The 72089-nt window shown below is 50.6% G+C and overlaps 1 protein-coding gene and 1 pseudogene across 2 annotated transcripts; one reads left to right on the top strand and one right to left on the bottom strand.

Annotated features, from left to right (window-relative positions):
• The first annotated feature begins 28625 nt into the window (after positions 1-28625).
• Positions 28626-42345, top strand: LOC136496104 (zinc protease PQQL-like; annotated as a pseudogene).
• Positions 42346-45745: 3400 nt separating this feature from the next.
• On the bottom strand, positions 45746-49481 carry LOC136496903 (polygalacturonase QRT3-like). 2 transcript variants are annotated; one of them, XM_066492681.1, is made up of 3 exons: positions 48933-49481; positions 47002-47238; positions 45746-46879 (listed from the first exon to the last, which is right to left on the bottom strand). In XM_066492681.1, exons 1-3 carry the CDS (start codon positions 49215-49217, stop codon positions 45881-45883), a joined length of 1521 nt encoding a protein of 506 aa, XP_066348778.1. In that variant the 5' UTR covers positions 49218-49481; the 3' UTR covers positions 45746-45880. The 2 variants fall into 2 exon arrangements, with proteins under 2 accessions (XP_066348778.1, XP_066348779.1); XM_066492682.1 differs by lacking the exon at positions 48933-49481 and adding an exon at positions 47312-47810.
• Positions 49482-72089: the final 22608 nt, after the last annotated feature.

The following is a 72089-nucleotide window of genomic DNA, read 5'->3' as shown; positions in this document are numbered from 1 at the left end:
AAGGTAAATCATTCGGCCTTGTACCCGTAGTCTTATGTTGTAACAGAAACTTACTGTGTTATCTCCTTTATGTTTCCCAGATTAATGGCAGAGATAGAGCAACAGTGTTCATGTCTCCACCCCCTGGTGTAGATTGGCCGCAAGTTGCCTGCCCAACCGCCCAGACCAGCGCCGGCATCGAAGACGTCGACTAGGCCATGCTCGGAGTTGGGGAGGAGGCAGCGGCCAGAGCTGCTGGTAAGCGGCTGGCGGCCAGCAAGCGTCGTCAGGCGATCTTCACATTGTCAGATGATGAAATGGAGGATGCAGACATCTTTCGACTTGTCCCTCGAAAGAGGAGGAGGCAACTAGAGCCGATGGATCAAGGTGGCTCCTCCATGCCAATGGGACCTGCATCGCCAACACTGCAGTGCAAAGGACAAGCGGCAAAGGGGTCGAGCATCAAGCCTCGGCGCCGATGCTGGTCGTCGGGGGAGACCAGGTGACACCCACAGAGCATGTGGAGCAGGCGTGGCCGAAGAGACACGCCTTCACCACATCATTCTGCGGTTCAAGCTGTAAGTATTTGTAACCTTGATGTAAGCTTACAATTTATTTTGAATACTGTTGTCTTCTGAACTTATCTCGGATATATTAGGTCGGCGTCCACCGAAAATCCCGACCAACTAGCCGGGTGCGGCATGGCTCCGCCAGCAATGTTAGAGAAAACTACCCAGCAGCCGGCCATGGAGGAACCTATAGAGTTAGTCCACCAGAGCCTCAGCAGACGAGCGGCTAGACAACAGTCCCCGAGCAAGTGGTCAAGGGGATAGCTGGGCCAAGCACAGGTGCTCCGAGCACTAACCCTGCTGAGGGGGACATGTCAGCGCTAAGGGTAACATACCAAACCGAGGAGCAGCAGCCGGGGGTGGCACAGAGCATGTCTGCCGATGCTGCGGCCCGTGGGAAGGCCATAGTGATCGCAGAGGCTACAAACTCTGGACCATCGCCGCTACCCGAACAAGAGGCTGAAGAGGATGAAGTAGAGGAGGTCTTGGGCCATCCCCAGGACAAACGACAACATGTATATGTGTCACACTGGCGGAACGACCAATGGGTTGTTCATGAAGAAATTCCAGAGGTCGAAGAGACCATGAAAGTTGAACGAGCAGCGAAACGTCTGGTGACAGAAGTCCAGGTATGTTTTGCTCGACCACTTGATCCTGCTACCTAGTCAAACTATCTAACTTAGCTTTTTACATGCAAGACTTAATGAAGACCGCAAGGTACCAAAAGAAGTGCTTCAACCAGATTGAGGGGATCACAACAAGCAACAAAGAACTGGCGGCCGAGGTGGAACGCTTATGCCACCAACTTGAAACCGCCAACCAGGAGAGGACGGAGCAAGAGGCACAGAACTAGAACCTAGCCATCCAGCTCAGTAACAAAGAGCAGGAAAAAACAAGTAAGTTGTCACTTTAGCACAGCAAGTGCATGACACGTGTTGTTGCATTGTTGGTAGTAACAGCTGTAGTGCAAGCTTAGAAGCCGAAGTAGTTCGTCTCCAAGAGGAGAATAGCCATGTGGCCATAGAGTGTGGTCGCCTAAAGGAGGACAACAAGAAACTGGCACACGACCAGTCGCAACTCCGAGACCGCACAGCCAAGATGAAGGAGGAACTAAAAAGTAAGTGTTCTAGACCACCTTGCTCACTCTGTTGCCCACCTTATCTTGTCGTGGCATGATATTTTAATGATGCCAAGAAGCATCTTGAAACCGTGATGAAAGATCGCGATGGCTGGAAGGCACGATGCCTAGAGATCACCGAGGATTGGGACACATGGAAGAACTAGTGCCAGGAAGTGGCAACTGGCATTTTGCCCGTCCTCAACCTTATCGACCCAGCGCTTACAGAGGAAGTGCTAAGGATGCCGTAGCTCGAACTGGTCGAGAGATGCCGAAAGGCATAGGGATGGTTCCAAGAGTTCGTGAAGGAGGCGGGTGAGTACACAGGAGCACATGTGCTAAGCATGGTGCGTGCCCACTACCCCCTGATCGATCTCAAGTGCCTAGAGGCTAGGTACCCAAAGGAGGTAGATCCAGACAAGGCTAAGGAGCTTCGGATAACCCAACTAGACCTGTCTTCAAAGATAATTGACGACATTAACCTATGTGGAGGTGGGACAGCACCTGTACAGGGTATGCCATCAATAAGTTAGCTAGAAACACCATCAGTTGTGAGCCAACCGGCGAAGCCTGCGGTCTCGACCAGCCAGGTAGCGGCGGGGCCATCCTCTTCAGCTCGACCAGTACAAGAGTCCCCAAGACTCGAGCAGGATGTCGGAAGCAGCGAGCAGCAATTGCCGCATGCCCCGACCAGCCAACAGGATAGGCTAGAGCTGTAGAAGAGGGATATAGTTGTGTTATTGTAAACTTGTACCACTTCAGGCAAGCTTATAATAACGTAACTGTATATCATCATAAGCTTGCTTGTTTTGTATAAAACATATTTAAGCTTGAAACCTGTGTTGGTGTAACTAAGTGAGAACATATTAGCGTTCTGTTTAGTTGTACCAGTTTAGTCGACACATCATCCTGAAAAGTTTGTACGACCCTGATTTGCCATGTGGTTAGAGTGTGAGGTGCGTGGCCTGTGCACACGTAGACGCGGACAAGTCAAACCAGGGGGGACCTGCCGATCACCCGTAGCGTAGAGAGTGGATCCCATGCACACGTTGGGAGGAACTGGAGATAGGGCCTGCTCTGAAAACCCAGGAAGGAATGGTGGTTGGCTTTTACTGGCTAAGTTAGAATAACCATAAAATTTAAAGTGGCACATCAGAGTGGTCGAAGAAATCATAATAGCTTTATTGAATTAATTCAAAAGTACAAGAGGAGTACATATCTTAGTAGTTAAGCATAGAAACGCCTAAGCTTGTCGATGTGCCATGAGTTGGGTATGTCCGTACCGTTCAGGTGAGCTAACCTGTAAGACGTTGGTTGTGTGACTTCCTTGATCATGAAGGGCCCTTCCCATGGAGTTGCGAGTTTATGGACACCAGCCTGATTCATCTTCCACTTCAGAACTAGATCCCCGACCATGAAGAACCGCTCTTTAACGTTCTTGTTGTAGTACCTACGCAAAACAGCAAGGTATTTGGCTGTACGTATGCAAGAATCGAGCCGCTTCTCTTCTGCACTATTCACTTCTAGTTCCCATACTTCATTGACCTTGCCTTCGTCGAAGTTCTCTACCCGTGCTGATCTGAAAGCTATATCTGCTGGGAGGACTGCCTCAGTGTCGTAAACCATAAAGTATGGTGAGACGCCGGTGTTACGACTAGGCTGAGTTCTGAGTCCCCAGACCATGGCTGGTAACTCTTTGAGCCATCTTTCGGGAGCTTTGTCATTTTCTCTATACATCCTCTTCTTTAATGCGTCCAAAATCATACCGTTTGCCCACTCAACCTGTCCATGAGCTCTAGGGTGCGCCGCCGAGACATATTTTACTACTATGCTCCTTTCATCGTAGAAGTCCCAAAAAGCGTTCCCAGTGAACTGAGTACCCAGATCAGTGATGATGCTGTTGGGTATGGCGAAGCGGTGGATGACCTGGTCAAGGAACGTGACAGCCTTTTCTGAGGATGCCTGTACCAGAGGCATGTACTCTATCCACTTAGAAAATTTGTCAATCATCACAAAGACACATGTAAATTTCCTAGGAGTCGGTTTGAAGGGTCCAATCATATCCAGTCCCCAGCATGCGAAGGGCCAAGAGGCTGGTATTGCCTGGATCTCATGTGCTGGTACATGGATTCTCTTGGTGAAGAACTGACAACCCTCACAGCGGCGGACTAACTTCTCTGCATCGGCTACCGCTGACGGCCAATAGAAACCTACTCGAAAAGCCTTGCCGACCAGCATTCTCGAGGCTGCGTGGTTGCCGCAGGAGCTAGAGTGGATTTGGTCCAGGAGGTGTGCGCCATCCTCCTGGGTTATACACTTCATTAAGATTTCCTCCTTTGTGTTCTTGCGCCATAACTTGCCATCGGCGAGCAGATACTGCTTACTGCGACGCATCAAGCGTTCGTTTTCTATCCGATCAGTGTAACCGCTGCCATCTGTCAGGTACTTGATGAAAGGTACTCTCCAGTCGGGTTCATGAGTGGTCGGAGGTGGCTCGATGGTGCTCGATGCCGGAACCGTAGCCACCAATTGCTGGTCTAGAGGCTTGTCGACCGTGGGATCTTCCTCTTTGATGGAGGGCATGAGTAGGTCTTGGATGAATACGCCATGTGGGACTTTGGCTCGTGATGGTCCTAACTTTGACAGCGCATCTGCTGCTTGATTTTTGTCCCGGACCACGTGTATGTACTCGATGCCATAGAACTTGCCTTCTAGCTTTCTGATCGATTTGCAGTATGCATCCATCTTTTCGCTGGTCGTGTCCCAGTCCTTGTTGAGTTGGTTGATGACTAGAGCTGAGTCTCCATAGACATAGAGACGTTTAACACCAAGCTCGACCACAATGCACAAACCATGTAGGTATGCTTCATACTCGGCGGCGTTATTTGATGCTAGGAAATAAATCCTAAGGACATACCAGAGCTACTCCTTGGATGGTGACACAAAAAGGACTCCTGCTCCTGTGCCGTCGATGTTGAGAGAGCCGTCGAAGTACATATTCCAATACTCATCGGGCCCCTGAGAGGTAGGCGTGCTTAAGTCTGTTCACTCGACGATGAAATCGATGAGTGCCTAAGACTTGATTATAGTACGGCTTGCGAATTCCAAGGAGAAGGGGCATAGCTCCATTGCCCATTTGACGATGCGCCCGTTCGCATCCTTGTTGCTAATAATGTCTCACAGAGGGTACTCAGTCATGACCACCACACGATATCCATCGAAGTAATGTTTCAACTTTTGGGATGTTATCAGTATGGCGTAAATCATTTTTTAAATCTGTGGGTACCTAGTCTTGGATTCATTGAGTACCTCACTGATGAAATAGATTGGTCATTGTACCTTGTAGACGTGGCCGGGCTCGTCGCGCTCGACCACCATGGTAGTGGAGACCACTCGATTAGTCGCCGCAATGTAAAGCAGGAGTGTTTCGTCTTCTCTGGGAGCAGTGAGGACCAGAGGTGACGTAAGGTATGTTTTCAGCTGTGTGAAGGTAGCATCAGCTTCTTCCAACCACTCAAACTTCTTGGATGCTTTGAGCAGTTTAAAGAACGGTAATCCCTTTTTGCCTAATCTTGATATGAAACGACTAAGAGCAGCCATGCATCTGGTAAGCTTCTGAACATCCTTCACCTTTTTGGTCAGCTTCATGTCCAAGATAGCTTTGACTTTCTTCAGGTTAGGGTGTATGCCGTCGTGACTAACGACGTTGCCAAGTAGTATGCCAGAAGGAACACCAAAGATGCACTTCTTTGGGTTTAATTTCCATTGGAATGTGTTAAGGGCTGCAAAGGTGCGTTCCAGGTTGTCAACAAGGGTATGTGCTTCCTTGGTTTTGACAACTACATCATCAATATAAGCCTCAACAAGGTCATCTTTTATCTTGTCTTTGAGGCAGGCCTGTATAGCGCGTTGGTAGGTAGCCTCGGCATTCTTGAGCCCAAACAACATGGTCACGTAGCAGTAGGCACCGAAAGGCATGATAAAAGATGTCTTGATCTGGTCATCCTTTTTAGAGCGATCTGGTGATAACTAGAGTAGCAATTAAGAAAGGAAAGCAACTCACAACCGGCGGTTGAATCTACGACCTCATCTATGCGAGGTAAGCCGAAGGGGTCCTTAGGGCAGTGTTTGTTGAGATCAGTGTAATCAACACACATTCTCCATTCATTATTCTTTTTGCGTACAAGAACTGGGTTGGCTAACCACTCCAGATGATACACTTCTTTGATAAATCCGGCTGCCAAAAGCCATGTAACTTCTACCCTAATCGCCTCCTTCTTATCGCGAGCAAACCATCATAGCTTCTGCTTGATAGGTTTGGCCTTGCCGTTGACATTCAAGGAGTGCTCGATCAAGTTCTGAGGTACATCGGGCATGTCGGCAGGTTTCCATGCGAACATATCCATGTTGCTCCTCAAGAACCTGACGAGCACGTCTTCCTATTTGGGATCCAGGTTGGCCCTAATAAGGGCCATTTTGCTGGGATCACCGTCGACCGGCTAGATCACCTTGTGCTCCTTGGACTTGGTGTTCTTGCATGGAGCCTCGAGCTCTGGGATCTCCAGGTGGTCGGCCGAGGTCTTCTTGGCGTCGAGCATGGTCTCGGCCATGCGAATAGAGAGGTCGTGAGACTCTGCTATTTTGAAGCTGTCATCCTTGTAGGTATAAGCTGCGTATACATTGCCCCTGAGGGTTAGGTCTCCTTTCTTGGTAGGCATCTTCAACACCAGATACCTGTAATGAGGTATAGCCATAAACTTGGTGAGCGATGGTCGACCCAGGATAGCATGGTAGGTGCCACCGAAGTCAGCGACCATGAAGTTGACGTAGTCGGTGCGGAAGTGGTCTGGGGTCCCAAACTGCACAGGTAACATGATCTGCCCAAGAGGTGTAGAGCTCTGTCCAGGGAGAACACCCCAGAACTGTGCCTCGTATGGCTTGAGATCTGCCTGGGTTATCTTTAGGGTCGGCAGACTATTCTTGAATAGTATATCGATGGAGCTACCGCTATCAATCAGCACTCTATCGAATTGAACTTTGTTGATACAAGGATCGAGGACCAGGGGAAAACGTCCTGGTTCAGGTATTGCGGCCCATTGGTCTTTTCTGCTAAAGGAGATCTCATAGTGAGACCAAAGAGGGAGCCGTGGATCGGCGATGAGGTTGTCGGTGTTGGCCACGTTCAAGCAAGCACGAGCGAGTAGCTTACGCTCTCGTTTGGTCTCGATGGACACTTTGCCTCCAATGATGGTGTGCATGTGATCGGTTGGCTTGACATACTTGTGACGAGGATCTGCGTCTTCATCGTCGTTGTCCTCGTTGCGCTGTTCCCCTACGTCATTAGGCTTGTCGAACATGTCCGGAGCCTATTGACGCGTGTAGATAGACTTGAGAACACGGCAATTCTCCATGGTGTGGTTTGACTTAGGATGGAGCTGGTAGGGCCCTTTCAATGCTTTGGCATAGTCTTCTTCGTAGTTACGACGTCCGCCACCTTTTTTATAGTGTTGACCTTGTCGTCGTCTTCCTGAGCATGCTTGCCCCTGTAATCGTCACGGCGGTTACGCCGCTGATTACGTTGGTCGCGATGGTCGCGGGAGTCATTGTGCTGGTTGCGGCGGTCAAAATTGTCGTTCCGACCATGGTTGTTGTGGTAGTCATCGCGGTGTGGGGGGTGGTCGGAGTGTGGAACCCTTGCTGCTTCTTCGATAATTATCTTTTTAGCGTCGTCGGCATCCGCATATTTCTTAGCGGTGGCCAGGAGCGCTGTGACCAATTCAGGTCTCTTGCGGAGGAGCCTGTCCCTTAGAGCGTCGTGGAAGCGGAGGCTAGTGATGAAAGCCTTGATTGCCTCGCTGTCGGAGATTGACGGGACCTTGATGCGCATCTTCGAGAAACACCGGATGTACTCGCGCAGCGGCTCATCTTTCCGATCTCGAATCCGCTGCAGATCATATTTATTGTCGGGTTGCTCGCAAGTGGTAATGAAGTTATCGATGAAAGCTTGCTTGAGTTCTTGCCAGGAATCGAAGTAGTTTGCCGACAAGCTGACCAGCCATTGGTGACCTGCATGACCAACAACGACTGGAAAGTAGTTAGACATGACGTGCTCATCAGCCATGGCTGATCTGCACGCGGTTTTGTAGAGCATGACTCATAATTTAGGGTTCTCCTTGCCGTCATACTTCTAAAGTTTTTCGAGCTTGAAGTTCTTGGGCCATATGACTTGGCAAAGGTGCGGAGTAAACTGCTTCAAACCCGGCGGGCCATGGGCAATATCATATTCCATACAACGATAGCTTTCATGGGATGCACGATCGTTGGCTCTCTAGTTGATGCGATCGCGCAGATCACATCCTCCGAGGTAATGGCGGAGATTGTTATTGCCATCACGGTGATCTCGGTTGCCATCCAGATTAGCCCTGCGACCATGGTTTTCGCGGCGATTATTGCGGTTGTCTCGGTGGTTTTCGTCCCAAACGTCGCGGTGGTTGTCCTCCCGACGGCGGTTGTCATCCCGACCACCATCATGGCCGCTGTTTCTGCCTTGACGGTTGTCTAATGGGTTGTTGTTGTGCAAGCCATGTTGGTTGGGTGGCTATGAGCGACTTGAGTACTGGCGGCTGTGGCTTGACTCAACTGAGACGGATGGAGCCTGGGCTTGATTTACGATCTCTGCGGTCTGGGCCATAGCAGCCATCAGGTAAGCTTGTATATCGTCACGAACTGCCTGGGTTTTCGGGGTATTGGGTAGCCGTTGCATTGTCACCATAGCAATGGCCATGTTGGCACTTGGAGTCCTGAAGACCTATTTGTCCCCCACCCTGTTGAAGGCATTATTGAGGTCGCGTGGCTGGACCCTTATGCGTCGTGCCTCCTCTTCTGCTTTGGCTTTGATTTGTCGGCGATTAAACCGGTCAATATTGCGTGCTTCGCATGCAATCCTTTCCTGTTCTATTTCACTAACTGCCGGTGGTTCGTCATTACTGACAACATTGACAAATCTCCTCGTCTTGGTGGGAAAGACTGGAATTGTGGGAACCCCGGGGCATGGTCTGGGATATCCAGATCGTATTCGATGCCTTCATCATCATGATGCTAGAGCTTAGTGTGGACGGAGGCATTAGATGCGTTGCCGGACGAGGAGCTGGAGTCACCCTCTTGGACTGTGTGGATGGATCCTTCTTGATAATTCTCAATCTAGATCATGTTGACGAAGTTGCATGGCTTTGGCCAAGGTCAGAGTACAGAACGCAGACCCGAGCAGCGTTGTATATTGTAAGCGTAGTTGGAGGCAGCATTTCACAGGCCATAGGGCTGGGCCTGGTAGTTCTCCATCGAGGCTTCATACTCGGAGAGCCGGAGACCCATCGCGGAGGCTGGCCGGCGACGAGCAGAGCGCCCATCAGGAGTAGATATCACCATGAGATCTGTACCAAGTCATGCAGGATGACTGGCCCGAGCTGGTCGAGTAGATCTGTTGTGGAGAGCAGTTACCTGCTCATTAGGTTGACTTTGAATTGAACTTACCAGAGCTAGGGTTTTAGTGAGTTTGGTGCCGACCCGATCGATGGAGTCGAGTAGGTCAGTGTTGTCGATCTGCTTCCCTTTGTAGCGGGGAAGCGGACGACGGGTTGTCGGCGTGGCTAAAGGAGATGCGGGTGTGGTTGGAGCCAGATCCACCATGGTCAAAGCTAGATCCACCATGGTTGGAGCCAGGTCCCCCGTGGTCGGAGCCGTAGCCGATGCAGGTGAAGCAGCGGTCGACGTAGATTGAATCCGTGCCTCCTCCGTGATCGTGGCGATGAAGTCGTCAGAGCCGGTGGTCTAGGTGATCTGACCGACGGTGAACGTGAGGCCGTTCGGTGTAGCCATGGAGCCGGGGATGATGACCATCTTGTTCGCTTGGAGAGCAGTACGCACACCCCCTACCTGGCGTGCCACTATCGATGAAATATGGTCGGCAGTCTACCTAGGGGTATGCCCAAGGTAGTAGATTGTTGGCAGACAGATGCGTAAGCCACAAACAAGATGGTGACGCAAGACAGACACGAGGTTTTATCTAGGTTCGGCCGCCAAGAAGGCGTAATACCTACGTCCTGCGTCTGATTATATTGTTGTATGTCAATGAGAGATGTTTTTTAGAGGGGTCCCCTACCTACCTTATATAGTCCGGGGGCAGGGTTATAGATCTAGAAACTAATCCTAGTCAGTTACAATTGCCATAGGTGGCCGGATAAGGATTCCTATTCTAACTGACCAGGATCTTGCTTGATCACCAAATCTGTCTTAACTCCTTGCGTGGGACTCCGAACAGGTTGGCCGGGCTACGCGTCGTCTTTTGGTGGACCAGACCCTCTGATCCGGGCCAGCCCAAGCCAGCCGTAAGGGTATAGGGGTCAATACCCCCACACAAATCAAGATCGCGCACGTCCAGACAACGATCAAGGGGTAGACCGACAACCGGTAGAGCACTCTAGGGCCCAGGCTGGCAGGCTCTACTCGATCAGCCGATCACTGTAGTTTGTAGCTGATCATCACTTCATCAATCATTAGTTCATCAGTCGTCAATCAGGCCCTAGCCCCTAGGTATTTTTTCCTTGATCGTTTTTTAATCCTATAGATGCAGTGTTGTGCCTGATGATAATCATGTATATTGAAGAACAAGGGCAGCAACGAGTTAATGATAATTTAAGTGAAGAAGTTGGTGCCAATGATGATGCTATAGAGAATAAAAATTTACAGCCGTCCCCTCAACCTAAAAATTCAATTGATGATGTGCAATAAGCTTCTATTCATGATGTCTTTCATCCTAGAACTTGGAGGAATCTTGATAATAAGGGTAGAGATATATTGATTGAAAAGGCACTGGTGAGAGAATTGAATCTTGAGTTCCCTGTAGATGCTCTTAATAGACGTTTTTCATATGTTTACTGCTCTAGAAAGTTAACCAATAGTGAGGTGGTTGATAGAAAATGGTTGGTTTACTCTAAACATGTGGACAAAGTTTTTTTGTTATTGTTGTAAATTGTTCAAATCAAGTCAAAGCAAAAGTTTGCTAGCACATGATAGATTTATATATAGTCTAGAGAGACAGTTATATTATATAAGATTTATAAATAGTCTATAGAAATCATCACGACGAGTTCGCTAGAGGGCCCTCGAACTCGTAGGACCAGCACTGATAGGCCGCCTCGCGAACAGCCTCACCTACTACATCCGCTCCAACCCAAACCCGTGCATGCGTGCCGTTCTCTCGCTCGCCGTGGTACGTACTGCTACTTCCGCCGTGTTTCTCGTTCATGCTCCCCGTTTAGCCCCTTCGCGCGTTTGCTAATTTTCATGTTGTGCTCATCGGTTCTCTTAGGCCGAATTTTTTACAATTTGGCCCTTTTTTGAAAGTTTCTCACAAATAGACCCCTGGCGGAAAGAATTCAAGAAATAGACCCTTAGCTCGGCGCCAGAGTGACTAGCGCCGAGCTAGGCGCCAGCGTCTCTAGCACCGAGCTACTGGGCACGGTGGGTGGCCTACCAGGGAGCTTGGCGCCATTCACTCTGGCACCGAGTTTCCTGCCATTTAACCCCAGCCACCCTCCCTGCCCGAGCGTTCTTCCTCTTCTTTCTCCTCCCTCTCAGGTTTTCTCTCTCCCCACTTCACCGTACCTCACGAATCGGTATATTGGACCTTGGAAACCTTGTTTTGATCCATAGATCTTCGAGAGCAAGGTATCCTCGCTCCTCTCCTATTTTTTGCATCGATTCGGTATGTATTAGTTGGATTTTTGAACATTAGAATCGTCATTACTTAGGGTTTCATTATATCCCTCAATAGTTGTATTATACAACCATAGGATGATCCTAATGCGTGGAAAAGCTAGCAAACCTAGGCGCATGTAGTTATGTTATGGGTTCGTTGTTGTGCATCAAATGGGAAACCCTAGGTTTAGGGTTTAATGATAAATGCTTGCGGTTCTTAGAATGAAATCGGTTGTATTGTAGTTATGGTTCTCATTGACATTTATTTGTGATGTTTTGATTAATGATTGTTAAATTACATCTGTTTTTAGATGCAAGAAATGTTTCGGGAGGAGTTTTGGTGAAAACGGGGTCGTCCTCGAGAATTATACCCCGACGCGTCTAGCAAAGATGCCCCCGTCCCTCCTGACCTTCCTGTCCCTAACTGTGACTGTGGTTTCTCGACCCATGTTTTTCAATCGAAACATCCGGACACAGCGGCGCGTTGCTTCTACACATGCAGTCGTTTTAATGTAAGAAATTGTTTGCACTATCCTTTTTGTTTATTTGTGTAAGTTTGGTACTAATATTTTGTTGGAATCTCGTTCTGTAGGACCATAAGAGGTGCTTTTTCTTTCAGTGGATCGATGGTGCAGACAAGTTTGATCCTAGGTACCTCTGTTTTGACGATTGGTTTAGAGAGAGACATCCACGTGAGCACTTCAAGTGGTGGGTTCCACCCCCCTAACCCTCCACCAATGATGGCTAAGGAGAAGCACCTAGCCGTAGTTAGACGACTCGAGGAACCTCCTCTGTGCGATTGCGGGGATCGAGCTGTGATAAACCCTGAGAATACATTGGAGTTTGTGTGTCCAAACAAGCATAAAGTAAGTGCAAAGTGTATGTGTTGAAATCTTGAGGTATATGTGTTCTTGTACTAATGTCTCATTATTTAGGTGTTTTCAATGGTGAAGTGTCGTTTCAAGGAGTGGTTGTATGGTCCTAAGAACCAATGGCCAGAAGACCCGTGGAGGGTTAAGGAAAAGAAGAAAGAAAGGGTAATCTACAAAGCACCTGCTGTCATGTGCGAATGTGGTGTTAAATCCAACTATGGACTAGTCCCTTCGAAGCTTGGAATAGGCCATTATTGCGGCCATATGATTGAGAATGATGAGGTTTGTTATTTTTGTGGTAAACATGAAATCATATTTTGTTTCTTTTGCTAAGACATATATGATATAATATTTCTTTTGAATAGAGCACTAGGAAATGTAGGTGGGAATGTTATGATGGTCAAGCTAAGTTCTTGGATGAACTAAAGAAGATGAAACTAATTGCACGGAAGCAGGGATATGGACCTGACTATGTCAACCTATTCGTTAAACATCACAAAGAAAAGATGCGTGAGTTTGCTAGACAGCGGGGTATTTGTAACCTGGTCGATGTTGGGCTTAACAAATGGGGATTAGAGAGGTGGATGCACTTAGAGGAGGAGAGGGCAAGGAATGAGGCAAGGGAGGAGATAAGAGTACAGATGCAGGTCTTGAACGAGCATGTTGCTACATTATGTGCCAGTGAGCGCTTCAAATCCTTTTTTGTTGCCTAATTTTAAATGTAATATAATCACGTTGCTAACTGATTGCATTTTAAATATGAAGGGATTGGTTGCAGTGAGGAACATGCCGCAGAGGTGGCTCATGCAAGGTATGAGAAGAAGAATTTAGATGAGCATAGATCGCGAGCTGGTTGCACCGTTCAATCACTGATTGTGTTATTTGATGAGGGGAACGAGGATGAGGACGACACTAGCAGACTGAGTGAGCTCATTGCTTTAGCAGAGGCGGGCATGCAGGCACAGGAGGCTGAGGACGACACTGGCAGACTGAGTGAGCTCATCGCTCTAGCAGAGGCAGGCATGCAGACAAAGGAGGCTGAGGACGACACTGGCAGACTGAGCGAGCTAATTGCTCTAGCAGAGGTGGGCTTATAGGCAGAGGAGGATGACGACGTGTTCTTCACTCAGGTCGCAGCGGCCGCAGATGAAGCAGAGGCCGCTTACTACTGGCGACAGGCAGGTAAGAGCAACGCAGGTGAGCCGAGCCACAGCAACAGAGTTGTGGTAGAGGACTGGTACTCGGATGATGAGTTGCTTACTCAGTACGTTTCGGACTAAGGATTTGGAAGTGCATTTGCCCTTATGTCTAATGTCGGCATGTACTACTAGTATTAATATGTTGGGGTAGTATTGAACTTTTCATTATTTGGTTATTTTCATTATTTATGGTCTTAATATACCGCCCCTATGCTCGACTTGATAAGTCCCTGTGGCGTGGTCAAAGCATGCAACCTTATGTGTGCCAGCCCTTTCTCTTGCCTTCTCTAGGCGTGCCTTTGGTTTCGGAGCCCATATCTCTCCATCACTCCGCGACTGCAATGCATGGGCGTGTCTATCGTTGAACCAAGCAACAAGCTTATAGAAGGTGAATTGAACGATTGCATTCACGGGCATACCACGTATCCCCGATAGCAACTTATTGAATGACTTTGCCATGTTGCTGCACTAAAACTCGTACCTCCAGCCACCGTCGTCGTGAGCAATCGTTCATTTCTCCAAATCCCTCATCAAACCTGTGAGCCATTGTCTACCTTCTGCATTTGATGCGGTTCTGACCTGCTCGAACTTTTCCCTAAAGTACTTGTCCTCAAGCTGTCGAGCAGCCTCCTAGAACAGATCAAAGTTACCCTTGACACCGTCCTTCCGGAGTAGATTCTTGGCAAGGTGTTGAGTACACCAACGATGGTGCAAAGGTACATACCCCTCTAACTGCTCTTGCATAGCATTAAGTATGCCCTGATGCCTATCAGACATGACGCCAACCTCCCTACCAGGCCCAACCACGTGTATCTGGACTAGCCTCAAGAACCATCCCCAACTGTTATTGTTCTCCTTCTCAACCAAAGCAAATGCCAAAAGGAACCAACTTGTTGTTCGCGTCATAGGATATGGCTATAAGAAGTGTGCCCTGGTATTTGCCAATCAAGAACGTACCATTAATGGAGAAGACGGGACGATAGTGCCTAAAGGCCTCGACACACTGAGGGAAGCACTAGAAGGCACGGAAAAATATATGCCTCCCATCCTTCCATGCATTAGGTTTTGGGATGTACTCATAATGCATGCTTGGATTCACCGCTTTGATTGCATTGAAAAGAACTGGCAGTTGCTCATACCCATCCTCCCAGTCCCCATATATCATCTTTCATGCTCGCTGCTTAGCCCTCCATGCTTTACCATAAGTTATCACATATCCTCCATACAATGCCTCAACGGTCCTAATAATTGTTCTCACCTTCATGTTGGGTTCTCCCTGCAAAATTCCCATCAACCGCTTGGCAATGAGGGTAGATGTCAACTACCGATGCCTTAGTGTCAGCTCATGGTCATCACAATTGTGTGGCCCGGCAACTTTTGTGATCTTCCATTTTCTGGTCACCTGTTGCTTCCTTGCATATGAATGCAATACCCTGTAAGGCCTCTTTTGTATCACTGCAAAAGCCTACAACCACCTCTTCAAAGCAGGGAGGTCATTGAACACCCTCCCCTCCCCAATTACCATGTTAGGACCGGCCTCAGGAGCTTCTAGGAGCTCATCATCACGTCCTTCTACAAACACCTGATCAGAATGAGCAAGATCACTGAACTCATGAACTCTAGGATCACGGTGGCCGGGAAAAATACGCCTCATCATCTCAACATCACTCTCTGTCAGCTCTCCAACAGGACGATCATCATCAGAATCAAGAGCCCTAGTCATCTCATATGGCTCCAAATCATGCATAATTTCAACACTATTGGAGCCACAGAATCCATCTCCAAAGTGCACTTGCGCAGCAACATGGGGCACATCCATATTCTCAGGAATGTCTCCTGCAACATCATTACAGAAATGAGGAAAGAATGAAAGAAATAGATGTAAGGAACGGGGTAAGCTCCCAAAAACCATGCAGTTAAGATACTTACTCGGATGATTCTGTGTCAAAGGAATCTCATAAGGAGGATCTGCCACAAAAACATGAGTATGACAACTATCTCCAAATACCGCATTGGGGGCAGATTGAGCATCGAGAACCGTAGGCGCAATCTGCACATGTAGGTAAGGTTCTGGAACGGGAGTGTCGGATACCGCGAGAAGGGGTACCCTAAGCAAGAACCAAAAAACGACTGCTTAGACTTCGTAAAGATCGAAACCAGCTAACAATCGCTGGCCTTGGGCGACCTCTCACCAAAGGCCTCGGCTAATTCTCTGTATCACACGAGGCCCCCTCACCGCTAGCCTCGGGCGATCCCCCACCGAAGGCCTCGGCCGACCCCCTCTCGTCGCAGGCCTTGGCCGGGTTGCCAACCCTCCGCCTCGCGCGAGGCGGGCTTGGCAACACTCCGCTGCCTCTTCCTTCACCTGTCCCTCTGACCAAACGTCACGTCGCATTAACTCAGCCAACTGCTGCCACTGACATCGGCCACATGCTCGGCACAGTACAGCAGAATGGCCGACGGGACGGGGGGTGGGACTAGACAGGAGTTACCTACCACTATGCCCACTGCTATGCACATGGTTGATGCCCATGCCTCACTATGCCGCCAACTCCTGCTCCGAGAACAATGCGGTGTGGGGAGCCATGACCGGGATACTGTGGCCTCGGAATCGGTACCTAGGACCAATAATTCCCTCCAAAGCCTCGGCAGTTTGCTTCAGGGGCTCGGCAGCCTGGGGATCCATGTCTGCCGAGCCCCCACGATGGCTCGGCCTCGGCATTTGCAGAGCCTCGGCCCCCTACGACATCATCGCACGATGACCGGCACGTCACCCGCCATGCCCTGCCTCAAGCTGTACTGGAGCCCCACAACGTACAAGATCAAGTATGACCGGCGCGTCACTTCTGCACGACAAGGACAGGGCCACTCCATCGACCATACCACAACAGTGGCTGGCTACAAGGCTCGAACACGCCATCCCCACTTATCGGACGCTATGTAGCAACATATGTACGTCCTGGTTCTCCCTTAGAGTATAAAAGGGAGGGGCCGAGGCCATTTCTAGGGAGGAGGAGAACGACGAGCAGAAAGAGGAACTCACCAATAGAACCACACACTTCTACGCTGCTTGAGAACAATGCCTCAAGCAGCCCGCACCACCCCCGGCCGAGACCTGGGGCTAGCTCCCTCTCTCACCTAGCTTGTAACCCCCTACTACGAGCACTCCGGTGCAAGGAATACAAGATCGATCTCTCAGACTGGACGTAGGGCGTTGATTGCCCGAACCAGTATAAACCTTGTGTCTCTTTGCATCACCATAGGGGATTAGGGGCACGCAGCACAAATTCACTCGTTGGTTAAGGACCCCCCCGGTCCGAAACACCGATAGTTGGCGCGCTAGGTAGGGGCTCGCTACGTGTCAGCTTCATCGTCCCAGCAAGTTCCGGATGGCAGACCTCGTACGACCATTACGTCTCGACACGGTGGTATGGTTCGGGAGCCTAGAGTTCATGTCTCTAGGATGTGGATACGATATGGTACTTCTCGCACCCCGAGCTCCACAGCCCGACGACGTTACCATAGACCCGCGGCCCAGGCGCAGGCAGCATCTAGGCCGCGGCTCCCATAGCACTCGCCAGGCGCGACGCGAGTGGGAACGCTCCGACACCACGCAAGCTTGGGGCGATGCACCGCGCTTCGCTGGTATCCCTTGCCCAGCTATTGGTGCAGAGTCCCTGGTCGGGGACTTATCTAACCAGAGCTTGGGCAAGGAAAAGATTCCGGTGACGCACGGCGACGCCTCGTCATCAAGCTCTGTCCCACCACCTCCTGAGGGGCCAGCCCTGGCGGAGCGGCGCCTGGCAGTAGCACCATCCCCGTACCCCTTTGGGTTGATAAATGCTGCCGCCGCCTTCACTTCCGCCTATGCTTCCAAGCAAGCAGAGCCCTCAGAACTCCACCAACGTTTCGCTCTTGACTTCTCCCCCGCAACATCGGCGCACGCCCATGCTGACTCCTCAGAAGAAGATGAGACGTGGGCTGGAGTAGACTTCTCCAGTCTTTGTGACCCCAAAGCCATGCGCCGCTTCATGACTACAAGCGACTACTGCTTCGGCTACTTCGACTCCGACGACGAAGGGACTTACAATCCGTCTCGTGAGTGCTTCCACGTCGGGCTCAGGATGCCAAGGGCGGGCGAAGAGGACGAGAGGATAGGCAACCCTTCCCCGCCTCGGCCAGGGGCGGGCGATGCCACACCTCCGTGTCTCGAAGCCCCGGCAGCACGGAACGAGAATCTCGTCCACGGGGAGCATCGACGCCCAGACCTGGAGCAGCTCCGCGAGCTTCAAGCCAAGGTCGAACAAGACCGACTCCTCCTGCAACAGCTTTGGGACACTCTCGAGCAGGAGCAGCAAGGGCACGGTGAGGGCGGAGGAGCCCGACGGAGGGCCCACGACGTCCATCACCGCATCAACGACAACGAGGGGGTGAGCCACCCCCAATCTTTAATCGCGCTAGCCAGAATGTCGTAGCAGCTACGATGCTGGTCCGAGCAATGCCTGATCCCTCCACCACCGAGGGGCGACGGGTCCGCGGAGAGCTCCGTGACCTCCTCGAGACCGCTGTGGTGCAGCAGGCCGAAAGTTCCGCCTCCCGCTCAGATCCAATCAGAATGCTGGACCATGTACTTCGATGGGTCTCTGATGAAGACTGGGGCTGGCGCGGGCCTGCTCCTGGTCTCGCCCCTTGGAGTACACATGCGCTACATGATCTGGCTTCACTTCGCCGCCTCCAACAACATGGCTGAATACGAGGCCCTCATCAACGGCCTACAAATCGCCATCGAACTAGGAGTGCGATGTCTCGACATACGGGGTGATTCGTAGCTCGTCGTCGATCAGGTGATGAAAGAGTCAAGCTGCCATGACCCCAAAATGAAGGTGTACTGCATGATAGTACGTCGCCTAGAGAACAAGTTCGACGGTCTCGAACTCAACCACGTTGCGCGAAAGTACAACGAGGCCGCGGATGAACTGGCAAAAATGGCGTCGGCGAGGGCCCCGGTCCCCCCAAACATCTTCACCAGAGACCTCCGCAAACCTTCCATCGACTGCACCCCGGCAGCAGAAGATGGCTCACCGGTCAAGCCCGTCGAAGGCCCTGAGGCCCCCTCTGCCGCCGAGGCCTCCGCAGTCAAGCCTGAAGTCATGGAAATCGAAGCAGAGCCTCCCGAGGCCGACCAGGGTACGGACTGGCGAACCCCACTCCTTGATTACCTCACCCGGGGAGAGCTCCCTACAGACAGGACCGAAGCCCGACGGCTTGCACGACGAGCCAAAACTTACGTCCTCTGCGACCGCGAGTTGTACAGGCGAAGCCCGTCAGGCGTCCTCCAACGATGCATCACTACCGAGGCAGGCCAGGCCCTGCTTTGGGACTTGCACACGGGAGCCTGCAGGCACCATGCGGCGCCTCGGACACTCATCGGAAACGCCTTTCGCCAAGGTTTCTACTGGCCAACGGTGGTTGCCAATGCCACCAAGCTAGTACGCTCCTGCGAGGGATGTCAGTACTATGCGTGGCAGACGCACCTCCCGGCCCAAGCCCTCCAAACCATCCCCGTCACATGGCCATTCGCCGTGTGGGGTCTGGACATGGTTGGGCCTCTGCAGAAGGCCCCCGGGGGCTACACCCACCTGCTGGTAGCCATCGACAAGTTCTCCAAGTGGATCGAGGCTCGCCCGATCACGCAAATCAAATCCGAGCAAGCGGTTCTATTCTTCACTGACATCATCCACAGGTTCGGGGTTCCTAACACCATCATCACTGACAATGGGACACAATTCACCGGTCGCAAGTTCCTGACGTTCTACGACGACCACCACATCCGGGTGGCCTGGTCAGCCGTAGGACACCCTAGGACGAATGGCCAAGTAGAGCATGCCAACGGCATGATCCTACAAGGCCTTAAGCCAAGAATATTCAACCGGTTGAAGAAGTTTGGCAAGAAATGGCTTGCCGAACTCCCGTCGGTCATTTGGAGCCTAAGAAACACCCCGAGCCGAGCCATGGGATTCACATCGTTCTTCCTGGTCTATGGAGCTGAGGCCATCCTCCCCACTAACTTAGAATATGGTTCCCTGAGGCTACAGGCGTACAACGAGCAAAGCAACCGCACTACCCGCGAAGACGCCCTCGACCAACTGGAGGAGGCCCGAGACGTCGCGCTGCTACACTCAGCCAGGTACCAGCAAGCCCTACGACGCTACCAAGCCCGACGCGTCCGAAGCCGAGACCTGAAGGTGGGTGACTTGGTGCTGAGGCTGAGGCAGAGCAACAAGGGCCGCCACAAGCTGACCCCACCCTGGGAAGGGCCGTACATCGTCGCTCAAGTACTGAAGCCTGGGACCTACAAGTTAGCCAACGAGAAGGGCGAAGTCCTCACCAACGCTTGGAACATAGAACAACTACGTCACTTCTACCCTTAAATTTCCGAGCATTGTATATTTTGTTTCTCGAAATACATTAAAGAAGCGTCTTTAGTTGTTCTAATTTTTCGAAAAACCCCCATCAAGGGGAACCTGTCCCGTACCAGGACAAGTCGATTACAAAAAAAAACCTAAGGACCAGGGGTTTGCCTCAAGAGCAAAAGGCTGGCCGAGCTAAGAGACAAGCCTACGCCTCTGGGCTACGGCAACTCCCTCACCACCTTTCACTCGAGAGGCAGCCCAGGCTCCGAGGGGGTTTTTTCAAAAGGACTTGTCTAGAAATCGGAACAGAAGGTAAAATGCTTTACGATAACGCTTCAAGGGAGACTCGGCCATGCCTCCGCATGGCCGAACCTCCCTCGGGGGCTAGGGGGAACCCCCCTAAGTCCCGGACACCATTTCTTAATCGATTTTCAGTTAAATCCCTACGCCAAACTCTCTCTAGCGCGCTCTAACAGATCATTTGTAAAGAACCTAAGGACCAAAAGTATGTCTCAAGGCTAAAAGGCGAGCCGAGCCATGAGAATGACTTATGCCTCCGGGCTACGGCAACTCCCTCACCACCTTTTACCCGAGGGATGACTTAGGCTCCAAGGGAGTTTTTACATATGATACGTTCGGAGGCGAGACAGAGGACAGAGGCTCGAAAATACAATAAAGCGATTAGAAAAAACGTATATATACAAGCGCCTCACAAAGGCCTCGACGGCCACAAACGTCACGATACAGTAATAAATCTAACTTATTACATGGCCCCCTCGGCCCAGGTCAAGGCGCAGGGTCTCCCGCGTCGGCAGACGGCGAAGGAGGGACCACCTCCTCTTCGAATAGCTTCGCCAATGCCGTGCCGGGGCCCTCGACTGCCGCTTCCAGCTTCGTCAGCTCCTCCTCGGCCTCGACGGCATCCTCGGATAGGACATAGCCATCATTGATGCCTTCGACATCGATGCTAGCGCAGTGCGAGGAGACGATGGCTAGGGCGCGTTTGACGCCTGTGTGTAGCGCCTCTCGCAGTTGCTGACGCGTTTGGCCAATCAACGCAGTCAGGCGGCTCCTAAGGGAGCTGCCCGATTGAACCCCCTCCATCTCCAAGGCCTCGCAGATGGCGCGAGCTGCGCTCTACAGCACCTCGTGCTCCTCGATCTCGCGATCGAGCACTATTTGCAGCGCGACGGAGGCCTCGGTCAACCACGAGACCTCATCATCCAACCCTACGCCAAAACAAGTAGAATGGGATTAAGCGTCAAAGAAAACAGGCCAAACGGGGGCGCGAGGCCTGCGGGACTCACCCTTGGCCTTCTCCTTCTAGCGCTGGACCTCGACTCGAGAGGCCTCGGCTGCCCTGGAAGCCTCCTTCTCTAGTTCTGCGTCACGACAAGAAGTCAGGTGTCGAACGTGTGAAAAGACGAACGAGACAAAGGGAACAGGACTCACCCTCGGCCTTTTCCCTCCATTTTAGGGCCTCGCCTTGGGAAGCCTCGGCCGCCTTGGTGGCCTCTGCCAAGGCACCTTTCATCAGCTCGTGCGCCTGCTGCTCCGCACCCAGCTGCCCAGCGGTGGCTATGGCGGTGGCCCTCACTTCTTCCGCCCGGGAGTTGGAGGCATCTCGCTCGTCGACCACCCGGGCCAGTTCCTCCTCCAGCTCCTTGACCCATGCCACCAAAGGGGCGACCTGCCCCTGAGCCGTGGCCGCCTCAGCCTCCTAGTTGTCACAGCGAAGACAGAGATCCTCCACCTCCGCGCTCCGCACCGACAGAAGCTTGTTAGCATGGGCGAGCAGCTCCCTCTGCCAACAGAGCTCGTCCCAGACACCCCTCTCCCGCTAAAGGAACAGCGACTTCCCGAAGGACCGGGCCTTGAGCTCCTGGATAGGCAGAACACAAGTTGAGCACTACGAATAAACCCGGAGAAAGACGACGTCACACGAGAAAAGGGGGATACGTACCTGCGAAACCCCGGGCATGTCATTGGCCACGACGAACAGCGCTATCCGCAGCGACCGCTCCGCCAGGCTACGGTACTGCTCAAGGGTGTCCCAGCAACCCCCCTCGGCCGCGTCCTCAAGTGCAAAGATGGGCTCCCCCTCGAGGTCGTCCTGGCTCCGCCACCAGACGCGCGGGTGATCCCACCCATACAGCTCAGGCCGCACTCACACGAGGGCCGCACTTCCCTCGCCCGAAGCCGAAGTCGGTTGTTCCACGGCACTGGCCGCCCCAGCATCAGCCACCCCCTTCCCCCGGGAAGCATTGTCGGTAGGGATCGGGCGGACCTCCGCCTCCCGGGCGCTCCCTTGTACTGGAAGCATGCTCTAAATTGGCGGCAGGGTTGAGGCTTGCCTCGCCTCCGTCTCCACCTCGAGGTCCGCCGCCCTCGCCGCGCTCACTCCGGCCTCCACTTCGGCCCCAAAGTTCCCGGGCGCCGCGATCTCCACCACCTCGGCCCCTGAGGTCCGGAGGGCCTCGGTGACCGTGGGGGCCTCGACCTCGACCTCACCCTCGGTGGCCTCCATGGCCGAGGGGGTCTCGGCTGCACCCACAATGGCCTCGACAGCTGCAGGTGCTGCGGCCTCGCGGAGTGTAGGCTCCTCCTCCTCCTCTCGCCCCACGGCCGCCTGGGTAGCCCCTACCTAGGCGACCAACTCCTGTACCTCCACCGCCCCTGGGGCGATGGAACCCATGCCCACCTTGAGCGCCTTGCGCGGCGCAAAGGCAGGCACTTTCGCCTGACGCTTCTTGCTGAGGGCAAAACACGGTCAGACCCGCGACCAAAACAAAAGCAAGAGATGTTAAAAGACTTCACTAGCGAAATACTCACCCCGAGCGGATGCCCAACCGCTTCTTCACCGCGTCCCTCCTCTGCAACAGCGGCGGTGGCGTGGCCCCCGTATCCGCCGAGGCCGGCCGACCTTCGCCGGACTCCGGCGCTCGCTCAACCCCCGGTGGAGCCGACCCCACAGCCGCCTGCTCCACCTCTGCCATCGAGCCTAGCGGGCTGACGGCGTGCTTTCCCAATGCCCTCGTCTCGGGCGTATCGGCCTCGGCCGTGGGGCGGGCGCTCATTTGCCCTGAGTCGCCGTCTCCTCCTCCTTGGGATGCCGGACCGCCCGCCGACGCCCCAAGAACCATCTCCCTGACGTCAGGGAGGCGGTCGAGGGGACCCCGCTCCACCTCACCACCATCGTCGCCGCTCGAATCCTCCACCGACGTCGACGGAGACGCCTCTACTGGGAGACCCTCGAGCTTCTGCTTCCGGCGACGCTTTTCCAGAGCGTCGCGCTCAACGATCTTCTTCTTACATTTTGCCATCTTAGCATCCTTCTTCTTCTTCTGGGCCTCTGCGTACGCCCGGTTCGCCGCCCGCCGCTGTGCGTCTTCAGGGACGGGCGGTGGGGAGGCTCGTATGTCCCTCATCCCCTGCAAAAAATGACGAATACGAACAAGGGCTCAGGCCAAGGAGAGGAACAAGGAGGCCTCGGAGGTTGCAGCCGCACACAACTCACTAGGGAAAGGTACCCCGGCATCGGGCGCATCGGGAACGGGGACAGGCCGCCAATCTTCTGCCGCCCCTCGACCGCCTCGTTCACCCGGCGCAGAACCTCCTCATCGGAGAGGGGCACGACGGACATCCGGATGCCATCGATCGGCTCGTCCGACGTCATCTCGAACAAACGTCGCCGCCGCGCCATCAGCGGCAGCACCCTCCAGCGATGGAAGGCCGCCATCGCCACGGCCGCCGTAAGGCCATGATCGCGCAGCCTCTCCAGCGCCTTCAGCAGTGGCCGTAGCCTGTGTTGCTCCTCGCTCGGGACGCCATACCGCCAGTGCTCCGGCTGAACCTCCACTACCCTCCCAGTATAAGGAGGAAGCCCGCCGTCGTCGTTGTGGAGGTAAAACCAGCTGGAGTACCAGCAATGATTGGACGACGTAAGTTTGGCTGGGACGTAGAGGTTCAGCCGATCCTGACGCACTTGGAGAGTGCAGCTGCCGGTCCTCATCGCCTTCCTCATGCCCGTCATACCCGTCGGCCTGGTGGTATGCGTCGCCCGAAACAGGTGAAGCCACAGCTCCCAATGGGGAGGGATTCCCAGGTACCCCTCGCAGACGGCGACGAAGGTGGCCACCTGCGCAATGGAGTTGGGGTTGAAGTTGTGGAGCTCCACGCCATAGTAATGCGGGAGCGCCCGCATGAACCGATCCGCCGAAAGGCCGAAACCACGCTCATGGAAGGACACGAAGCTCACGACATAGCCGTCGCGAGGCCTCGGCTCTGGTTCGCCTCCCGGAGCCATCCACTCCGGCCTGCTGGGATCGGTGATTGGGCGGAGGAGACCGACGTCGATGAGCGACTGCAGCACTCCCATGGTCACGTCAGACCGATCCCATGGGTCCACCGGGAGGACCACGATGTTGGCCATGCACGCGGTGGAGGTCGCGACTACCGCGGTAAGGCTCGCTTTCTGCCTCTCACTCCCCCCTATCTCCCTTCTTCCCGGTGCTCTCTGTTTTTCTTTAGCAACAGCTAGAAGGCAGCAAAGGCAGACACAGGCAAGGTAAGGGGAGAAGGGGCGAGGCTCGTTTCGTATTTATGCAGGGAAGGGAGCAAATCGTGGGCGACGAAATCGGGGAAGTTACCCCCAAAAAATTCGCTGCGGTTATCCAGATCCGGTCTTACTGCCCACGCGTCCACTCCCTCCTCATTAATTGCACGTACGGTTACGTCCCATCGGCTGACACCACGTCGCGTCCAACCACAGCAGCAGCAGGCGCCGTTTCACCTCCTCGAAAAAGCCACCTCAAAAGACACGCCTGCCGTTGTTAGCCATAGGGAGAGAAATAACCCCCACCCGATTCCTTTCAGGCAAAGGAACTAGGCACCGAGCCCACTATGGTCCAGGGGTTCGAAGGCTGGGCCCTTAGGGGTTTCGACGACCGCCCCAGGGCAATAGAATCAGGGGCGACCACGGGCGAGCCTGTACGAGGCTGAGGCCCAAGCAAGCAAAACGCTTGGGACGCCCTATGTCGCGTCCGAGACCGGCAGGGAGGTCTCTGAATGGGATCCCACCGTAGGGAGGCACCAAGCCACCGAGGCCCAGCGAACGACCTCGGCACCCACTAGAGAAACCCTTCGGTACTCTTGGAGCGCGTCTCCGGACCGCTAGCCGACCCCCAGCGAACGGGGTACGGGCCTCCACTCGGACTTACCCGATAACAGCTCACCGAAAATGCCATCGCTCGCGCCCACCGAGGGTAGTGTGGCACATTCCACCCCTCCTTCCGAGTGAAAAGGAAGCGCGAGGGTCGAACAAAAAGTTAGGAGAACCCCTGACGGCCCTCTTGCTCCGCACAGAGGCTAAGGGACTCTTCCTGCAAAACATTGCCGAGGCCCAGCGACTTAAGCTCGCGCACGAGGGGGCTCAGCAAAACAAACCCTCCTTCCGAGCGAAAAGGAAGCGCGAGGGTCGTTCGAAAAGCCAGAAGAACTCTTGACGGCCCTCTTGCTCCATGCAGAGGCTAGGGAGCTCCTTCTGCAAAGACACCGAGACCCTGTGACCTAGGCTCGCACCCGAGGGGGGCTCGGCAGACAAACCCTCACGCACGAGGGGCGAACCAAAAGCCAGGGGGACCTTCGACCGCTCTCTCGCTCCGTGCGAGAGACTCGGGGGCTCCTCCTGCAACTTTGCCGAGACCCAGCGGCTTAGGCTCGCACACGAGTGGGCTCGGCAAACAAGCCTCTGTCCGAGCAAAAAGGACGTACGGGGGACGGACAAAAAAGTCAAAAGGACCCCTGACCGCCCTCTCGCTCCGTGCGGAGGCTCAGGGGCTCTTCCTGCACCCAAGATAAAGGCAAGCGACCCAAGCCCGTTACGGTCCAGGGGTTCGAAGGCTAGGCCCTTAGGGGTTTCGATAGCCGCCCTAGGGCAACAGACTCAGGGGCGACTACGGGTGAGCCTGTATGAGGCTGAGGCCCAAGCAAACGCTTGGGACGCCCTGTGTCGTGTCCGAGACCGGCAGGGAGGTCTCCGAATGGGATCCCACCGTAGGGAGGCACCAAGCCACCGAGGCCCAACGAACGGCCTCGGCACCCACTAGAGAAACCCTCTGGTACTCTTGGAGCGCGTCTCTGGACCGCTAGCCGACCCCCAGCGAACGGGGTACGGGCCTCCACTCGGACTTACCCGATAACAGCTCACCGGAAATGCCATCGCTCGCGCCCACCGAGGATAGCATGGCATCTTCCACCCCTCCTTCCGAGCAAAAAGGAAGCACGAGGGTCATACAAAAAGCCGGGGGAACCCCTGACGACCCTCTCGCTCCAGGCAGAGGCTAAGGGGCTCTTCCCGCAGCATCATCGAGGCCCAGCGATCCGAACTCGCATCCACGGGCTCGGCAAACACAATGAAAACCCCTCACTTGAAAGAGACAAAAGCCCCAGAGGAAGTGAAATCACTCCTCCAGGGCCTCGGGGGCTACACCCGGCGGGTGCGCTCGCGCGCACCCACCAAAGCCCTGAGTACGAAACACCATCCCGACAGGAACTATCAAGAGCCAATTCTCATCAAAACCTCAGGGGGAGTGCCTCCACTCCTCCCAAGGCTCGGGGGCTACTGTCGGATACCGCGAGAAGGGGTACCCTAAGCAAGAACCAAAAAACGACTGCTTAGACTTCGTAAAGATTGAAACCAGCTAACAATCGCTGGCCTCGGGCGACCTCTCACCAAAGGCCTCGGCTAATTCTCCGTATCGCTCGAGGCCCCCTCACCGCTGGCCTCGAGCAATCCCCCACCAAAGGCCTCGGCCGACCCCCTCTCGTCGCAGGCCTCGGCCGGGTCGCCGACCCTCCGCCTCGCACGAGGCGGGCTCGGCAACACTCCGCTGCCTCTTCCTTCACCTGTCCCTCTGACCAAACATCGCGTCGCATTAACTCAGCCAACTGCTGCCACTGACATCGGCCGCATGCTCGGCATAGTACAGCGGAATGGCCGACGGGACGGGGGGCGGGACTGGACAGGGGTTACCCGCCACTATGCCCACCGCTATGCACATGGTTGACGCCCATGCCTCACTGTGCCGCCAACTCCTGCTCCGAGAACAACGCGGTGTGGGGAGCCACGACCGGGATACTGTGGCCTCGGAATCGGTACCCAGGACCAATAATTCCCTCCAAAGCCTTGGCAGTTTGCTTCAGGGGCTCGGCAGCCTGGGGATCCATGTTCGCCGAGCCCCCACGATGGCTCGGCCTCGGCATCTGCAGAGCCTTGGCCCCCTACGACATCATCGCACGATGACCAGCACGTCACCCGCCATGCCCTGCCTCAAGCTGTACTGGAGCCCCACGACGTACAAGATCAAGTATGACCGGCGCGTCACTTCTGCATGACAAGGACGGGGCCACTCCATCGACCATACCACAACAATGGCCGGCTACAGGGCTCGGACATGCCATCCCCACTTATCGGACGCTATGTAGCAACATATGTATGTCCTAGTTCTCCCTTAGAGTATAAAAGGGAGGGGCTGGGGCCATTTCTAGGGAGGAGGAGAACGACGAGCAGAAAGAGGAACTCACCAATAGAACCACACACTTCTACGCTGCTTGAGAACAACGCCTCAAGCAGCCCGCACCACCCCCGGCCGAGACTTGGGGCTAGCTCCCTCTCTCACCTAGCTTGTAACCCCCTACTACGAGCACTCCGGTGCAAGGAATACAAGATCGATCTCTCAAACTGGACATAGGGCGTTGATTGCCCGAACCAGTATAAACCTTGTGTCTCTTTGCATCACCATCGGGGATTAGGGGCATGCAGCACAAATTCACTCATTGGTTAAGGACCCCCCCGGTCCGAAACACCGACAGGGAGGGTCGATGTGTGTCTGATGATTCATTGCTGGGGTAAACCCATGAGGGATTGGATCAACTAACACCCGACGCACAACCACGTCCAAACATTGCAGCTAGCTCTTCATAGCCGATCTCACATAGTTCCCCCACTGATCCGCACAACCAATTGAGATCATTCGCCTGAAGATGTTCGGAGGACAACCTAGGTGCATTACACCATCAACTGCAATGTCATCATCTCCAAAGCAATGCAGCTCCTCCCGAGCCCTTACAACCATCTCACTAAATGAAGGCCTATCATTGAATAGCACAGGCACACTTTGCATGTCAAGAAAATCAACATATCCATAGCGATCGCTTTCAACCGTGCCTCCATAATATATGGTCACTAGGTTGTCCATCTATTTCAAAAACGTAACGAAACACATGTCCTTTAGTCCAAATTAGACGATAGATAGTACCTAACAAGTACTTTCTAACTACAAACTAAGTAATCAAGATAATAACTACGTATATATTTATAGTGTACTCACTAAATAGCTAGATCATATGTAGTTAACTACAAATATAACTACATATCTAAATAGCTATCTAACTATATCTATTTACCTATGTATCTATGTTTCTATCTATCTACATATATATCTCACTAAATCAACTAACTGAGTCATCACAGTAACTAGTAAATAACAAACACCAACTAAATAGGTACATTGCATATTCATAATTTTTACCTTTCCGGGTCGGCGGACGATGGGCGTAGGTCAAGGCGAAGATCCGGGCCCGCGGTGGCGCGGCCGACGACAGAGGTGGCGCGCGGCGGGCGCGGGGTGCCCGGCGCTCTGCGCGGCGAGTCCGGCTCGATGGGCGTGGGAGGCACGCCGACGGTGGACGGCGGCAAGGCGGGGCAAGGCCGGCGGTGGAGGGGGGCAAGACGGGGCGAGACCGAGGCCGCCGGTGGAGACCAAGGCGAGGACGGCGGTGGAGGGCGTGGCGGCGCGGCGTTGCCGCCAACCACGGGCAACGGCGCGAGGGCACGGCGGCGCGGTGCGGGCTTAGGCGAGGGAGCAGCGGCGGCGGCGCGGGCAGGGGCGGCTTGGGCGAAAAAGGAGGAGAACGAGCGTGGTGTGGCGCACATCATCGAGCATCTCGCCTTCAGGGCCACCGCGCGATACACCAACCATGATGTTATCAAGTTTCTGGAGAGCATCGGAGCCAAGTTAGGTGCCTGCCAGAACGCGCTCACCACAACAGACGAGACCACCTACGAGTTTTCCGTACCTCGGTACCTGTGGACAAGCCAGGCCTGCTCTCCCAGGCTATATCTGTCCTCGCCGAGTTTAGCACAGAGGTAACACTACACGATTCCAGATTCATATTGCCTGGTTTGTTGTTGCAATTGCAGCTGGTTGATACCTGAGAATTCAATGCTTGATTGATGCCTGGAAACTAATGTTGGTCACTCCTCCAGGTTCGTATGCCAACGGAGGATCCGGAGAAAGAGAGGCCCTGTTCGGCTTACCCTATATTCGGCTTGTTTGACTTTTTTTTTCTATCGGAACAGTATTTTTCTCTCACAACAATTCAATCGGAATAGTATTTTTCAGCCAGTTTCAGCCAAGTTTCAGACCAGCGAACGGTGCCAGATGTGCTGTACTGGAGGAGTACAGGGGTGGGTGCAATGCAGCAGGGCTGATGCAGGACTCCCACTGGGTACAGTTGTTTGAAGGTTCCAAGAAACTAGCCTGTAGCCTCTGTCTTATAAATGAAAAAATCTATCTGCTCTGATGAGCTCACTTGTTCCATCAAATAATTTTTGTTACAGTTGGTTAAACTTGTAGGAGTACTACTGAAGGTGTTCATTTTGCAGTAGAGGGTTTCGTATCACTGTGACTGGAACTGCAAGTCACTAAGCCCTTGTTTTGTTTAGTTCCATCCCAATATCCTAAAAAGTGCTACAGTATTTGTCACATCGAATGTTTGCGGCCCGTGCATGGAGCATTAAATATAGACGAAAAAAATTAATTGCACAGTTTGGTGGAAAATTACGAGACGAACGTTTTGAGCCTAATTAATCCATGTTTAAACACTATTTACCAAATAAAAACGAACGTGCTACAATAGCCCCAAATTCCAACTTTCTGAAACTAAACACAGCCTAAATGGTATTTCTTGTTGATTTCCTCTGTACCAGTATGCAGACCGCCTGCCAATTGGTACTGAGAAGGTGATATGAACTGTTGCACATGAGACTGTGAAGCGGTTTTACCAGAAATGGTACCATCTAAGCAATATGGCTATATTTGCAGTGGGAGATTTCCCTGCATATCTTTGTCACATGTATCTGTTGGAGAAAAAAACTGTAAGTATGTATCTGCAGTGATATTTACCATCCTTTGTGTTTCATGACTTAATTGTAGACTGTAGTCAAGTTGATAAAGGAGCATTTTGAGTACAAGGCCCCAGCTCACCTCCCTCCAATTGTGCCAAAATTTTCAGTTCCATCGCATGGGGAACCTCGCTTTTCATGTTTTGTGGAATCTAAAGCTTCAGGGGTTGTTATTTCATAATCGTTTGAAAAGATTTGATATCTTTTTAAGATCAACTATTATCATGCCTCCCACAGCCCCTCCCCTCTCTCACCGGACGCGGCCCCGTTCCACCTGGGTCGCTTCCCTAGTGGGCGCACGAAGAGTCGTCGATGGGCGGACGACGACGGCGACGAGTCCGACGACGGCAACCCTACAACCTACCTCGACGCCGTTCGTCGCTTGGCAAAGCCAGTAGATGCGTCCCCGCCGCGCGCCTAGACTCGTCCGATCATGACTCGAGGCCGTGGCGTGGTGGACGTTGGACGGCAGGGACCTGGGCGAAGACGGAGGAGACGCAGCCGGCCGCGCCCCCAGCTGGTGCACGGCCAGCCTGCTCAGCCATTGGATGGCCGTATCCCTGCCCGCCAACGCCTTGGTCGCCGTGGAAGGATCTCTGCCCCCAACGCCGATGGGTGGCAGGAGATCCTCCCACGGCAGGAGACGCAACCTGTGACTACCTCGGTTGAGCATCGCCAAAAGCAGCTCCCGCAGGCACGGAGGATCCCCGTAGAGCTTCGCGACAGATGCTTTAACTGTCTCTCCTACTTGCACCGCGTCGCAACTTGCCGGTTGCCACAACGTTGCCTGCGCTGCCACGGCTACCGCCACCTCGCCAGGGACTGCAAGCGGCACAGGTCTGCGAAGTCGGCGACGACGGGTGCCAACCTGCCATGGCACTCAGCTCGTGGCGACCCTCCGGCCTCCCAGGCGCCACACGGTGGTCCACCGAGCTTGGATGGGGCCACGCATGGGGCCATGGAGGGCGCCGACAGCACCTGCCGCCGCCGCCGCCGCCGGAGTAAGCCGGCGAGGGACATCAGCAGGGGCGCGCTTGCTGACAACGCTGCTTCTTCTGCTATTACACTTTGCTTCCTTGAGCCAGATCCACTGGCATTGGCGTTGTGTGCGAGCGCGGGACCTCTCGCATGGGTCGTCTCGTTCGACCCAATGTTGGAGGAGCTTGCCGCCTCGCTCGTCGTGAGCCGGCCAATGAGAGCAGCAACACCTGAGTGTCTGCCTGCTACGACAGCCCCTCATGAGGTTGAAGCACCAGTGGCAGACACCTGTTCCCCGGCGATGGCTGCTCAGTGGACGACAGACTTATCTCTGATATCGCCAGTGCAGGGGCCGCCACAGCTCACGCCACCACGAGCGGGAGCACCTGGCGTTGCAGATGGTTGCACCACCCCCAGCGACGCGACGCCCACACCACGCGAAGCTGCCCGGCGTCTCGCACGGTTCACTGAGGAGGTGCAGCTCAAGCGAATGTCACCATTAATCGCCAGTCCACCAAGGCAGAAGGTGGCAACCACAAGGCAACCCCTGCCAAAACGTAGCAGACGGATTGCCACGGATTGCCGCTCAGCCGCTGGCACACATTTCGACCTCCAAGCGGGGCGAGGTGCTCCTCATGGAGAGGATGGGCTTTGCACCGCCGGCAGCTCCAATCTCATCCGCGTCCAAGCGTGCATACGACGACTTATTCGCAAGGAACTTGACGTCGAGCGAAGTGGAAGCACTGAACGTGCTGTTCCCGGCAACCAATGCTAGGACTGGTAGAAGACTCTTCTCGGATGACAGAGTAGGGTCGCGTGGCCGGTAGCGGAGACGCCCAACTCTGTAGGTTATTGCGCTGCTTTTAGTTCGGTTGTTTACTTTTATGTAATATCGAAGTTCTAAACAGCCTGCTAGGAAGGTCCAGTCACAACTGTAAGACCTCCTAGGGTGCTCATTAGAAGCGTATCGTGTGTATGGTTAAACTCTTCTTCTTAATTACAATAATACGTAAATCTTTTGCGTATTCGAGAAAAGAAAAGAAAAACTATTATCAATAATAAGATACTGTTTTGTTTTCCTTGTACCAAAAACAGTCTGTTGTCATCAGCTGCAAGATGCCTGCTGGTGGAATTAAAACAGCATTACTGCACTGTTTTTAGTTCGGTTGTTTACTTTTATGTAATATCGAAGTTCTAAATAGTCTGCTAGGAAGGTCCAGTCACAACTGTAAGACCTCCTAGGGTGCTCATTAGAAGCGTGTCGTGTGTATGGTTAAACTCTTCTTCTTAATTACAATGATACGTAAATCTTTTGCGTATTCGAGAAAAGAAAAGAAAAACTATTATCAATAATAAGATACTGTTTTGTTTTCCTTGTACCAAAAACAGTCTGTTGTCATCAGCTGCAAGATGCCTGCTGGTGGAATTAAAACAGCAAAGGATTACAAGGATTCACTGGCAGAGTCCATGTTCCATAGCGCGCTAAACCAGAGGTTCTTCGCAATATCTCATACAAAGGATGCTCCATACGTCTCTTGCTCCTCAGCTACAATGCCTCTCGTCTCGTCTGTCCGGTGAAGGCGTACACTATGACATCTAGTTATCATGAAAGGGGAACAGTTGAAGCTCTTGAGTCCATGCTTCTTGAGGTATTTTTTTAACCTTGATCTCTGAGACAATAATATAAATTTAGTGTTCTGACAGTGCATTTTTGAAGTTTATGGGTGAATATTCAGTGCATTATTCAAGTTTATGGGTGAATATTCAGTGTAGATGCCACAAAAGTTGACAAGAGTGAGAAAGTTGGTTCTAATTTTTTTTAGAAGTTTCCTAAGGACCAATGACAGGGGATGTTAGTTTCATTGCAATGCAGGATCACAATATCAGATATTAATCACGTTTCTGAGTAAATACCAAATAAATGAAAACAGGCAATGTCCTTAAGGGTACTGTTCATTCCCAGTAAGACTCTTCCTATTTAGTAGTACAAGAACAAATAATCTAGTGTGCCATGCCATCAACTGATTAGATGTTGTACAAGTACTCAACTAGTCCAGTCTTAGTTTGCATCCGCTTAGCGTGGCAAATGCATGATAATTGGCACATTAACAAGCATATGTAATGTGGATATCTGAATTTAAGGTTGTTATATAATATTACCACCAATCTCTCCAATTTTGAGGTGGCATTTTTTTTGAAAAACATCTCTCTGACAATATGCTTCTTTAGGTTGCTAGGGTGCAGCTCCATGGATTTTCTGACCGTGAGATATCACTGTACGTGCCTTGATGATATCAGAGATGGAGTCTGAATATTTGGAGCGTGATCAAATGCAATCGATCAACTTACAGGATGAGCTTTTGCAGGTTGAAATCTTATAGGTATTTAATACAACTAAAGCTTATATCATATGCCAGTTGCTCTTCAGTTCTTATCGTGCAGATCAAAATATGTACCACCGTCTGAATTTCTGTTTTCACCTGACTTACTAACAATAATATTGGATTAGTACTAACTCCACAACTACACATGTCTGTCTAGTATTTTAAGTGAAGTTTCAAGATCTACATCTACATCGTCTAAGCACGTTAATGCATTTTGTATTTTTCTTGCAGCATTTTCTTCGTGAGGAGGCTGTTGTTGGGATTGAATACGATGCACAGCTACTAAACGATAGACTTAGTGGATCATCTAGACATAGATCTAGCGGGTACAACCTTACATATGGAATGAAAACTTCCTAGAACATGATCTATAGAGAGAGAGAGGAAGAGAGATGAGATGTCACCGACTATCCGCGGGCTTGGAGGAAGAGCTCGACGTAGCCATGGCGAAGGTGATGCGGTCCGGGTCGGCGGAGTCGCGGTCACGGCGTTGAGGTCGGTCGCAGTGTAGTGGTGGCGCAGAGGCGACGGTGAAGACGTCAGTGGAGCTTCCCGTCGCTTCAGCACCTCCCTCTTAGATCGGATTAGGGTTACGACTGTAGGTGGAAGAAAGGTGGCTCAGGTGAACCTCATGACGCGAGCCCCGGCCTCCCACCTTCTTTATATTGCGCTACGTGACGGGAGCCCACCAACCATGAAACGGTTGGGCGCCCCCGACCAGGGCACGGATTAAGGCCCCGACTCAGTCGTTGGACCGAGCCGAGAGGAGATCAACCTAACATTCTTCTCCTTGATCTCACCTTATGACTTAAACTTAAAATCCTTTTCTCTTTTTCTCATTCCATCACAGATTAGCGCATAGAGCGTGCCTCGTCACAACAGTTAGTACCATTGGATTAAAAGCTACAACACACCTCTCTGTTTTGAAACAGATTCTCAACTAGACCCTTATTGTCTAGGAATCATAGGCTTTCCCTTAAACCCATGCCGGCTAAGTGTTCTCTGAACACGTTGGATGGTAAGCCTTTTGTAAGCGGATCCGCGAGCACCTTTTCTGTACTTATATGCTCAAGACTAATTATATGATCCCAGACTTTGCCTTTCACAATATAATACTTTATGTCAATGTGTTTGGCAGCACCACTTGACTTATTGTTGTGAGCATAACATACTGCTCGATTATTGTCGCAGTACAACTTGAGTGGCTTATGTATATCGCCTATCACTTTCAACCCGGGCATAAATTTCTTTAGCCAATTTACCTACCCCGTGGCCTCATAACACGCTACAAACTCGGCATACATCGTAGACGATATAGTGACGGTCTGCTTGGAACTTTTCTACGATATAGCTCCTCCTGCGAGAGTAAATATATATCCTGACATGGACTTTCTATCATCTCTTGCATAATCTGAATCTGTATACTCTTCTATGTGTGGGGAATCAGATCTTCTGTACATTAGCAAGAGGCCTTTTGTGCCTCGCAAGTAACGCAAAACTTTCTTTACCAGTCTCTAGTGTTCTATTCCTGGATTACTCTAATATCTGCCAAGTAACCCGGTAACAAACGCTAAGTCAGGGCGTGTACACACTTGAGCATACTGTAAACTTCCTACAGCTGAAGTATATGGAACCGTTTTCATTTGATCGATCTCATTTTGGTTCATGTGACATTGGAATTCCCCAAATCTATCATCCTTGACTATGGGAGCAGGTGAAGACTTACAATTTTGCATACTGTATTTCTTTAGAACCTTTTCTAAGTATGCTTTTTGTGATAATCCTAAAACCCCCTTTCTTCTATCTCGGTGAATCTCTATTCCTAGAACGAACAAAGCTTCACCGAGATCCTTCATATCAAAATTCGAGGACAAGAACTTCTTCGTTTCTAGTAGTAGATTAACATCACTACTAGCGAGTAAGATGTCATCCACATACAAGATTAGGAAAATATATTTCCTATTTTTGAACTTTGCATAAACGCAACCGTCCTCTATATTTTTTGAAACCCAAACTTCCTTATTGTACTATCAAACTTTTAAATACCACTGTCTTGATTCTTATTTTAATCCATAAATGGATTTCTTCAGGCGGCATCCCATACGTTCTTTTCCTTTCACAACAAAACCTTTTGGTTGTACCATGTAAACATTTCCCTCCAAATACCCGTTTAGGAACACCGTCTTTACATCCATTTGATGTAATTCTAAATCGTAATGTGCTACAAGCGCCATTATAATTCTAAAAGAATCATTACATGAGACTGGAGAAAATGTCTCATTATAATCTATGCCTTCTCTTTGTGTGAAGCCTTTTGCCACAAGTCACGCTTTAAATCTTTCTACATTCCTTTTGGAGTCATATTTAGTTTTATAGACCCATTTATAGCCTACTGTCTTGACTCCTTTAGGAATTATTTCTAAGCCCCAAACACCGTTGGTATTCATTGATCTCATTTCATCTTGCATGGCTTCAAGCCACTTTGATGAGTGAACGTTTCTTATGGCTTCTTTAAATGAGGTGGGATCACCCTCCATTTGAAATTCTTCACATTCATAGACTTCGTAGTCATCAGGAATGGTTGGTTTCCTGACTCTTTGAGACTTTCTATATGAGGCTGTTGTTGCTCTTCCTCATATGTGACAATGGGTTCTACAGGATCCAAAAGGACAGGTTCCTCATGTTCATTCATTGTCGTCACGGGAGAACTAACAACAGATGTTGTTACTATAGTGTCTTGCACTGTTGGTGCAGCAACAACAGGTAGCGTGAAGAATGGCTCCTGAACCATCGGAGTAGGCACATGTACTCGCTTCTCCTCTAGGTTAATTTCTCACGCTACCATACTCCCCTTGATCAACTCTTCCTCCAAGAACACAGCATGTCTTGTTTCTACAAACTTCGTATGTTTGTCAGGACAATAGAAGCGATAACATTTTAACTTTTCTGGATAGCCAATGAAATGGCAATTGACTGTCTTGGAGTCTAGCTTCCGTATATTTAGGTTAAAGACTTTAGCCTCAGCTGGACAACCCCACACACATAAATAGTTAAGTAAGGGTTCCTTTTCTATTCACAACTCATATGGTGTTTTGGACACCGACTTGCTTGGCACTCGATTAAGAATATGAATGGTAGTTTTTAACGCCTCTATCCATAAATTTATCAGTAGAGTAGAGTAACTTATCATACTTCTCACCATATCCATTAAGGTACGGTTGCGTCTTTCAGCTACTCCATTCTGCTGAGGCTCATTCGGTGTAGAGTACTGGGCAACTATGCCATTTTTCTGTAACAATCATGCAAAAGGTCCAGGAACTTGGCCATATGGGGTGTGTCGACCGTAGTACTCCCCCCACGATCGGATCTTGCTATCTTAATCTTTAAATTGTGCTGATTTTCTACTTCAGCCTTAAATATCTTAAATTTATCCAATACTTCTGATCTTTCCTTAATTGGATAAATATAGACATAACAAGAATAATCATCTGTAATGTTATAAATGAATCATAACCATCCACACTCTTCACAGAAAAAGGACCACATATGTCTATGTGAATTATTTCTAAAATTACTGCTCTTCATTTGGCATCTTTCTTTATTTCCTTAACATACTTTCCTTTTATGCAACCAATGCATTGTTCCAATTCTGAAAATTCTAATGGCGGAAGAATTAATTTCTTAATCAATCGCTCTATTCTCCCCCTCGAAATATGGCCTAAACGACAGTGCCATAATTTTGATGATACATCATGAACTCTCTTCCGCTTATTTCTTGCATTCATAGATGAGGAGGCATTCTCATTCTCAGTGCTCACAACATTCATATTCTTAGAAAGTGATAACAAATAAAGCTTGTCTTGTCGGAAGGCAAGACCAACACACTTATTATTAAACACAATCTGACATTTGTCATTACCAAAATGACAATCATATCCATCATCGTCTAGACGTGAAACACTTATCAAAATTCTACGCAAAGAGGGTACATAAGGGATATCTGAAAGCTGAAGTATAAAACCATCATCTAATTCTAGAGAGAGATCTCCAATGGCTTCAACTTCAGCTTCAACTCCATTTGCTACTTTAATTCTTTTTTCTCCTCTTTGCAGGGTCCTTCTCGTATGGAATCCCTGTAATGAATTTGTAACATAAATAATTGCACCTGAGTCAATCCACCAAGTAGATTTTGAATAACTTAAATACAAGGACTCATCTATGAATGTAATAATGTCATCACCTCTCTTCAAAAGGCTCTTCAGGAAATCTGGACAGACCTTCTAGTAATATCCATACTTCTTGCACCATTTGCATTGATCCTTGTCAACTTGGACATTGTTGTTCTTCTGATGATGATCATTCTAAAGGGCTTTCTCTTGAGTTTTGGCATTCTTGTTAAAGTTCTTATTTTTATAGTCCTTCACATGGTTAACAGAGTCACCATGTGAGCTTTTAAGCCTCTCCTCTTCCTGCATACACATGGCAATGAGCTTCTCAATGTCCCATTTATCGGGCTACATGTTGTAATTAACAACAAAAGTTTCATACTCTTTAGGCAAAGAAACAAAAACCAAATGAATTAGGAACTCATCTTTGAGCCCCAAATCCATTGGGTTGAGCTTGGATGCCATGTTGCTCATCTTCAATATGTGCTCTCTTATCCCTCCACCAGAATATTTCTCATTGAATAACTTCTTGATCAGGGTGCTTGCATAAGCCTTTGAAGAGCCAGTAAACTGACTCTTCACTTTCTTGAGATACTTGGTGGCGGTGTCACAACCTGAGATTGATCCACTTATTATATCTGAAATAGTGGACTTAGCCACCATCAAGCACTTGCGGTTCGAAATGTCCCACTTCTTACAATCAAGATCGTATTTCATTCTCACTTCTGCATGATTTCGCTGCCGAGCAGCGACATCAGCATCAGTTTCATTCTCTACCTTCACCGGGTCCATTGGCTCAGTAGGACACAGAGAGGTAAGTGCTAGGTCATTCTCAGACAGCGCAAGTGCCAACTCATACTTCTTTCGCCATACATGATAGTTGCCCCCTTCAAGAGGCGGAATGTGCGAGATGAATGCCATAGGATTAAGTCCTGAAAACATCATCAGAGAAAGTGAGAAAACATGACATAATAATTGCATAGCTTAATTTAACGTTGATCAAAATTAAAACATACAATGTGCCTCTACATTAACTCTACATCACCGTTGGGTAGAAATAAAACTAATGCATAGAACTCATAAATAAAAATTTATAATATTGCTATCATCAACTTTGGTCAGAAAATAGCAATATCATAAATACAACATTCTTCTACATTAATTATATATCACCGTTGGGCAGAAATATAATTAATGCATAGAAAACAACTCATGAATAAACTTATAATCATAATATGACTACCCCTCCAATTAAAATTTTCCTTCTGTCCAATTTAATTAGAGGGTGAACGTAATCATAGCCACGGAAACGTGAAAAAGAATTTTGTCTACTTTTCAGAACCATTCTATTGTACTCATCTACTCTCTGAAAATTTATTCTGTTGGTTCAAATTTAAACAGAGATGGAAAACTAGACCTAATTTATCAAAACTTGCTTTGAAAAAAAATAATACTCCAACTGTTCTTTGCTACGAATTTAGCCTGGCTCAGAATTAGTGGCCCGCGGCCCAGCTAGCAACAGCAGTGGGCGTGGCCCAGCAAGCAATGCACGCAGCCCATGCCTGCGCAACCAAAGCCTAGCTCGCACGCGCTCCCCCGCTCCCAGGCCGCAACCTAGGCCTGGGCCGGGATTTCACCTCCCCGCCTAGGCCGGATTTGGCCCGGTGAATCCTAAGTCGTTCATCTGCACCCAACGGCTGGGCACCGTTTTCGCGAGATCAAAACCGGCGCTGCCGTCGGCTCCTAACCCTAATCCCCATTTCTCATTCTCACCCCTTCTCTCCTCTTTGAGCGCCGCGACCTGAGCGACGGCGACCGTGGGTAACGACCGAAGGAAAAGGTGGCGCCGCTGCCTCGGCACCCCTCGCCGGTGCATGCGTGTGGCCAGAGCCGCGTGCGGCGCCGTCGAGTGGCACCGCGGTGGTGCCCATTTGGGGCCCCATGCTGATGCACACGGCGCGGCGGAGCGCCGGGGAGCTGGCGTCTCTGCCCTTCCTTCCCACGCGACGGCGGTCGCGACGGCGGGGAAAAACCCAGGTAGGTTCTTTCCTCTCTGTTCTTCTTTCTTACTTAGGGTTAGGGTTTGCACGGGATTTGAGTTGAAATCGAAGATCAAATCATCTCCTTCTACTTGCTGAAACTTAAACTACCCCAAATCCTAGATCTGCGCCTAGAACCGGCTTAACTGATACCATTGATAGACTTTGCGGATTACCGAGATATAGATCTAGTGGGTACAACCTTACATACAGAATAAAAATATCCTAGAACATGATCTAGAGAGAGAGGGGAAGGGAGATGAGATGTCACCGACCATCCGCGAGCTTGGAGGAAGAGCTCGACGTAGCCATGGCAAAGATGATGCGGTCCGGGTCGGCGGAGTCGCGGTCACGGCGTTGAGGTCGGTCGCAGTGGTGGCGCAGAGGCGACGGTGAAGACGTCGGTGGAGCTTCCCGTCGCTTCAGCGCCTCCCTCTTAGATCGGATTAGGGTTAGGACTGTAGGTGAGAGAAAGGTGGCTCAGGTGAACCTCGTGACGCGAGCCCCGGTCTCCCACCTCCTTTATATTGCGCTGCGCGACGAGGGTCCACCAACCATGGAACGATTGAGCGCCCCCGATCAGAGCGCGGATCAAGGCCCCGATTCGGTCGTTGGACCGAGCCGAGAGGAGATCAACCTGACACTAAAGACTCTTCTTCCCCGTAAGTATACATCTGCATTACCTAGTGTAAGAGCTTTGGTGTTAAATTCCTAATGCCATTTACCCTCTCCCTCATAACCCTTTGTAACCAATTATTTGCTTATTATTCTACATACCATCACCACAGTTCAGTCATCTCTGTATTTATATATGTTTATTTACTTTCGACCAGATATTTCTTCTGTGGAAGTGGCAAAATTCGCAAAAAAAAATTCAACAGCCAGAAGCTGTGTTATCAAGATAGTTGAACCTCAAGTTCATGCATATTTGGAGGATCTGAAAGAACTTGTCTTGAAAGTCAACACTCTGGAAGAAGAAAAGTCTATTCCTCCATGGAATGAAGAGCTAACTCGAGAAGGAATTATTGCCCAATCTCCACAGCCAGGGTATCTTTGGCTCCTTCATGTGCACTATTTTCTTCATTACATAATGCTACCATCGTATTCTTGAACTAATTGCATTGAAATCATTCACTTTTCATTCTGCTGCTATGAGCATTTTATTTTAGTTTGTGACTGATGCCTGCTTAACAAATTCATTGCAGGATTATAACTGATAAAGTGGAGCACCCAGGCATATGTTCCACTGAGGTGATACATTCAAATGACACGCTGAGTTGTTGCAAGTACACTGATTTTCTTGATGACCAGGTTAGTAGTATTTATTATTTTTATGTCACTTTGTGGTCTGCTATGTCAGGCATTCCCATCATTATTCTGTGGAATCACTCAAGTCACTGATATAGACATCTTGCATAAATTTTCACCGACATATATCACCAATATCAACTGCATGCCACACTCTGTATCTATATAAGGTTACATCCATGCCTACTATTCTTTCCCACATGTAAGGAATTGATCTGATGGATTGGTTCTGGGATTCTAAGGACTAAACTACATTTGTTGGTCTTGGGATGACTCCATTTACAAGGCGTTCAAGGATCGTTTTTCTCTGCCATTGAAATTTATTCCTCTAATAATGCTATAAAATATATAGGTTCCAGATTGGACAAGTTGCTTAAGAAAAACTCAATGCTATAAAATATATACTTTATATGTTTATATACTTCGATTTCAATATGTACATTATAATTCTTCAAAAAAATATGTACATTATAAATTCTTGTTCCGCTCTTAATACTTGGTAAGACATAATAACTGGGATTTTTAATTTTAAACTAGAAGCCAGATTTTACCTTTGCAGTGTTCGGTTCGAAATTTACACCGACAATTACTTGGAAGTTCAGGTTTTTGCTAATGCTCATATTTGAAGATATAATTAATCATATGTAATGAGGTTGTTTTTATTCTTTTGCTTTCTGTGACAAATGTTTCATCTATTCAGACTGATCAAGACAAAGCTGATACATGAACTAGAAGAATTAGAAGGTAAACTTGAGATGCATTCGAAATCTGATATTCTGCTACCAGAAATTAGATTGAAAAAGCAATTCAAGGCTGATGGATCCTTAGAGCTTGATCTTGTGTTAGCAATTGCCCAGTGTCATGATATCTTTCTATGTCCATATGAGGTCTCTCATATGACATTGAGGGATCACTTATCAGCCTCAGATGCTAAGATTTTTCGAGTTCGTGTTGTCCCTAGAAAAAATATACTTAAGGATCTTTTAGAAGATGTCTCAATCCGGCATAAAAGATACATTGTGCCTCAGACAAGGAAGAGCCTTTCTCTTGAACCAGATTTGAGGAAGATGAGTTATTTGTGGAAGTTCGTGATAGCCGGTATCATTAAATGCATATTCAGGCTTCACATATATGGTGTATCTTTGAATGGCAAGTTTAGCCTTGATAGTTTTCATATTACTGCTAGCAAGAAGGTTAAGCTTAATGCTCAGTTGAAGTCTCTAGTCTGCTGCAGAAATCCTGACAATATGAAAATAGATTATGCTTCAATACCTACAGTCAAAATGCAGTGTATGGAGATAGCTTCCCATCCTTTTTGACTTGCAATGTTTGTTAGATCTTTTGAGTTGTGAAGACCCAGTGAGCAAATTTTAGCTGAAAACATGTCTGGTACACCATGAAAGGCACAAAAAAAGGTATCAAAACAATAAATAATTATTAGATTTATTAGATGAAATTCAAATAAGTAGTGCAACAAGTAACATCATATCAAAGCATGTAATTTCATTGCTTTCTTCAGTAATAAAATTCAGGCCAGGAACTTGTGTGTGGAAAAAACATCATATCAGAGCAAATACATTTCATACCCACCTTTGAAATTCTGCAAGTTGATACTAAAAGTTCTTCACAGTTAAATATGTATTAATCACCAAGTCATGGGTCTCTTTGTCACAACCCAATGTAACCACATCTTTTGAACAGTTCTTGTCAAAGCTGATGTCCTCGGTATTTAAACTAAAGCCTTGGTTTGGTAGATGAACAGGATATTGAATTTCAATCACATAGATACTGTAAAAAAATCATGATACAACTTGTGGCCGCTACAAGTTTCATGATTTTGCAAATATACCGAATCATCTCGACCATTTAGAATAACATAAAACAACAAGCATGTTGTCAAAGAAAGCTAAACAATCATCTCGGAAAGGGCAAACTATGCACAAATATAAAAGCTAGCGAAAGATTGGATATTTAAATAATTATCGAAAAGGTTGCCCGGTGCCATAGGATCCTAATTGCTACTTGTTTCCTATGCGTTCCGCTATAATAACAAACTGTAAATAGACACTATTCATTGATACATATATGCATAATAAGTGTGAGTTGAAGAAATATTATGTTCTTTGAGTGGCTATCCTACACGCATGTACTATGCCCTTGGGGGTACATGGCATGACACAACAACTCATAGTGGCTACCTATGACCTTGTATGTTATGGTATGAGGGGGGAGAACCCCTATATATAGAGAGGTAGGTGAGCCATGGACAACATGACAAGTGTCCATGCTCTAAAATATTCTTAGGTTCTACACTCTTCTCTATTTATCATATGAACCAAGTTCTAGAATCATCCAAGAGAACTCTATCTCCTTTTAGAACTTTCTAGATTTCTCTTTATTTGCCATGAAGTGTACTCTAGAATCTTCTATGGCAAATATCTTAACTCATGTAATTTTGAGAATCTTCTGAAATCTTCTAAGTATGCAGTGCTATTCTCAACAATTTAAAATATATTAGAGTTAATGAGTGACCATTAGAACCATGATACATCGGTGACTCTAAGTAAGTTGCCACAATTGCGCAGGTTTTGTAAGTGCAATCAAGCCCTAAGCGGGTTTTGGTGATGTTGACCGTACAATTAAGGGACTAATGACTTTTGTTAATTGTTGACAACACATTAATCATCGTGGGTGCATGTCATGTAAAAAGAGATCCCCATTTCAAAAGGAATGGCTTGGAAGCTCAAGAGGAATAGTTTAAATACATTTTATCTTTTGAAATTGCATATAGGGCAAGCCATACTAGAAAGTGGGATATCACTGGTAAGCTAGGATGAACCAAGTGTTCACAGTCCTATACAATACATAGAAACATCCAGTCTAGCTACCATAGCCATGAGCTTACGCTTTTGTATCTTTTCTAGCTTGCGCAGAACCTCCAACACGAGCATGAAATCTCCACGTATTATGGGCGGAGCCTCTGCGCTCTGCCTGGTCGGTCGTTCTACGGGAGTTGAGGGGTATTTATGCCTTCCCCTATCTTCCCCAATGGTCATCTTCTCCAACATTTATTCCCATCCAACCAACACTCACTTCTCTCTCCTCCATTGATGCTCCCAACCACCAAGCTCCATATCTTAGTGATTCCTTGTGGTGATTGGCCTTGAGAGAGACTTGAGAAGCTAGAGAAGAGAAAGCTCCTTCCCATTTGAGCACTTGGCGAAACCCTAGGCGCTGGTGGTGTTTGTTACTCTTGGAGAAAGGCTCCTAGCCGACTAAATGTTGCCCGTGTAGCACTCCAAACTTTGTGAGGTTCTCTGGGAAGTTTGTATTTCCTGGATTTGCTTAGTGGAACCCTCAAGCTCACTACTCGGTGGTGCTCTTGAGAAAAGGTAGGAGTTGGAAGAAACTCCAAGCCTTTGTGGCTCCCTCAACAACGCGGACTTAGTCAAGCCTTGGTGGCAAGCTGAACCACCGGATAAATATTGTGTCTCTTGTGTGTTGTGCATCTGTTGCAATTACTTTTGTTTCAATTGCATTTCTAGGATTTGGACCCGATCTACTTGCTCCACAAGTTCTAGGTGCAACCACTTGTTTGGATAGCTCAACACAACCTCCAGGAGGACTGGTATAACAATCGATTCAAGTTTCATTCATCGTATTCTGCTGTTATAAGTTGTGTGCTCTATTGCGTGGAGGCTCCGAGCATCTGTCTGGAACCTTCGCGACACAGAGGTTCCATGGGGATACTCGGAAACTCCGTGGTCTGCTAATCAATTTCGAATTAGTCGTGATTTTTAGAACCAGACCTACTCACCCCACCCCCCTCCTAGGCCCTTACTAGATCCTTTCGAGGTTCTATTGAGAACTTGCAAATATGTCTTAAATTTGTAAGCCAAAGAAAATAGACATGACAACATTCTCAATGGACTTCAGGTGAGTGGCATATGAATTCTTTTTGAAATTTAAAGATGGACATGACAAACGAGCAAAATTGCATTAGTTAAAACTTATTATTTAGGTTCTACAGTACTGTTTAATTCTTATTGGTGTCTCTACGCCTGTCAATAATGCCGTCACGCATAGCTAACACTTATTATTATGTTTTAGGTTCTACAAGTCTGTTTTAATTCTTATTGGTGTCTCTACGCCTGCCAATAATGCCGTCACGCATAGCTAATGGGCCATAATGTCGTGTCTAGGCTGAGAAGGTGGCACGGGCGTGCCAACATGGCAATGGCACGGCACGAATAGGTCATGGTGTTGAGTAGTATTGTACCTAATAGTACTATGGTCTTGTCAGAGTGGACCGTCCATTTGGCCATCTATACCCATCCCACGCTATCACTCCCTTGACAAAAGCAGGTGAAGTGTTTTAGGAACTTTCAGAGCTTGGTCCCGGGCTACGTTTCTGAATTGGAATGGAGAAAATGATTGAAGCTTGCATGATTTGAGGGTCATTTTCTGGTACATCTGAGAATGACTGGTGACCAGAAAACAGACTGGCCAGGTATGGATCATGACATTGTCATGTCACCAAAGATCTACTACTGCAAGTGAAAATGGTTCCCTGTTTCTTTTTTGTCACTTTTCAGAATTAATTGCATGTTTAAGTTGCTAACCAGCAAGCTTCATGCGCAGATTAATCGAGCTTCTGGGTCATTTCATTTCAGACAGCAAAAAAATGATCCATTCTGGAGCATTTTGTCGATCAAACAATTGCCGACATGAATGTGAATGGCTGAAATATGCAAGAAACGAACGAATAACAACGCCTCGCTCGCAGCAGCCGCACGAGCAGGCAGCAGCACGCACGCACGCTGGAGTGTCTCGACGCACCATCTCATTCTCATCTCAGTCGCTGTTCTGGTCCACCAGCACGTGAACCGTGGCCGACACGGCCTTGTCTGTGGCGACGACGACCTGGTTGCCGGACACGTTCCGGAGCGTGTGGCCCGGGAACTCGTCGCCGGTGACCAGCGAGTACTGCACGTGGCCGATGCGATCCGGGAACAGCAGCACCGGCGAGAAGTCGAGCGTCCAGGAGCTCCCGTTGCCCTCGGCCGACGCGCGCGCTGAGGTGGACTTGATGGTCATCCCCGTGGCGGAGTTCTGCTGCACGTACACCTGGTCCACGGTGGTAAACTTGCCGTCCAGCTGGACGATGTCGACGCCCTTATCCCGGCCGCTGAAGATGTTGCCGACGACCTGGACGCCCCTGGCGACGCCGTTGACGGCCTTGAGCACGACGTTGGCGTCGCCGAGGAAGAAGGACCCGGACACGTGGAGGAGCACGGGGTCCTCGGCGACGATGCTGGTGTAGTCCATGTAGGAGTTGCTGATCCACGCCTGCGTGAGCCCCGGGATCTTGAGGTAGATGCCCATGCCCCCGAAGCCCGTGGCCTTGTTGTAGCAGTGCACGCCGGAGATGGAGTTGGCCGGCGCGGTGACCATGATCCCCGTGGCCGCGGAGAAGATGACGACGTCGGACACGGAGTTGTCATTGCCGTCGAGGCGGATCCCCGTGCCCGTGAAGCCGCGCTCCCCGGGGTCGCCCCCGGCCGTCATGTGCTGGCCGAGGAAGGTGTTGCGGATGAACGTCTCGTGCCCGCCGCGCACCGCGATGCCGTCGGACGCGAAGTGCGCCACGTAGCAGTTGTCGATGGCGACGCGGAGCGAGTCCACCACCGTCACGCCGCCGCCGCGGTAGCTGCAGTCCAGCATCAGGTCACGCAGCGTGGCGTACTCGTAGTCGTAGCTCCGCCCGCCGCCGTTGCTCTTGGACGCCGACAGCTCGATCAGGTACCGGTCCGTCGGGAAGTCGTCGGACGCGCGCAGCGACCCGCTGTGGATCTGCACCACGCGCCGGTAACGACGTACGAGTATGCATGTGTCAGCAGTGGAAGTAGCCAGCCAGCAACCTTATTCTATTAGCAAAAAAAACAGAAATGGCGATCGGTACGTGTCGGTTTCACCTTGAAGTTTCCGCCGCCGGATGCCGGCAGCGTGAGGGGCCCCTTGATGAGGTACGTGCCGCCGTCGAGGTGCACCTCGGCACCGCCGAGGTCCGGGATGCCGCCGGTCATGGTGGCGTTGGACGGCGAGCGGAACGCGTCCGCTATGGCCTTGTTGATCGCCGCCGTGGCGTCGGCGGCGCCGGTCGGGTCCGCGCCGTAGTCCGTCACGTGGTACACCCGCGCGCTCGCCGAAGCCTGCATCCACGCCAGGTCAGATAGACGTGTCAGTACAGTTCCGACTTCCGAAGGGGTGAAAAAAAAACTTTGCCTGTTGTCGCTGAACTAAAGACTGCCGCACGGACGCGGCAATCGTGTGCGACTGACACGGGGCGAGCACGGCTGCACGAATATCTTTCGTTTGGCGCGGGGCAGGTAGCGGTGGTTGGCATGGCATTGCCGCTGCCGGAGACGGAAACAGAGGTTTGGAAAAAAAAAAAAAGTTGCTTTGCCAGCGCTGGAGTGCGGAGTTTGAGCACGCCAACCATTTCCTGACGAAATCGCACGGGGAAACTGGGTGGGCAATGCCGTAAGTTTGGCGCGAGGAAAATGCAGGCGGGGGTAGATTGAGAGTTTCAGACGGACGGCGTCATGCGCTTTGCTGCGGTCAAGAACCTGACGCACCTGCAATGCAAAATGGCGGCCTCGCAGCAGGAGCGCATCGGTGAAACGGCTCGCGTATGACTCTTGCGTCCTGTCCTATGGTGGTGGTTGGCTTGGCTGACCGACGAGCCTGACATTTTGAGTAATGCTTCTCCAGGAAGGCTTCAGATGATTGGCAGCGTGTTGCGCTGGTCAGCGTCGGCGGGCTGGTAGTTTTTTTAGTTTTTGTTTTCGGTCAGTGTTTTTCTCTCGTCAAGTTTCAATACAAACAGTGTTTTCAGCTGCTACACTAAATTTAATGCCAGCTGAACACTGTGTGGATCTGCTGAGCATGACAGTCGGCCTGTTCGCTGATCGATTTCTGTATTGATTTAGGCTGGCTGGTGCTGGTTTGTTATGAAAGAAAAATACTGTTGCTGATTGGTTTGGGCTGGTTGAAACCAGCAAACGAAAGTGACGACCGGCGGAAATCGAGACGGTGGGGGTGGTTTTACTTGTAATTGCAAAAGCTCCATTTGGTTGGTGGTAAAGGCTGTTACTCCCTCCGTTCAATTTTATCTGCACATTTAGGTTCATGAAAGAGAACTTAGTACACAAGGCAAATGACAATATTACCCTACGAAAAGTAGGCCCTGACATCTGACGTGTTTCACCCTGCCGCACCAATTTGCACGAAAGTCACAGCATGCACAGTAAATGGAGCAAGCTTGTGACCAGGAACCGCACACATACTCCGCTCCTTGCGTCAGCTTACCATTTTATTCAATGTCAATTTTTACATTGCGTTGCTTTCTTGCTGCAGCACAACCTTCTAGGAGATAGCTTGGCAATGCATATTGGATCTCATACGCAATGTGGTCGTTTAATTTGGGGAAAATTTTGAACCGCAGAAGTACAGTTATTTGGAGGGAGTACTTTTCTTGCAAAATGCAAGAATTAATGTACTCCCAGTAAAAGCTTAGCTGCAAAGCAAGCCGACGCATCTGTCTGTCTGTCTCTCTAATTTGCTGGTGCCCGTGCACTCCAAATGATCAGAGGAGATTCAGAGGGGACTGACTGACTGGACGAGACTGCTACGATCTGGCCATTAAACAACTCATTACTGCAAGGGACCGTATGATGAATTTAAAAACAATAAATAAATAATTAAAAAAAAGGAGGGTAGGACGTAGGAGCAAAGAGCAATGAACACCTGAACCCCACCCGCACCGCACTCAAGCGAGAACGGAGAACGAAGAACCCGAAAGCTAAAGGAAAGAAAAAGCATGCGACAGGAAAGACATACATACCGTTGCCAAATCTCTTCTGGCCCCGAAGGAGGATGTGACGCTCTCCATCCTCCTGAGCGCCAGATCCCTGTACCACCGCTCGCCGCCGCCCGCCATGGTCCTGCCGGCACCAGCACCGGCGGCGGCGGAGGCGCCAAGGCCGACGGAGCCGCCGTGACCGTGAGGGTGAGGGTGAGGCCACGCGGTCGCACCGCCGGCCAATGCGAAGGCGAGAGCCCACAGAAGCAGCAGCGGCAGCAGGCGTCTCCCTCTCCGTCCTGGCGCAGGCTCCAGCGGAGGCTCCATGCTTCCCTTCGCCTCTCGGTTTCTTGAGCCTGGCCTCAGCTGCAGCTGCCCCTCTCTCTGCTACTAGTGTTGCCGCATCAATGGCGTAGGGCCAGGCCTCAACGCTCGTCTCCCTTTCCTCTGTCTCGCTCTGTGGCACGCACTACGCCCTTTCCTCTCTGTGCTGAAATGGCAATGCTTAATTGCTTATGAGAGAGAGTCACAGAGAGGTGTATGAGCAGGTAGAGGAAGAAGATGTAGGAGTATGTGTGTGTGGTGGGGTCATAGAGGATTATTGGTGTGATCAGATAGACGCCAACATCACCAGCTAATAAAGCTTGGAAGTGCCCACGTTGCCGCGATGGTTACAAGGCAGGTGGAGAAGGGAACGGAAAGGGTCATTTCGCATCGTAGCCTGCTGCTTCAACAGCTGAGGCCGACCGAAAACGAAATCATCGATAATTGCTTGACGAGTCGATTCACCGCTCGTTCCTGCCAACTCCAGCGTCGAACTACAACTACGCCATTGAATACTAAGGCCGTTTTTGACCGCGCCTCAGCCAGCCCTCCCGCTGCAACTGCAGAGCTTGCAGACCAGCCGTTCCGTTATGGTTTCTGTCTGCGAAGCTTACGCGAACATGATGCCGCAGTTGAGCTAGATCCGCGCGCTTTCTTTCCTCTTCGAGCTTTATTTTATTACTATTTATTAGTGTAAACAATCATCGGTGACGGGCGGTGGTTGGATTGGACCAGATTAGCTTTTTACCAACGGTAACTCTTGCCATGATGGCGTCGTGGATAATAGACTAGTGGTATTGGTTTTACTAATCGTCGAGGCCCGGGAGCACGCCGCGCGAATCCAGGTTCTAGAAGTGCAGTGCAGTGCACCTGCTTGGTGTGCCCTGTTGAGGAAAGTTGCTTTGGTGTGAGGGGATTCTTTTTTCCTCTACCACTGCTTCCGACTTCGACTTGGTTGTTCGCCTGCCCTGGCTTTCTTTCACCATCTTTTTCCTCCTCGCCTCTCCTTTCCTTAACCTTCCTTTCCTTTCCTTGGGTGCTCTGCACGCTCTCCTTAGTCCTTTCCCTTCGTTCCCTTCCTTTGCATTCTTGATGCTGATCAGATGCTCTGAATTTCTTGGAAGCTACCATCATCTAATTCTAATCTGAACTATGGTCGAATATGCTGTGTGCACCTTGATTTTTTATATATGAAGAATAAATTCAGAGATTTGAATAAAAGGGGGGGCGCTTTGCTTTCTGCAGTGGCATTTCCAGCCAATGAGTATTGCAACGGAAAGATACAGCTCCTTAACCTTGGAGGTAGCTTGAAAAAAAGGCGATGGAGTGGGAGCACTGTAGAGTGAGTGAGTGAGTGTGCTGCTCATGGTCAGTGCTCACTTTGCTATTATCTTTTCCAACTAACCAGAAGATGCTTTGTCCCTACACTTGGAACTTTGGAAGGTACGATCGTGTCTCCACAAAAGCATCATATATATATTTCCGTTGAACCTAAAGTCGCAAAAGGGAAAGGGAGCATCATATATATTTAGCACTAGTAAATATGGTTTAGATTATTATAAAGTTCGCAGAGCCATCGCTTTACGAACAAACGTCCCTGCAGATGATCGAGCAGCCATAATGCCTGATTGATGAGTTTATGCAGACTTGCAGGCTACTCAATAAGGTCATGTTTAAATGCGTATGTATTCATCTCAATCCACGTGTGTTGAAGTGGATTAGAGTGAAATTAAACTAAATTCTATTACATTCCACTCCAACACAGGTGGATTGAGATGAATACGCATGCATCCGAACAAGGCCTTACGTGGATGCGGTTGCCAGGTGTGCAGGTGAACTGGACGCGCGCGGTGACATGAAAAGTGAGTGCTTGTTTAAATATATAGGCGGATACAGTAATCCTGTAATTGTCGATGCTTTGACGTACACCTACAAAGGCACGGTGTTTGATTGCCTGTAAAGACAGATGTAGCGGTGACCATGCAACGACCCATATACGATACAAAGAAGGCCACTGTTCAACACCCTTTTGATTGGTTCCTTTGGACTGGATCAACCATGCACACCACTTGGCGCGGAACGAACGAAGGCCATCTGATCTGAATTCTGAAACGAATCGCAAAAAAAGGCAGACAGTGTCTCTGCAGGAGAAGTTTCCACTGCAGCGACAATGGTAAGCGTACGTGCAGTATAGCGGCATCCAGACTTCCGGAGCTGTGTGGCATGTGTGCCGGCTAGCTGTTTGATTTGTCCGCGGACGAAACGGGAGCGGATGACCAACGGATCTGGCCGATCACGACGCCCCGAAAGCAACCGCCGGCGCCCAAGTACGTCCAACGCGCAGGCTAGCTAAGCTATGGGCTATGGCCATCGCCATCTGCGATGCGCCGATGCCCACGACGCACGGGGGGATTTTGTTTGCCCCCGTCTCCCTCCATCCTCTGTTGCTTCCCAGGTGCGTGCGTTCTTGCCGTGCCGTGCGTGCTGCAGCCAGCATCACAGCGTCGGACACGAAGTCCCCATGCCAACCGATGAAGCGATCGAGAGAACACACGGACAGTAGGTCCTCGCGTGTTGCTCCAGTACTGGTCCACGCATGCTGGTCGATGACTGGACCAGGTTGTGCTGCCGTTCGTCATGAGCCCGAGATCGCGCTAGGTCGTTTCGTGTTCGGCCGGCCGGCCGGCGGTTGTCGACCTATCTTTCTTGCCCCTCCTCTGCCGGGTCAGATGGTTGGGTTTGGTGAGTTTTACGCCCGCCGTATAGCATCGCTGCACCTGCACCTGATACACGCGCTCTCGCAACAACCTCAGCCTTGACAAGCTGCAGAACCGTCCTCTCCGCCGCCGACGTCACATGCGGTGATGCGGCCACGGCCCACAGCCATACGCGCGCGCAGATGTAGCCGTGTCGTCTCTGCATATGCATGCTGGCAGAGATAGGTCATAGGTGCACTGTTTATTGGCCATCTATCGATCAGGTTCACAGCTCGTGTTGTGACATTTCGCCAACACGGACAAAGTGTGTCTCCCAGATTTTCAGGGGAGACAGTGACCTTCACAGCTCCATCATCACAGTCAGTCACAGGCTCACCAGCTCGCTGATCGATCCATGATACGTGGAGTGGAGTTCTTTTTTTTGTGAGAAAGAAAATGTAAAAGCTAGTAGACGCGTGCGTACGCAGAGAGGGAGGAGGAAAGTGGGCGCCTCACGAATCGTTCGCATTTGGGGCCTGTTTGGATACCTTAGGAGCTCGCCCTGAGAGCTTGACTGACGCAGGCAGCCGTGTGCACGCCCAGACGGTGGAAAACGTCCGCTTGGCTCAGGCTGCGTAGTTTACCTGGTCTAAACACATATTGACATTAATGGTCACTTGATTAATTCCAAAAGACCATAATTACAGCAGGTTCTTCCTCTCCCTTTTTCCATGTATAAACGCTAACATAGTATATAAGATACCATAAATTATTGTATATTTGTAGAGAAAAATATTATAGTGTAATTCAAAACTGAGTGCCGGGCTCTGGCATGATTGTTGTCTCGCCTAATCACCATGATTAGCTAATGGAATAGGAGTCACGTAGCGACAATTTTTTTTTACTGTCTAAACACAAAAATATTTTTTTGTCTTTACTTATCTCTTTCTACTATAATTAAATACATATAGAGATATGTCATTAGAAAAAAAATTAAATTAATATTTTAACAAAGAATAGATAATTAACTTAAGTTATTTATTTAGTAAACACACAATAATAGCGTTCATTAATCATATACAAACAATAAAAAAAAAGTAAAATTTCAGTCGCATAAGCATTCTCAGGCACAGGCATCAAACCAAACAGACTGTCTCTGACCTTGCCTCACCAGGCAAAACTCATCAGCTTTCCAGGCAACACTTTCTGCCAAGTAAGTCACCCAGGTCTCCAACCAAACAAGCCCTTATGCATGCTCATGCCTCTGCCTGCCTTTTAACACTACATACATGCAAGACGCAACTGCCCCATCCGGCCATCCATATGCCTCCTATTGCCTAAGGCTATCTCCAACAATAATACCCAAAATACAAGACTTATTCGTCCTTGGATAGCACTACAGGCAAAAAGTTCAATACCTATTCGGCATCTTATCCAACAACAAGATCTAAAAGAGAATCATTTCTGCCAATGGGTTTTCAGGAGATGGGATGCTCATATTTGGGTTGTGCCTCTTAGGCAATCCAGAATAGGTCTCCCGTATAGTTACTTTGTTGAAGACTGATTTTAGATCTCTTGCTATCCATTTTAGATTTAGATGTTCGTATGAGCTCATTGTTGGCGACAGTGTAACCGTGAAAGGGATAGCTAGCTAGGGACGCGTACGTACGCAGAGCACAGGAAACCTAACCTAACCCAGCTAATGAGCTAACTGCCTGCGCGACGGCGACGCTGCAGTAGCTCATGTTGACATGTTGTCATGCTTAAGAAATCACGCTCCTATACGGCAACGGTGCCGGCCATCGCCAATCCCGTTCCCGTGTAAAACCTGATGCCTGCGTACGTTCTTGGAAAAAAGAAATAAACCCGTGCTCGATCGATTACAAACAACTTGTTTGCTGATCGGTTTATGGGTTGATAAGCTTAACTGGTACTGGTTTATTATAAAATAAAAATAATATACCATAACTGATAAATCCTGACTAAAATCAACAAGCGAATAGGTAGAAAGACTTAGAACCAGTACGTAGTAGGCACGTAGTAGCTGCTATGGGAATGGGATCCTGGGATCAGTTCATCAGTTGCAAAGGTGGTGAACAACTATAGGCAAGTTTTTGTTAAGGCCTTGTGTGGCAACAAGAGAATAATAAGCCTAACAAGAGCCCGTATTAGGATACAATTTCTATGCTTTAATAATTACGCGAATGCTCCCCTTTTTGGCCAAATAAAATAATAAGACAAACCGTGAATTTTCGAACCATGTGGTGGAAACTGCAGGCCACAATCTAGCCGATCGAATCCCATGGACTTGAAACAAACTTGGGCCTTGTCGGCTTGTCCCTCCTGGGCTCACTGCACTACACAGGTGACAGGACACAACACTACCGTGCATCCGTGCTCTGCCGTGAAGCGAAGATGTCTCGCCAAGCTGCGTTGTATTGCTCAGCGATGCGCGCATGCACGCTGATGATGTTGGTCAACCACTACTAATATCAGGGCGCAGAGCCAAGAATTATGCACGCTGATGATGTTGGTCAACCACTACTAATATCAGGGCGCAGAGCCAAGAATTATACATGGAGGGACCGATCACATTATCACAAAAGGAATTTTGCAAGACAGACGTCTTGATTAATAGAGGCAAGCATAGATGGATGCCAACAGATACAATTGGAGGCGCGGGTATGCATCCTGTTTGAGACCCCGTTGATCCACAAGCCGAGGCTGAGGAAACGGTGATGTCGGTGCGTCGGTGTCGGGTTCATAAACCTGGGGTTCCTCGAGGACCGGCTTCCACGCCCGGGCTCGGCCCAGGAAAACAAACATATATTTCATGGGACGGCCCAAAAAACTAAAACACAGTAGGCCGAAAGAGCAGTCCGATCGTCGACCGGAAGGTCTACCCGTAAGAACAGGCGCCCGCTCGTCAGCTTCTTCGGCCCACCTCAACGACCGGAGCACTCGCTTCAGGCACCAGCCGTCTCCAAGCAGTCTCTCCAATCGGAAGGCTCGGCCCAAAACGCTGCTTCCTACTCCGACCCCGCAACCGGGGCTCGCGGGAAGCCTGCTCACCGCTCTTCTCCGACCGGCGTACTAAGGGCCGACTGGAGCCATCCGACCGGAGGGCTCCCCGTTCGGAAGGAACCAGAAGACGTGCGGAGAAAGACAAGGCATGGCTCACAGGTCAAAACCACTATACCAGGGACCATACCCTGCGCGAAACAGTGCTCTGCAGCCACCCTGACACAAAGTATTGTAGGGGCCGCTAGAAACTCCCATACGGTAAGCCCCCCACGTGTCTCTGGACATCGATCGCAGTATGGGCTTCAAGATCTGCCATACCGAGCGAACATAGCGCAGCTCCTCACATGCCACCAGGCATCCAGAAGTATTTACAGGTACCAGCGTCCATCCTTCCTGAAGAAGATATCTCGACCCCCCATGCACATCTGACATCCTACAGCGACATCGACAGTATTGGAAAGCTTGAACCATTATCCAGTTTTCATCACCGTAGGCAGTAAGGCTTTAGAAATATCTATACTCTCTCCCTCTCACATGTAGAGAGCCATCCCCTTCATCTATAAAAGAGGATGCGCTCCCTCCAACCAGGAGAGATCGACTTCTTCAAGCTCAGACTCACTATATCGACACCAACCCCTTACAACCGCAGTACCACCGAGTTTCGACCGCAACCCCTCCGGTCGGAGCCTTCCGAACCCCTTGTATACCCCCTCCTTTCTCCTTCTCGTTTGTAACCCCACTACAGACTTCGAGCACCTGGGCTCAGGAATAAAGTTGCCGACCGATCCCAACTGGACGTAGGGCACGTTGCCTGAACCAGTATAAATCCTGTGTCATTGAGTGCTAGGCCACCTCCGATCACAACGTACAGCAAAACTATAAATATTTACTAGTTGGTCACTTTCTGCACCGACAGTTGGCGCCCACCGTGGGGAAGACGTTGTACGTTCAACACTCTTTTGGTCATCGGATGGCCCATTTTTCTACCACCCCCACCGTGGTGGGCTCGGGCGATACGATTCGCTTTGGCTCGCTGGAGTTCCCTGCACTCTCACCTGCCGGGATGCGGGTTCCACCCATCTTCGAGCCGTCCCAGGCCTTCCGCTTTGGGAGCCTAGACTTCGTCGTCAACCGGCTCGGCGTACTTCACCTCCGCGAGGAGGCTCATGACCCGGCACCCGTCGAAGGGACGTCCTCCATCGACTCCGGGACGCGCGACTTCAACGGCACGGCATCTGCGCTTCATTCCAAGCAAACTCTCTGCTCAAACCCCGCTGTGAGTAATATACATGTTGTTATTTACTTACTACGCTCTATCTTCCGCCAAATACCCGGTGGGTTATCGTTGTCCCCATCGCAGCCGCCATATGGCCGGTTCCCCTATGGCCTTGCGTCTTCCATGGACGCATACGCCCGGGGACTCCAAAAGGTGCTGGCACCACACCCTCTCACGTCTGAGTTCGTGGGGATGGCGAGCTATGCTCCCACCTGTTTCCTCGACATCATGGATGATGACGTCGGGAGTGATGGCTCCAGCATCAGTGACATGGCGCCTAGCCACCGTCGGTCCCGGAAGTACGCTGCGGCGGATGCCCCGGAACGGCCGTTAGGGGTAACAGAGTCCTTCCGGACCCACGCCCCGCCGGGTCCTCACGCGGAGACCCCCGAGCTCATAGGTGAGCACGGGGAGGATCTACGACGATAGTGGCCGCATCAGCCGCCAACTGCACGAACGCGCCCCGCGCACCATGCTGCGCCCTATGCGCATGGACCGGCGGGCGGCGATCGAGGTCGTGCCCGTCAGTCCTAGCGCAATGCTCCAGTTTGGGGGACCAACCCCCCACAGTTCGCTTGGGCCAGCTAGAACATGGCCGCCGCGGCAATGCTCCTACGTGACCTGCCCGAGCCAAACAACCCTCGTGGACGAGCAATCCACCAGAACCTCCGGGTACTGTTGGAGACCACCGCCGTTCAACAAGCGGAGTGCTCCGCATCACGACGCCGACTCGTGACCTCGCTCCCCGTCCGGGGAATAAGGACACAACAGATGGGGCACTACACCCTGTCATCGCCACAACCACCGATTGTGGCACAAGAAGCCACAACCACACCTCATCTTGACTTGACGGCCACCCCGTGCCGACCGCCTATCTATGCGCGGCTTGGGCCAAACCAAGACGCGTGCAATGTCGGTCGGAGTCCCAGCCCTGATAGCCTGGAACCACGGACCTTTGTCCAACACCCCCAGCAAGCACCTTTTCTGCCGCGCTTCAACGGGGGCCGCGACAAAGGCAAGGCCAAGCGCCAGGATCAAGACGAAGGCCCCTCCACACATAGGGGAAAGAAGAACAGAAAGGATCACCGTCGAGCGGCCAACTCCGCGTTGGCCGCCGCGACAGATTACGCGGGCACTCAGCCCTAGCAAGACCCTCCGGGCCACTTCCACGATCTCATGGAGAGCCCATGCACCAACCACAACTATCCCATCAACCATCTCTACAAGGACTACCAGCTCCTTAGGCGCCTGCTGAGGTAGGTCGGTAGGCCAAAGGAAGAAAAAGGCGAGGAGACAGCGACCGAAGAAGGGGGTGCAGCGGACAAGGATCCAGACGACTAGAGCACGAAGGGATCTGACCGGAAGCCTACCGACTGAAGGACAACGACGACGACGCTCTCTCCAATGACCTTAGAACAACTATGTCTTTTCTTCTCTTCCTAAGTTTCAGTCTTACCTTTACTTAGCGAACGCTCCTGTAAGAGCGCCCCGACCCGAACACTTTTCGGCTTGGGGCGCTCGGGGGCTCCACTAGGGGGCTCTACTACCCCTTTGTTTTTGTTTTTACCCTAAGTACTTTTTTGGTTTTGTATGAAGAAACTCCTTCCTACCTGAACAAAAGGGTAGTTTGTTCCTTTGTTTTACCTTACGTAACTTTGCTTTAGAACATTCCGACTGATCGCACCCCGCCTTTTCCTATGGCTATGACCGGCCGAGCCTCGCGGCCACGCCCTGGGCTCGCAAAGTTGTGACCTACGGAATAAATGGGCAGGTACGAGATAGAAAGAAATTTAAAACAAAATTATGCTAAGGGAGAACTAAGGAACAAAAGGGAACAAGCTTCCCCGAAAGGAGCAACTCCATCACAAAAACAAAAACCGATTGCAGTCATTAAAACACACATGAACATTTTACACAGGGGTTCCCCCCATGAACTTAAACTTTTTACATTTACTAACTACTTGTATTTAAAAAAGGCATTAAACCGACCCAGCGGCATCTGTTGACGGCGCGACCGACGAAGGCGCAGGCTGCTCGCTCTCCGACAGCACGACGTTTGGCTCGATCAGGGCCGAGGCGACATTACCCCCTAAACCAGGCTCCGTGCTATCTACAGGCTCGAAGGCATCCTCTCCACGCATGCTTCGGGCCATGTCCTGACGGCGAACATCCATCACCCACTCGGTGGAGACCTGCTCTGACACCAACCGCGCATGCGGCAACAGGCTCACCCCAATTGACTAGATGTCCTCCATGCTCAGGCCTTCAGCATACCCGCCACAGACAGTGGCGAAGTCTAGGTCCGGGACCTCCACCAGCTGAACCGTAGACGCGCTGGTACTTGGCGCTGACCCAAAGACTTCCAAGACGACGAGCTAGGCAGCATTGCGAATCTGACCAAGCTCCCCCTCGAGAGCATGTCGCTCTTCACGGGACTTGGCCAGCTCCTCGACATTTCGGCTGAAGTTTGCCTTGGTCGTCTCTAGGTCTCGCTCCAGCGCCTTCACCTTTTCTCCTAGCTCTGCGAGGAGGGCAACAAGCTCAAAAACAGGCTGGGGGAAAAGGAATCAACACCACGAGAAAACAAAAAGGTACGCACCGACGCAAGAGGCATCAAGGGTGGAGAGATCCTCTACCTGCCGAGCCACCTGCTCACGTAGCCAGGCACTCACATCCTCCATCCCCATCACCTAGTCCCAGAGCATGAGCACCTCCCGATCCGCCTTTGACCGAGCCCTCTGCTCTGCCCCTAGGGCCTTCTATGCCAACTCTAGGGTGGCTCGCTCTGGCTCAAGGGCTGTCAAGGCCTCTTGGAGCGCCGCCTCGGTGCTCGCCAGGGACATGTGCAGCCCCGCCTCAGTCTCTGCCTAACGGACCTTTGCCGCCTCGAGCCCTTGCTCGACAGCAATCGCCCGCTCTGCCGCACGCTGCTCCTCCGCCCGTGCCGTAGCCACCTCGGCCGCTCGGACCTAGGACTCGCGGCAAGCGAACTCCACCCGGCGCTCAAGCTCAGCCATCTGGGTGTGTTCTGCCCAGAGGAAGTGAGACTTATGGGATGACACCTTCCTTATTCCTGTCGAAAACAGGCGTTATAAAAACAACCAACGAAAGATTCAAAGGGCAAGGAGAAGTACCAAAAACTCACCTCCGCGGCAAGCTACAGGTCGACCTCAACCAACTGCTGGGCAAACTGAGCCTGCTTCTGGGTGCTCTCCAGCTTCGCGGATAGCTCGATGAGCTCGAACATCATGACATGCCCTTGTCCACCAAAAATTTCCCAGCGCTGGTGCTCCCGAGAATCCCGGAGGACGAACCTTGCCTTTGACGGGTCCTCGGGGAAGGGCCACTCTAGGTCACCCGCTGATGAACCACCGGAGGGCCCAGCCTCCAACCGGACCACCGCCAGCTCTTGCGGCGACACCGGTGGATCCGCCACGATATCCGCCTCATCGTCAGACGGGATCTCCACCACCACGTTCGCATGAGACACCGTCTGGCGTCCTAACTCCATTCCAGACACGCTTCCCTCCTGTGACTTTGACTCCAATGACAGGGATGGGGCATGCAGCCCTCCACTCGGTGTAGTGGGGAGCTCACCCCCCTCGTCTCCTCCACCGTGGCCGGTGGAGGAGGGGCTGTAAGGGTTACCTCTGCCACTGGCATCGAGATCGCTGCCAACAATGCCACTGCCGCTGTCACGTTACCAGTAGCCGCCCCAGGGGACACCACCCCCAGGAGGGAAGGGTTCGACGCTGCCACCCTGTTGCCCCCCTCGCTCGCCGCAACACGCTGTAGAGTGGGCCTCCAAACCTCCTGCATAGAGGTCGGGGCGATGCTCAACCTCGGCGTCCCTCGGCCGCTGATAAAAATCATGGTAAGCCACACTCCAAAAAGACTCGACCACCAAAAGACGAAGAAGCAACAAAAGAAAGCATACCGGGTGGCGAGTGGCACTACTCTGAAGACAGGCTCCGATGACAATGGGCCCACAGGATGAGGACCGCTCCTGGACTGCGACCCGTGCCCCCTCACTTCAGATGAGGTCAGAATCATCCCAACCCACTCCTGCCCGCCCTGTGGGTCGCTACGACCTCCGGTTCGGGGCTCTCCGACCAAAGCAGTGGGCGGGGCGTCCCCCGATTATGAGTCACGCGTCGACCGGGTGCTAGTCCACCCCTCGGACTGCTCATCTTGACCGACCGTGTCCGCCACAGGCAACGACGGAGCTAGCAACGCCATCGAGGGGTACGGTGACCGTGTCCGCTTCACCGCTCGCTCGCCAACGGTGTCCGCGCTGGCCACACGCTTCCTCAACGTAGGAACCTCCGTGCGCTGCATGGCCTCCTACTCCTCGCCAGCAGACATCGCCATAGGGTCATGATGCACCGCCGAGGTCGCAACGACCTCCCGACTCTCCTCCTCATTAGAGAAGGCCATGTCGTCTAGATCCGTAGGATCATCCGACGCGAGTTCCGACTCGACGTCGCTCGCACATTCCCCGGCCCTCACGCGCCAGGCGACCTCCTCCTTCTTCTCTTCCTTCTGCTAAACCTCTTTGGTTTTCTTCTTCTTTCGGGCGTCTGCTGCCTCCTTCTGGGCGGCCTACTAGGCCCGGCCTGCCACCCCCTTGGGAAGGTGTGGCTGGGACTTGTACCTCCCAAGACCCTATGAAACGAATGAACCAAAATCAAAAAAGAAGAGGGAAAGAGGAAAAAGCACGAGCAAAGTGAGGGAGCATACCAGCGAGGGCATGATCGAGGCATTAAACGGTATGGGTTTTCCCACCACCATCTCGTTAGGCCTCAGTTGCAGCACTTGGCCAACGTGACTCCAGATCGCATTGTCTAGCATCTCCTCCAATGACGCACGGTCAGGGTTCGATCGGCCGTCATACTTCCACATCGGGTGCATCCTCTCCACCAACGGCACGACCCAGTGGTGGTAAAGGGTGTGGAACACCGGTACCCCATCAAGGCCGTCCCTTACGAGCTTTTGGAGCTCCTCCTCGATGACCTCCACCTTGTGCCTCTCCATGTGGGTGTAGCCCCATGACCAACTCTTCTGCTTCACCGGCCTCCCGCCGATAAACGCCGGAAATGGTGCCCCTGCCGGATTCCTAATGTAGAACCACTCCCCATGCCATCCCCGGTTGGAGTCACATGGGGAGTACATGGGATACGATCCTCCCACGCGTGGCTTCTGCTGCAGGGTGAAGCCTCTGACCGGAGCGATCTCGGCCGAACTCTAGTCCGCCATGGCTCTCTCGGAGAAGAAGAGCCAAAAGAGGTCCACATGTGGCTCCATCCTGAGGAAAAGCCTCGCAGACGGTGACAAAGCCAGCGATGTGCAGCACCCCCATCGGGTTGAGGTGCTGCAGTTCCAGACCCCACTCGTTGAGGAGCCCGCGCATGAACCAGTGCGTGGGGTATCCTAATCCATGCTCGTGGAAGGTAAGGAATGACACCATCTCATCAGGACGAGGTTGTGGGAACTCCTCCTTCTCGGGGACCCTCTAGTGCACCACCTCCTGCGGCGAAAGGAACCCCTTCGCGACGAATGCCTCCAGCACCGATGCCCTCACGATGGACGACCTCCAGTCTGACATTTTGTGAGTACCTCTCTTCTCCCTTGCTCTCTCCCCTTCTTTCCTAGAAACCTCCGCAGCTCTTAGGAATGCTCACGGCAAAGAGGCGGAGAGAAGGCGGCGGTAGACAAAGAATAGGCAAGAGAGCGAAACGAAAGCCTTCTCCCCTCTCCTACTTAAGGAAAAGAGAGCGGCAGTTATGGAGGGACACGCCGATTAGGGAAGCCGGAACAACAGGGCGAGATTCTTTCTCTTTCTTTCATTTAATGCAGATAAGACATGCCCTGCTCGATGGAACAGCTCCTAATCGGACGGGACGTGGCCTGGCCATGGCCCACCACTACCGCATGATCAACCACTACCATGCGCTGGGCACAAAAACCGAAGCGCCACCGCACGCGGATGACTCCCCATCTCCCTAGGCCAGACCTAGAGAGATCCAACAGCGAAATCTCCACCGGGAGAGATCAACCGGCCTCCTGAGTCGATCGATTCACTCAGGATAAACACCTGAGATACAGGTCCCGGTTGGACTTTTTCGTCTGGAGCTCTTCGAACCCCATCTCTCAGGACACCAAGGTACCGGTCGGACGTTTTCGATTGGAGCCCTTCGAACTCCGTCACTCCAGTCGTGCAGGCCCCACCACACGAAATCTTCGTCGAAAGACAACCAGACCTCCCTGAGTCGATCGAGCCACCTAGGAGAGATCGACCGGCCTCCTGAGTCGATCGATTCACTCAGGATAAGCACCTAAGATACAGGTAGGAAGCGAAGGGGTGCCCCATGCAGGCCATGCCGACTCCGTCTCGAATGACAAGCACGGGTCTCGGTTGAACATTTCCGACTGAAGCTCTCTGAACCCTGTCTCTTAGGTCCCGGACGGACATTTCCAACTAGAGACCGATGAACCCCGTCTCTCTAGTCTTCAAGGTAAAACACTATCGAAGCCCCTCTATTTCAATTTAAAACATTCATACATCCATACGCACATTTCATAAAACATTCATACATCCACACGCGCATTTCATAAAACATTCATACATCCATACGCCCATTTCATTAAACATTCATGAATCCATACGCGCATTTCATTCCATACACCTAAAACCCCTGGACGATTAGGGCATGGACCACCCGAGGGCTTGAGAACTAAGCATTGCACGTGCAGTGAAATGCACCAGAACGCTTCATGTTGCGCCACGAAGCGGTGGCTTGCCTCATTCGATATGAGCAACCGAACAGAGCCAGGGGAGAAAACCGTAGATGAGCACCATGCGGCCTTTGCCTGGTCTGGCAAACTGGGTCATCTCAACCTTCTCGTTTGATCCTGAACCTCTCGCTAAGCCCACGGAATCTCCATCGAGGGGAGGCCATTAGGCCACCTGGGTTGCTCTGTGGAGCGACCTAGGCATCTACCGGGCTATAGGTAAAGGAGTAGTGGAATGCCACAAGAGGGCTATGCCGACCTCATCGTGAACGACGGACCCAGATTCCACTCGATCACACCTGTTAGCGAGCTCACCGAGCTAGTCTTCGAGCCTGAGCGATCGGGACAGGTGACGAAACTCAGCCCTTCCGGTTGTGAGGAACCGAATGGGGTAGCGCAAAACAACTCACAACCCCCATGAAGGCTCGATAGGGCTTGGGGGCATAAATGCCATGGGACCGCGACTCTGAACTCGTGTCGACGGGATAGGCGACATCCGGCTATGGCTCTTGGGACCGCGACTCCTAAACTCGCGTCGACAGGATTGACGACATCCTGCTACGGCTCCTAGGACCGCGACTCCTAAACTCGCGTAACGGCTTCAGATGGCTTCACTAACTAAAACTAACTCTCTCGATCCACGGCGAGCACCGACGCCTGGGTCTACTCGTGACTCCACCTTACTCGATCCCACGGCATGCACCGATGCTAAAGATCAAACTCTGTTACATCCAAAAACTAAAACTCCTCGCTCGATCCCCGGTGCTCACCGACACCGGGATCAATAAGTTCTGTATCAATCCAATCCCCACGCTTAAAAACACCTCGGCTGCACAACGACGCCATGGTTAAATAAAATCACGTCTTAAAACTCAAAACACGCGCACCCACAGACACAACACAAAGAACCCCCCAGTCGGTTCCGCCCGAACCACCCGGGGGCTCGGGGGCTACACCCGTGGGTGCGCTCACGCGCACCCGCTAGCAAGACAAAAATCCCTCGGACGATTCGGCTCAAATCGCTCAGGGGCTCGAGGGCTCCTATCGGGTTCATAAACCTGGAGTCCCTCGAGGACCGGCTTCCACGCTTGGGCTTGGCCTAGGAAAACAAACATATATTTCATGGGACGGCCCAAAAAACTAAAACACAACAGGTGAAAGCTCTAGTTTGGTTTTGGTTAATTGATAAAACCCTAAGTGCTAACCTAGTCTATCAAGATGATTATGAGATAGGTAGCACTACTCCAAGTGATGAATCAATGGCGAAGATCATGACAATGGTGATGGTATGATGATGGTCAAATGCTTAAACTTGGAAAAGAAGAAAGAGAAAAACAAAAGGCTCAAGGCAAAGGTATAAAATGTAGGAGCCATTTTGTTTTGGTGATCAAGACACTTAACGAGTGTGATCACATTTAGGATTGATAGCCATACTATTAAGAGGGGTGAAACTTGTATCGGAATGCGGTTATCAAAGTGCCACTAGATGCTCTAACTCATTGCATATGCATTTAGGATCTAGTGGAGTGCTAACACCCTTGAAAATGTTTGTGAAAATACGCTAACACATGTGCACAAGGTGATACACTTGGTGGTTGGCACATTTGATCAAGGGTGGTGAAGTTTAGGTGCAAGGGTAAGAAAACTCTACCGGCGGACAGTCCGACGGTGCCACGGGCGCTCTAGACAAAAAAGTTGGAGGTCACTGCAAGTGACCGGATGCTAGCCTCAGCTAGATCGGTGCGTCTAGTCAGTGGCAGCAGAGGGAGCACGCATCGGTCTATTGACCGGACGCTGGGTCACTCAGCGACTGGACGCTGATAGGCTGCATCCGGTCAAACTGACGGGTCTGCACAGTACCTAGGGTATTGCACCGGACACTGGTCTATGTCCGATCAAGGTGGACCGGACGTGTCTGGTCGAAAAAATACGCCTCGGGGAGCTTACTAGAAACGACCGGACGCTGGGCCTTCAGCGTCCGGTCAATTTTGCCGGAGCGTCCGGTCAGCTTCATAGCCGTTGAAATCTGACGAACAGCGTTTGAAGCTAGTGATGTGTGGCGTCCATTGGTCGACCGGACGTTGAGGGCCAGCGTCCGGTCAAGTCTGACCAGAGCATCCGGTTAGCCCGCAGTGTGCCCAGTGAAGGGGTACAACGGCTCTATTTCTTGGGGGCTTCTATTTAAGCCCCATGGCCAGCTCAAGCTCACTCTCTTGCATATTTTCATTGACATAGCAACCTTGTGAGCTTAGCCAAAGCCCTCCCACTCATCTCCATCATTGATCCATCATCATTGTGAGATTGGGAGAGAATCCAAGTGCATTGCTTGAGTGATTGCATCTAGAGGCACTTGGTATTCGTGTTGCGCTGTGGATTTCTCTTATTACTCTTGGTGGTTGCCACCACCTAGATGGCTCGGTGTAGTGGTGGAGGATCGGCACGAGTTGGTGATTGTTCGTGGCCATCTCTGGTGATTGTGAGGGGAGTTGTACCTTCCCCGACGGAGCACCGAAAGGTAACTCTAGTAAATTGCTCGTGTCATTGAGTTACCTCACTTGTGGGGCGGTTCTTGCAGTGTCCTATTGTGTGGACAAGGTTTGTGAAACACCTTTTAGCCGCCGAACCACCAAGTGTTGGTCGACACAACGGGGACGTAGCGTGTTGGCAAGCACGTGAACCTCGGGAGAAAATCGTTTGTCTCTTGTCTTTGGCATTCTCTTGGTGATTGGCTATATATTCATCTTGTGATTGGTTCATCCCCTACACGTCGGTATAATCACCTTACTCACTTATTTACATTCTTGCAAACTAGTTGATACAAGCTCTTTAGTGTAATTAGAATTGAGAGCTTGCTTTATTATTTACATTCATCTAGTTGAGCTCTTAAGAGTAGCAAGATTGAGAGCTCTTAGTGAGTAATTACATAGCAAGTTTGTGTGCCTAAGTAATCATTGCAACTAGAATTGTTGGATAGGTGGCTTGCAACCCTTGTAGAGCTAGAGCAAGTTTGCATTACGCTATTTGTCATACTAATCAAATTGCTCTAGTTGATTTGTAGATTTTTAAATAGGCTATTCACCCCCCTCTAGCCATATTAGGACCTTTCAGTAGGACGGAAGGGTAGGCCGATCATCGACCAGAAGGTCTACCCGTAAGAATAGGTGCCCGCTCGTCAGCTTCTTTGGCCCACCTCTCCGACCGGAGCACTCGCTTCAGGCACCAGCCATCTCCAAGCAGTCTCTCCAATCAGAAGGCTTGGCCCAAAACGCTGCTTCCTACTCCGACCCCGTGACCGGGGCTCACGGGAAGCCTGCTCACCGCTCTTCTCCGACCGGCGCACTAAGGGCTGACTGGAGCCATCCGACCGGAGGGCTCCCCGTTCAGAAGGAACCAGAAGACATGCAGAGAAAGGCAAGGCATGACTCATAGGTCAAAACCACTGTACCAGGGACCATACCCTGCGCGAAACAGTGCTCTGCAGCCACCCTGACATAAAGTATTGTAGGGGCCGCTAGAAACTCCCATACGGTAAGCCCCCCACATGTCTCTGGACATCGATCGCAGTATGGGCTCCAGGATCTGCCATACCGAGTGAACATAGCGCGGCTCCTCACATGCCACCAGGCATCCAGAAGTATTTGCAGGTACCGGCGTCCATCATTCCTGAAGAAGATATCTCGACCCCCCGTGCACATCTGACATCCTACAGCGACATCGACAGTATTGGGAGGCTTCAACCATTATCCAGTTTTCATCACCGTAGGTAGTAAGGCTTAGAAATATCTGTACTCTCTCTCCTCTCACCTGTAAAGAGCCATCCCCTTCATCTATAAAAGGGGATGCACTCCCTCCAACCAGGGGAGATTGACTTCTTCAAGCTTAGACTCACTAGATTGACACCAACCCCTTACAACCGTAGTACCACCGGGTTCTGACTGCAACCCTTCCGGTCGGAGCCTTCCGAACCTCTTGTATAACCCCTCCTTTCTCCTTCTCGTTTGTAACCCCACTATAGACTTCGAGCACCTAGGCTCAGGAATAAAGTCGCCGACCGACCCTGACTGGACGTAGGGCACATTGCCTGGACCGGTATAAATCCTGTGTCATTGAGTGCTAGGCCACCTCCGATCACAACATACAGTAAAACTACAAATATTTACTAGTTGATCACTTTCTGCACCGACAGTCGGTGTGGGAGGTTTGCTGCTAAGACCAAGCCCTACAACCTGACTATTCAGGCACAAAATGTGCTGAAGCAAAAACTAGGGATCACAAACATGGCGCAGAGTTTGGATCTTGCGGCTTTGGACAGTATCAAGGCATGCTTCGCTACGCCGTTGTTGTCCTCCAAACAGGAGGCCCTTCATGCGCTCTTCGCTCCAGATTTTAATCCAGTGGCCATGGAGCTAAACCTCACTGGCTTCGAGCACAACGCTTTTTAGCCGCTGAATTCAGGGCCTACTATGTTTGTCCCTATGCTTGATCTTCTTCACGGTCACTACGTAGTTTCTTTTGTAATCACAACTGTGTGAGCTCTATCGGTGTTTGGTTCGGTAACCTTAAATTACCGCCCTAGCTTTAATTTATAAAACGCTTCTTCTTCTGCTTAATGAATACCGTGCCAATGGCACGTTCGAGAAAATAAATGGATACCAACTCTATTATTCGCGGAGGCGCCCAAGAGGGAAATGGCCTGCCTATATTAATCATTAATAGAGATAGACACATCTTAAAGCGCAAGCCTCTATTAATACTAAGAAACAGAGGTGGCCACGATGTCTGCCTCCGAAAATGGCCGATTAACAATGAGCATTTGTCGGAGGCGGACGCCCGTGCCCGCCTCTAAGAATCCATTCTGACGCTTCTAAAAATACTTCTTTTAGTTGAATATGTATTCAATAAAATGTAAAATATAATAAAATGTAAGTATGGAGTATACATTTAGTAAAACCTAAATTTTTATTAAATGTGTCCTAATATGTTAGGTAAACAAGTTTAGATAAATTAAATATATTCTAATTATGTGTACTGTAATTTGTTATCTAGAAGACACTAATAATATGACAAGAATCTTTATCATATATAATATAAACCATTAAAATATAGATATTAAGTAAAAAAATATGGTTGTGTTTGGGGGCGGGGGCATGGCCCCCCCTTCCCCTACTATAGTCCTTACTGATTGACACGGGTTCGGTCTGCCAACCATCATCGAGAATCGAAGCGGGGCCACGGGCCCTGGACCCCAGGTCACGAGGTGTGCTTCCCCTACATTTTGTGCTCATGTCCAACTGCCACCAACCAAATTTTTGGCATGGGTTGGGCCTTGCCTGACCAACTTCGACCACCATTTTCGCACTCTTAGAACATTTCCACACATTTTGGCACTATTGTTATTGCGTAAGGGTGGAGATTTGTGTTTTGGGTGGATGAATTTTGTGTATTGCTGATTGCTGATGGGTGCTTGTGCTTGTAGTGGCAGATGCATGATTTTGCCAAAGGACATGCCACACTAAATTTTCCAATATAACTCGGTAAAATATTATATTTAACAAATTGGTGAGGGTTCCTCAGCTTTCGACTTGGTTGTTCGCTAGCCCTTGTGTTTCTTTCACCATCTTTTTTCTCATCTCCTTTGCTTTACCTTCCTTACCTTTCCTTGGGTCTTCCACGCTCTCGGTTTCCTTTGTTCCCTTCTTTCATTTGCATTCTTCATTCTAGCAAGATGCTCTGAATTTCTTGGAAGCTACCATCATCTACGGTCTGTTTGGAACCCATAAATCGTGCAGGAATTTTATAGGAATCAGTTCAATTTTATAGAAAAAAGCGCACAAACAGGAAAAAGTTTACTGTGATTCAATTTCATAGAAAAATATGTACAGACAGGAAAATTTACCGTGTTCCAAACAGGGCCCTAGTAATTCTGAGCTGAAGTATGGTCCAATATGCTGTGTGCACCATCGGTGAGGTGAAAAGAATGGAGCTTTGCTCTCTGCAGTGGCATTCCGAGCCAATGAGTTTTGCAACGGAGAAAGCTTCTTAACCCGGAGGTAGCTTGAAAAAAGGTGATGGAGTGGGAGCACTGTGGAGTGAGTGACTGTGCTGCTCACTTTGCTATCATCTGTTCCTACGAACCAGAAGATGCTTTTCTCCCTACACTTGGAAGGTACGATCGTGTCTCCACAAAAGCATCATATTTCTGTTGTGAACCTAAAGTCGCAAAAGAAAATGAAGTCGTTTAAACAAAAAAAAGTCGCATAAAGGAAAGGGAGTATCATATTTAGCACACTAGTCTTCACTAGATCATATAGTTTTCCTTTCCATCGTTTCTTTACTTTTGCCGTGTCCACCCTGTTCGGCTGGTAGGCTGAACAATAATTTTTGATTGCTTTGGATGATTTAATAGTATTTTGTAAGAAAGAATAAGTTGAAATACCATGCTTCCTAGCGAATGAAAAGGCAACGCTCCTGCCACTTATGTTAAAAAAATAGCGCTACCCAATCGATGCTTTGACACCTACAAAGTTAAAGGTACGGTGTTTGATCCCCTGTAAAGACAGATGGAGCGGTGGCCGGTGACCATGCAATTACCCATACAAAGGCGGTCAATGTTCTCATGCAGTTGTCATGGCAACTGGCAACTATTTATAGTAGTTATACAACACCCTTTGATTGAGGCCCTGTTTAGATCCCACCCAAAATCCAAAATTTTTCAAGATTTTTCGTCATATCAAATCTTGCGGCACATGCATGGAGCATTAAATGTAGGTAAAAAAATAACTAATTGCACAGTTTACCCGTAATTGACGAGACGAATCTTTTAAGCCTAAATAATCCATAATTGAACATTTTTTGCCAAATACAAACGAAAGTGCTACAGTAGCCAAAAGCCAAAAAATTTTGGCATGTAAACGGGGCCTGATTCCTTTGGGCCGGATCTGACACACCACTTGGAAGTTGGAACTTGGAACGAAGGACACCTGATCTGAATTCTGAAACGAATCGCAAGAAGGGCAGACAGTGTCTCTGCAGGAGGGGTTTCCACGATGGTAAGCGTACGTGCAGTATAGCTGCATCCGGACATGTGTGCCGCCAGATGTTGTTTGTTTTGTCCTGGGAGCGGATGACCAACGGATCCGGCCGATCACGACGCCCCGAAAGCAACCGCCGGCGCCCCAGTACGTCCAACGCGCAGGCTAGCTTAATCCGGTCCTGCGGCTCCGGCTCGGCACACGCTGTTCGTTCGTTGGTTTCATGTAAGGCTGGGCAAAAATAACCGAGAATCGAGAACTGAACCGAAAGAACCGGAACAAAAAAATTTCGGTTAATTGCTCGGTTCTCAGTTCTTAGGAACCGAATTAACTGATCAAATTTCGGTTCCTGGGCTCGGTTAACCGAAATAACTGAAGGAACCGAAATTCACAAACAAGCCCAATAAACCTTACAACCTAGGCCTAATACCAACTTATCCCTAGATATAAAAGGTGGATGACACCCCCTCACAGTCTCACACCCTCACATTTTTTAAAATCTCGGCATTGTGCTTTTTTAAAAATCTTTTTTTTTTCTATTTTTCTATTCTTTTTTTTTGCTGCTTGTGTAAATCCTCGGTTAGTTCGGTCGGAACCGGAACCGAACCGAACTAACCAAAATCGATTTTGCTCGGTTCCAAGATTTACGAAGAACCGATCGGTTCCTATTTGTAGAGAACCGAATTTGTGTCATAAACCGAAGAACCGAACCGAAACCGATCGGTTAACTGAATGCCCAGGCCTGGTTTCAGCCAGACTTATTCAACCAGCTAACACTGTTTTTCTCTCATAACAAACCAGCACCAGCCAGTCCAAACCAGTCCAGAAACCAACCAGCGTGAACACGCTGAATTGCTGGTCGACACCGGCGACCTCCGCCCCCGGCCCCGCCGCACCGGTGCGCCGCCGCTGCCGCCGCCTCGCGGGCCTCCTCGTGGGCGAGCGCAAGCACGCCGCCTCGCCGGCCACCGAGCGCCGGCGCCTCGTGGGCACGGGGCGAGCTCGGAGGAAGGAGGCACCTTGTGGGCGCGGGGCGAGCTCGGAGGAAGGAGGCACGGGGCGAGCTCGAGGGAAGGAGGCGCGGGGCGAGCTCGCTGGGGAAGCTAGGCGCCGGCGGAGGAGACAAGGTGGGCGGTTGGGATCGAAGAGATAAGGAGAGGAAAGAGAAAAGAAAAAAAAATTAAAAAAATGATAATTGGGTCCCACCTGTCAGTCGCTAATCCCACTTTTATTGTCTTCGGTCCAAACAAAAAACGGGTTCGTCCCACCCCTCCTTAACCAAACAGAAAATGGAGCTGTCCCATCCCACGAATTAGAGCCAGGACCGTCTCACCCCCACTTTAACTCCCAACCAAACGCTGGTAGTTATACAACACCCTTTGATTGATTCCTTTGGGCCGGATCTGACACACCACTTGGAAGTTGGAACTTGGAACGATGGACACCTGATCTGAATTCTGAAACGAATCGCAAGAAGGGCAGACAGTGTCTCTGCGGGAGGAGTTTCCACGATGGTAAGCGTACGTGTAGTATAGCTGCATCCGGACATGTGTGCCGCCAGCTGTTGTTTGATTTGTCCTGGGAGCGGATGACCAACGGATCCAGCCGATCACGACGCCCCGAAAGCAACCGCCGGCGCCCCAGTACGTCCAACGCGCAGGCTAGCTTAATCCGGTCCTGCGGCTCCGGCTCGGCCCACGCTGTTCGTTCAACGGTGTTTTTCTCTCCTAACAAACCAGCACCAGACAGTTTAAACCAGTCTAGAAACCAACCAACGAACACGCTGAATTGCTGGTCGACACGTGTCAACATATGACTGGTGGTATGCACGCTGCTTCGGTGCAGCCAGTATCCGATTTTTTTTTCCATCTGGGAGATTTATTTTGTGAGCTCTTTTACACGTGTCAACATATGATTTTTGGCCTGCTCACTGGCCTCCTGTTGCCGGACGATAGATCGCTCGGTGACCATGACAATGGTACCACCGAAGCGGCAAACTCAAGCGCCTCCGGTTCAGCCACCGTACCTGCTGGTCATGCTCCCGTTCACAGTCAAC

Source organism: Miscanthus floridulus, chromosome 12, assembly GCF_019320115.1.
Source record: "Miscanthus floridulus cultivar M001 chromosome 12, ASM1932011v1, whole genome shotgun sequence".
Classification (NCBI taxonomy): Eukaryota; Viridiplantae; Streptophyta; class Magnoliopsida; order Poales; family Poaceae; genus Miscanthus; species Miscanthus floridulus.
This window is presented reverse-complemented; position numbering and strand designations above follow the sequence as displayed.

Excerpts from the sequence above, each read along its gene's own strand:
- LOC136496903 (XM_066492681.1), bottom strand. The coding sequence starts at position 49,217 with ATGGAGCCTCCGCTGGAGCCTGCGCCAGGACGGAGAGGGAGACGCCTG. Across the intron at positions 47,239-48,932 it reads CCAGAAGAGATTTGGCAACG|GCTTCGGCGAGCGCGCGGGT; the intron begins GTATGTATGTCT and ends GCGTGGATGCAG. Across the intron at positions 46,880-47,001 it reads CCGGCGGCGGAAACTTCAAG|ATCCACAGCGGGTCGCTGCG; the intron begins GTGAAACCGACA and ends CGCGTGGTGCAG.